Source organism: Lygodium microphyllum, chromosome 5 (assembly GCF_053477565.2).
Source record: "Lygodium microphyllum isolate KBCC chromosome 5, Lygodium_microphyllum_v1.1.10, whole genome shotgun sequence".
Classification (NCBI taxonomy): Eukaryota; Viridiplantae; Streptophyta; class Polypodiopsida; order Schizaeales; family Lygodiaceae; genus Lygodium; species Lygodium microphyllum.
In genome coordinates this window covers 95540951-95613039 of record NC_141139.1, presented here as the reverse complement: position 1 = coordinate 95613039, position 72089 = coordinate 95540951, and the positions used below count along the sequence as shown (strand labels likewise).

The following is a 72089-nucleotide window of genomic DNA, read 5'->3' as shown; positions in this document are numbered from 1 at the left end:
CTTAAAGACACCAGTATTTACACACGGACAGTTGTATGTTGCATTTTCAAGGGTGAAATCCTCATGCAATGTGAGGGTGTTATTGGATGAGGATGGAAGCACTGTGAATGTCACGACGAACATTGTATACAAGGAGATACTTCAGAAGATGCAATGAGGTGCATTGCTTTTTTGCAAAGATGCATACGGAGATGAATTTTTTGGAGAGTGGAAGATATGCTTGCATTTTTTTAGAGATGTATCTATTGAATTTTGATGGCTTTGTAGTCCTTGCTTGGTGTGTATGTGAGATAGCCTCAAAGCTGTATTCGGTTGGCATATACTCGATGGTAATTGAGTATATATTCCCTACACTGTATATAAGTGTTTGCTTGACTTTTGCAGATGCCTACTCCAAGCTGGGGTTATTATCCAGCTTCTGAGTATCAGAAGGAATTGCAGTGTAACTTGCACGCAGTGACAACGCATGATATTATAAGAAGAACGCTTGCAAGGGTCATTGAGCGTTTGTATGATGATGTCAACATAGAGATTTTACTTCCAGTCTTTATTGAGGTGGTGCATTGTGGGTATACTCAGTGCTTTCGAGTGCATATGGGTGAAGCTGAGCATGATAAGAGGTTTTAGCGATCTCACACTAATAGAATACCGAGAGGGTGGCCGACATATGAATTTAAGAACCTTAGTTGTTTTGTGACGCTACATCAAGCTGTGACAATGCTTGCCAAGCGGTTTGCAAATGTTAAGCTGGGTATTGTTATTCCAATGTTAAGTGATCTTTGTCAATTGTTGGATGTGTTCATATTTACGTTGTGAGCTTTTAAAAATTTAGGCGCAAGAAAGAGAGGAAAGACTATCATGTCCCCTGTACCATCACCGGGACGAAGAGTGGCAATGGGACTTGCTTCTCCTGAGCAAGCTGTGTTGGAGAATGGAAAATTTCCCAGTGATTCCTCAAAGAAAAGAAAGCTTCATTTTGGTTAGGCCCGATGGAAAGTTTCAACATCTTTGTATGATTTGGATATAGATGTATCTATATCTATTTATCATAGGTGTAATTAAGAAGTGGTACTTTGTGGTTTGTTGATACTTGGATTTATGGTACAAAGTTTTCAGCTCTGGAGGAAGATTTGGTTTTGGGCTTTGCTTCACGTATCTGTATTTGATGCTTGGATATGCTTACACTTTGTGGTTCATTTCAGCGTAGCAATGTTATTTCTGATTGTAACATCGAATGATCATGTAGAGCTATTTCTAGCTATTGCACATAGCAGGTATTGTTGTTTTAATGTTAAGTAGTCTTTGTTGGTTGTTAGATGTGCTTACATTAACGTTGTGGGCTTCTAAAATTTTAGGTGCAAGAAAGAGAGGAAATACTATTATGTCCCCTGTACCATCAATAAGGCGAAGAGTGGCGATCGGACTTGCTTCGCCTAGCCATGCTATATTGGAGAGTGGAAAATTTCCCAGTTATTTCTCAAGGAAAAGAAAGCTTCATTTTGGTTAGACCCTATGGGAACTGTAAATTTTTTTGTAACATTTAGATGTAGATGCATAGGCACAATCAAGGAGTGACACTCAGTGGTTTGTTGATACTTGAAATTGTGGTGCAAGGTTATTGGTGCAGTCTCTAGAAGAAACTTTGCTTTCGGGCTTTGCTTCACCTATGTGGGTTATTAATACTGAGAGTTTGCATGCAATGCTTGGACAAACTTAAATTTGTGGTGTGGCTCATAAATCTTTCATTTGTGGTTCGTTTCATCGTAAGAATGTTATTTCTCAGTGTAACATCCAAGGATACAAGTTGTTTCTAATTGTTTGCAGAGCAAGTATAGATACAAGTTTATAAGCTTGGTGCATGGTCATTGCATGTATATATGAGTCTATATACTCTTTGATGCAAATGCATATTTGGCCTTTTATACATGTGTGTAAGAGAGAGAGAGAGAGAGAGAGAGAGAGAGAGAGAGAGAGAGAGAGAGAGAGAGAGAGAGAGAGAGAGAGAGAGTGATTGAGTGAGTGAGTGAGTGAGTGAGTGTGGATATAGAGGGGGGAGGTGTAAATGGGATGAGAGATAGAGAGGTTGTGAGTAGAGGAGAGTAAAGCATGTGATGTTTTTGTGATAGCATTACCCACTATGCGATAAGGAAGTGAAGCTGCCGTGCGATAGCATGGCAGCTTCACTTCCCTCGCACCCCGCTTTGCGGCAGCGAAGCTGCCGCGAAGCGGGATAGTGTTCCTTGCATGCGAAGCTCGCAAGGAACGCTAGTGTGCATTACTAGGAGTCTAGGTCGGCGACGCCCATCTAGCCATAATGGCAATATGGACTAAGCCCTTCACACAGAGTATTCTTTTTAGAGATTTACTCCTTGGGAGTTAATGTGTGTGAGACTTTACCTTCTTTTTTTACATTGCGCTAAAGGTGGCCAAGAACAAGTTGAAGGGAGTTCTTATGCATGAACCGAGGGAGGAGGAGACTCCATGGGTTTAGACACACGGGGGACGTGTTTATGCACATGAAAAGGGCTACCCCGCATGTTGGATGAGCATGAAAGAGAGAGAGAGAGAGAGAGAGAGAGAGAGAGAGAGAGAGAGAGAGAGAGAGAGAGAGAGAGAGAGAGAGAGAGAGAGAGAGAGAGAGAGAGAGAGAGAGAGAGAGAGAGAGAGAGAGAGAGAGAGAGAACGCATGGATAGGGCCGACACCCCCTTTATTCCCCTCTTTTTACACATACTGAGATGTAAGTTTTCATGTATAAAGAATGGGGCATGGTTTTGAGGGTAATAGAGGCAACAAAAATGGCATCCCCCCCCCTAAGGTTGCACATCTTTCGTTCAACTAGGGCTAATAAAATGCCATTGCCAATTTGGTAGTGGTTTATGTTGAAAGCCCCAGTAGCTTTCAATTGGTGACCTATGTTTAAGTTTGATAATATAAACGTATGATGTGCTTTCCAAAATGTTGTTGTTCCTTTTTTTGAAGCCTTTTCTTTTAAGTGGTGGTACTTAAAATGCCTTTGACCTCCAGTTTTGCTACATAGCAAGGCATGTTGAGATGCCTCATTCAAATATACATTTCAATTCCTAGACTCCCAATCTCCATGGAGAATGATAATCCTAAAGATGTGAAACCCAATCAACAAATCTGAGCTTAAGGTTTGAGAGTCTTTAAATAATGCAAGCTCTTAATAAGTCTATCCTTGAACTTGAAGCACCCAACTTCTTGTTGCTAGAAAAGTCCATGATATTGGATGCTTTCTATTTAAGCATAAGAACATCTCCCATTCTCCAACCCCTATCTATTAAACCCTTGCCTACATTAAAAGCTTTTGTGCCCCCTAGCCTAATAGGAAAAGACTTTTATCTTCAAGATTAATCTTCATAGGTTAAGAAGAAGATGACTAAGCTATGGTGTGTAATTGAAACGAAACGTACAGATCTTAGTTAGCCTTAAAATGTCAAGCTCGCCTATCATCTTCTTTATAATGAAAGATATCCTTTTGATGTGGCTTGTTCCAAAAAAATTTAATAAAATTAATAATCATCCAGAATCACTCATTCATCTATTTGCAATTAAGGTTGCTCAACTAAATTTTTATTTCTAACCATCCTCACGAGCATGCCAATATGCTAACATAGATTTCATTATTTCATCATCATGGCATGGTGTTCCCCCTTCTAAGGTGCTTTGCAACAAAAAATAGTTACTCTTGTGATACCAAGGTGATTAGCTCCTTCCAAGGTTCTTTGTTACTATAAAGAATGCCTCCTTTCTTTTAGATTATCTCTACAAGGAAACACTATGTGGAGTAATAATAATTGTTTCCATAAAAGAGATAAGCACATCAAATTTGCCTTGCTCTAAAAGCAGAAGGAGAAACATAGAAATTTGCATTACATCATTGGCATTTATACAAATAAGGTTGAAGGGAGCTCTCTTGCTCAACCCTCGAGACCTACGGACCACTTATTGGTCAAGCGTTTCAAGCTGAGCGTCCATGGCTACCTCTCACATAGCCGACGTGCTCTCCCTACCTATGGGGTGTAGCGAGCTTACCTTGATGCCTGATTGAGTACCCTCCTCTCTCGTGCATACCTGTAGCTCCACGATCCTCGATGCAAGCTCAAGAAACCTCAATCCCTCTCCGTCAAGCTCCATCCTCCATAGCCACGTGAGACGAGAAGAGAAGAGAAGAGAAGAAGATGAAGAAAGGAGGTGGGGATCTTCTTCTCCTCTTCTCACACACTCACTCCCTCACTCTCTCACACTCCCTCACTCAAGCACACACAAGAAGGCAAGAAGAAGAGAAGAAGAAGAAGAAGCTTTTTGCCACACATCAAGAATGAGCTTCTCATCCACTTTTCAAATTTATATACAAAACCCTAAATCCCTTTTGGGCGGTCATCCCCTTAACCCCTTTTTTACATGGGCGGCTGTGGCCTACTAGGCTCTTTTTCCCATTGTCCTTCTATCTTCTTAGCTTCCTTCCTACCGCCCGTCCATGGTTACAAATTGCACAGGAGGGAGCCTGGCGCTCTTTTACAAAGATTTTGGATGTGCCTTTATATGTAGAGGTGCGCCTTCTTGCTTTTGGCTCTTTTGCAGTTTCCATGGTTTCGCCTTGGACTCCTGCTGGTTGTTTCCATGCTTTTGGATTTTCTTCGGATCCGTTCCCTTGTGAGGCACCTTTTCCTTTTTTCTAGCTTGTGTTTTTCCTCTTGATGCCTCTTTTTTCACTTTCTCTGCTCAGCAGTAAACATTACCCTCTCCTAGCAGTCCTATTGCACTGGTGGGTGGTGAGTTGGACAGTGGTGATGGGGTAGTCAAGTGGCTTTTTGAGTTTGTATACAAGCCCTGGTTGAGGATGTGTTGGAGCAATTCATGCTTGGAATTAAAGATGGTGTTGGAGTGAGCTCTAGAGAGCTAGTTGTGGTGGAGGTTTGCCTTTGAAATTGACGATGGTGTTAAGGCAAACCCCCTTCTTAAGGTTGGCCATGGGTGGATCTACCCTTGATTAAAAATAGAGTTGGGTGGATCCTCCTTGGAGAAGCTGAAGATGGTGAACCTGTCTTCGAGGTTGAAGATGATAGTGGATGGGTTTCCCTCGTGGTGCCCTCTCCTTGATGCGACACGATCTTAACTTGTAAGACAAAGTTGTGCACTTCCTAAGGGGTGTGTTTGCCCTACTGTGTAGTGAGTGGTACATGCTTGTGGAACTGGGAGATGGGTCTAACCTCGATGGTGTCCCACACTTGAGGACCCAGTTCATGCATGGTTGTAAGTGCGGTGCATTGCTTAGGGAGATAGGTCTTGTAAATGTCCTGTCCTTGATGTGCCCTAAGTATGTGCTGTGGGGAATGGGGCTAGGTATGGAAACCTTAGGTGCAATGATTGTGGCACTCAATATGCTTTTGGGGGGGTTCAGTGTTTCCACCTTTTTCTTTCCTACTTTTTTTCTTTTTCTTTTTCTTTTCTCTCAAAATTTTTTTTTTTTTTTGGATTAGATGATTACAGCCAGCATTTTAACACAGGGGTGTGCTAAGGCTGTGCCATGATCTTCCTTGGTCTTCCTTGGATGATTCGTGAGGTGGTCTTAGGAACTTAGTCAAAAAGGCACAGTTGTGCAGGCATTCCTTCATACAAGCCTTTACATTAAGAGGTGTGGTTGACAAGCAAGGATGATTGCACCTCGTAAAGCGGCTATCGCTCATGTCCTCAAGGATCTTCATACAAAAAGAGGGAAGCAGGGTTGCCCTCATCATGAGCCTAGCCATAGCGCAACTATGTATTTCTAAGTTACTATCAAAAAAGAGTGGGGGAAGGTGGGCTTCCTCGACTGCTAGCTTTTGCTTAAGTAAAAACCTAATTATAAATGCAGGATATGGGCACAAAGAGAAATCCTCAAGGAAGTAGTTGATGGATGGGCGCAAGTCCCCTGCTTTGAAAATCATGCATCCCTCGGGAGTCTCTGCATTGATGTTGTAGATCTTTGGAAAGTCATATCTTCCATGCACATTCCTATCATAATCTACTCCATATTTGCGTGGGTAGAGCATGTAGATAGGCTCATTCTATTCCTTAGGTAGTGTGCCACAAAAGACCATCCATGCATTAAAATTGGTATCCCAAATCCTCCTACACCACTTTGGTTGTGCCTTGTAGCCTCGGACAGTCTTGGGAACCTGATAGACCTTATCCTGCTAGTAATCCGCGAGCTCCCACCTCCATTGCATGATTATGATGCTCTGCTCCTTGACCCATCGGTTCGCTAAGGTGTTGCCCAGATGAATGATCCTCTCCATACATCCAAGGGTAGGACTCGGTCCAAGGCTCGTGGGTAGAGGAAGGAGAACTCAAAGGGGTCGGGATTGGAGCTCCTATTGTTGCAGATAGTTAGTTCTTATGGCCAATTGGCGGGATGGTGATCCTCGCATAATGGCATGGGCTCGTCAGGAAGCTATTGTGGCCGTGCTTGCACTCTATGCTGGGCTTGTTCCACAAGTTCTTGTCTTCTTCTTCTTGCAGCAATGATGTGTTTGGGCACTTGGGCACCCTCGGGCTCTTCTGGGGGTAGGTCAAGCAAGGGCGGACTGGGCTCTCTAAGTTGTAGTTCTTCTTTGAATTCTTACTAGAAGTCCGACCCTTTCTCGGTGTCATGTTTGGACTAGTTGGGGCTGCTTCTATTCTTTGAATCCAAGGTCCCTAAGCTCATTAGTGGAAAGACTAGCTTGTCGTAAGTAGTCTCATTGCTGCTCCTTGGTTATGCCCATGTCGATTGGGAGTGTGCATTTTGGCAGGCCATACCTTAAGGCTCTGGTCGTCAACTCCAACTTCCTTTTCATTCTCTCCATTCAATCATCGCCTTCAACTTGTGTGACATGAAGCACTGTGCTAAAGAAAGCTTGCCTTTGAGTGTCTGAGCATACTTCTACAGCTTCTGCTCTAGATTCTGTGAGCACCCTCTCGCACTCCGACACTGCTAGTAGACGCTCTGTCAATCCTTGCACTCTTTCAAAATTGTGCATCTCCCATTACTGTGCTTTCTCTTCCAGATATTTCTTTCCTTTTTCCATCTCCTAAGACAACATTATTGCCACTTGTTGCTGCCCATTCCACACTTCCAACATTTGGGTCTTTTCTTTGTTTCAGTGGTTCAATTGCTCTTCTACTATCCTTTTACCTTGCTTAACCACGGTGAACTGCTAGTGGGCTTCTGCGAGCCTTTTTGATAGATCTTCAGTAATTTGCGTATGGCTTTCTAGTACCTCCAGGTGCAGTCTTCTTTCAGTCATGGCCATTTCCATCAATGTCTCCACCTCTTGCTGGGCATTTTCCAGGTTGTCTTGCAAGCTTTTGGTAGCTTGGTCTATGGCCTCTTCCTTCTATCTCTAGTCTCCCTTGCTCCTCCATTACTAACCACATATGGAATACCACGGCATCTTCATGTTCTTGGTGTTGTTCTTCGGATACCTAGTCAATTTCTTGTTGGTTCTCCGTTAGTTCTGCATTCATTTTCTCCATGCATGCCATTCGTTGCTAGAGCTCAACATATTGTTGGATGAGCAATTTGTGGCCCCATTGCTCGGCCACTAGGTCTTAGGCTTCATCTTCTAGCCTATGCCTTGAGCGATCCTCATTCTCTTGAGTCTCCTTTTTCTTGGCACATTGAGTTGCTCTTTCAGGTTTCGAATTCCTTTCTGATGTTCCACAACTTGTCGTGTCATCTCTAGCCTTAGTGCCGCAGAAACTTCTTTTTCAGTCTCTAGTTCCGCAATCGCTGCCCTCTTCCTTAGCCTTCTCTAGTTGGGCTAGAAGTTCAACTACATATGTGTCATAATCCGCAGCTAGGGGCATTGTAGGCGATGGTGTGGTGGTGGATGCTTCCAACCTTTGCCTTTTTGGGTCTTGCTTAGACTCAACGTCTGCTGTAGCTAGCCGTTTGACTCCTACTTTTGGTACCATCTCTTGTACTTTCATAACTAAGAACTGCATCGTGGACATAAGTTTAGTGGTGTCCATTGCAGGCTCTGGCTCTTGTGTTGTGGAGGTGGTGGTGGCGATCTGAGGTATGAGGGTCGAAGGGAGGGGGTGCAATGGCACTTTGCCCTTTCTTGCAATAATTGGGGCTGCTTTAGCCCTGCCACTTAGTTCGCCTTCGTGTCGTCAACTCAAGGTGGCCATTTCTTCGACACCATGGGTCTCCTCTACAGACCTGTGCATGGCCTTGGCCATGTCTTCATCCTTCTTTCTTCTCAGCTCCTCAGCCTCTTCTTCTACTCTTCTTTTTCTCTCCTCCTCAGCTCTCTGTGATTCTTCTCTTGCCCTCTTCATTTCTTCCTCCTCTTTTCTCCTTCATTCTTCTTCCACCCTTTTGGATTCTCTTTGGGATCTTTTTAGTTCATGTCATCTCCTCCCTCCTTTGTTGATGGGGCTTCATGGACTTCTTCTTCCCATGTACCTTGGCCTCCTTCTGGGTAGTTTGCACTTCCTGCTCTCCCTGGTCGGCTGATGGTTCTCTCGCTGGATTGCTCTTCGTCAGGGTGGAGCAACTAATGGGGTGTCTCTCCTACCTCCTCTTCGACTCCTGCCTCCTTTATTGCTTCTTGGATGATTGTTGTCAAGACCTCGCCAAATTTGATCGTGGAGGCCTTGAAGGTAGGCTTCTTACGCATTAATCTAGTTGTTGAGGCTAGGGATTCCCCTCTTGCTGGTGCTGCACTCGTGGCTAGGACCGCAACTAAGTTCTTGATGGTTTTCAAGACAAACCCATTCCAGTCCACTTCTTCAAGGGACCCTGCGGCTATGCTCTCTAGTAGTGGCATGCCAATCATGTTCATCAATGCATTTTACCTTTGTCCCGAGAAGAGAGCATGGCCCATCTTCGCTTGCATCCTTACTTCTGGATTTGGGATGTTTGCCAAACTTATCCCATCCATCGTGTGCACATCATGCTTGTTCACTTCCAGCATGGCATATACATCTCTCCGATGGCATTTTTCTTTCTTGGGGGCCAAACCTAGGACCTTCTCCACCATTGCAACAGTTAAGGGTACCTCCACTTGATGTTCTTCTTCTCCTATCTTGACGATTACTGTGCCATAGTTCCTTGCATCATCAAAACTTTTCAGGAACTCTGCACACATGTTGTAGTCCATCACTTGCCCTACTTTCTCCACATACTTCTGAAGGGCACACTTGTCCACTAGCTGCTTTACAGCCGGCTCTTCCAAGATAGCTTCATCCAAGCTCAACATGTGCTTGAAGGTGAATTGACTGAAGCCCCTTGTCTCAACACTCAGGCCATATCTAGTTTGCTCTTCTTCTGTGAAAGGGAGCTTGCCACCTTTATCTTGGCTTGCCATTGTGGATACTTGTCATTTACAATAGTCCAACATTAGTATTCCTCATATGGCTTTTCGGTAAGTAGGAAATTGATTTTGCTTCCATGAAGAGAATAAACAAGCTGAATTAGAGACACTAAATTTTCTAACAGCGGCCTATTCATTCCAAAACATTTTTGACATTTTCTTTCCAACTCTTTTTTTATTCTTTCATGCTTTTAACTTTGATTAAGGCATTTTGTTTCCTTCTTGCCTATGTTTTCTTAATCACCTTACCCCCTTCCCCCTTGGGAAATGATAATCCTTCCTAGGATTGGACATGGGAGAGGCAAGGGGATTTGAGCACGGTATGGTGCTATCTACTTTGGCATAAGTCAATTGTAGAAATCATGGTTGTATTCCAAGTGGGCACGACAATCAAGATTACGAGGGCTAATGCATACTTGGGTAATGTAAGTTAGGACATCATTTAGAAAATCACTTGAGTTAATGCGAGTAGCCTCATGTAGCTCCTCTTCTGCAAGGATGCGATCAATGTAAGGGTAGGCCAAGACCTGGTCGTCTAGGTGTTTGTTTCAAGTGATGGCCAAGTCCCCTGAAAGAGTTTGGTGCTGCGTAAGTTGAGCCATACTTGGTTGTTTTAATCACATGTCGTTGCTTAGCATTTGTCATTACTTGGCAACTTCATTTCTCCCATTGGAGGCATAGGTTACACCAATTTTATAAGAACGATGAGTCAGAGTCAGCGAGACGAGTGAGTTTCTCAAGCTCAACGGGTGATACAGGCCTTTGGGGATTGCGGTATGATGTCATTAGCCATCTGATGAGCACATGCTCTTTCGAAATTTCACCATTATCAATAAACTCCTTTGTGACCTTGGGAAATTTTATAGTCATGAACTCGCATTCTTCCCAAGTGCACAATAAGGAATGAACATTAGAGGCAAGGGGTTCATCAAGCAAGCCAAGGTCAAGTCTTTCGTCTCCTAGTGAATGTGGTAAAGGTGTTATCCAAGAGCTTGATGCACATCACCAAATCATCTCCCGTATTCTCAGCAATGTCCTTAGCGGATCGATAGAAATGAGTGTTGCTCGTAGCAAGGCCTAAGACTTGCTGGTGGTTGGGGTGGAATTGAGCTAGACAGTGATGGTTCGAGGGGTAGCAGAGTAGAAAATCGTGTATCTAAGGGTAACTCTATAGTTTGATCCATGTGTCTAGTGCTGCTTTGGGATACTGAGGGTGGCTCCAGTGGCATAGATGGTGCATTGCCTTCCTCTTGCGCAGCCACTAGGGTACCAAGCTCTCTAGACTTAAATGATTCTGAGGTATCAAGCTGCTACATTGGTCGATAGATTGGTTGGGGTTTTTTTACTGCAACAATCGTCGTGGGTTCTGTGGGTTTTGCAGCTTGGGTTTCATGGGTTGTCACTATCTTAGCGAGAGTGGGGCTTCCTAGAGATGGGGTAGCAAGTGATGGTCCTGGTTGGGCTATGCTCCTAGGATTTCCCTTTTTGGGCACCCATATCCATGTGTTGCCTTCGTTGTATCCTTGGGCTTGCAACATATATTTGGGGATCCATCACAGTAGCTTGATTGTGCGCCTATGTCAATAGCATTGGGTTGGTCTCTCAGGTTTCAAATGATAGTTGTTAGCTTTGCAGGGCTATGTTTGCTTGCTATGAGTAGGTCGCTTTTGGTGCCTTGGCACCTATTTTAAGTGTGGGCACTATGGCTGGGATGGCCTTAGTTGGAGGCAGTGGTTTTGCAGTTTGAGTGGGTTGTGATGACTCACCGACCCCCTCCTTAGGCTTGGTCCTAGGTAGCTCTATCAGTGGCATAACAGGCTTTGGTGGAGCCTTGTTGCACTTGCTAAAAATTGACACAATTCGAACGTTGCCAATGAAAAGGTGAATACGCTGCAGATTGTAGTCCATGTTGCAGTGTGCTTGCTTCTTAAAAGTGCGTCTTAACAACGATTCTTGACCTGCATTCTTCATATTTGGCAATACATAGAAGATGACTGGTAGGCTCTCACACTCGATAGAGACTGTGATCTTGCACTTCCCTATGAGTGCATATGACTTGCCCCCATATGGGCTGAGTTTAGCCTCGGTGGGTTGTAACTATGGCTGACCAATGAGGGTCCAATGAGCATATGTGGACATTGATAGGGGCTTCTAGCATAGGGGGCTCATGTAGTGGATGTGTGGGAGGGGAGTACTTCATGCAATTCCCATTAAAGAAACCTATGTCCTCACCTTCAAGGGTTTCAAGTTCTACATTGCCCGTCCTACTAATGGTGCACACTAAAAAAGGTCCTAATCCTCGGAATTTCATTTTCTGCTTGTAACTCTTTACCGAGTAGAGCAAAACAAGGTCTCCTTGCTCAAAGTTGCATTGTTTGATGTGCTTGTTGAACCACATCTTCTCTCGTGCTTTCTCACAAATTAGGGAATGGGTGGCTAGGAGCGAGTTTCAGTGAGTCATTCCAATTCCATGAGATGGTGGGTCCAAGCTTCCTTGCTTTCCCATCTCTCCTGTACTACTATCTGCAAGCTAGGGACAAAGAATTCCAATGGCAAGATGGCCTCAATCCCATAGGTCACAGCTTAAAAGGCGTTTGTCATCCCACAGCCATTTTATAGGCTGTTCGATAGGCCCACCATGCCGCCATAAGTTTGTTGTCCCAGTCACTTCGTGAGGTGGAAACTACATTCGTAAGGACATTGACCTTATAAGATCTTGTTCGTGGATTCTGCCTGGCCATTAGCTTGAGGGTAGTAGGGTGAGGATTTCCTGTGGATGATTAAGAAGGTTGAGAGTAGGTGGGCAATCACCTCATTGATGAAGTGAGTACCTTGGTCGCTTACTAATTCGATAGGGCAACCATATCGTGAGATAACCTGCTCCCACAAGAACTTCATTGTGGTCCTAGCATCGTTCTTCCTGGTGGCTTGTGCCTCGATGGGTGCATTTGTCCTAAACAAAGGTGTTGTCGATGGCTGGGCTACTCCTGCTTGTTCATAATCTGCTCCTCCTATGTGCTCCAACCATGAGCGATCGCACTCCATCAGCATGACTCCTCTCTCAATCCTGTAGGCATTCCCTCTTTGGGGCTTGGAGTCTACTTTGTTATGTTCTATCACCCTTCATTCGATGTTGTACTCTACGGTGTCTATCTCTTCTTCGGTCTTCTTGCTAATAGAGAGGCAATCCTTGTACTCATTGTAAGAAGCATCATCTTCTGACTGCTCATCATCCCCTAGACTCTCATCTCTAGCTTCTCCCTCGTCGATGACTAAGGCCCAATTGTATAGTAAGTTCAGATCGTGCACCTTAGTCCACTTCCACTTAGGTTCGTCTAATAGATCTCTGAGGGGTTTGAGATTAGCAGCGGGGTCACTAGCTAATCTGCCTATTAGGTATTGTAGAATCTCATGAAGCTCTAACTTGTTGCTAAGGATATGGAAAGAGATAGGCCTCAGTTGGCTGCTTGAGCTCTTGGCCATCATGCAAAGTGGCACCATGGGCTCCTTATTTTTGCAGCATGTTTGTACATCTTCTCTTCGTCTAAGAATGGAAGATCGATGGTCACCAAGACTTGCATCCAATCCCACTCGTCCTCAAGACAAGGGATGTATTTGGTCAAAGGCCTGTAAGACTTCCTTACTGGTGCATCGCCCCTAAGCATGGCAGAGATGGAATCCAGGTCGATAGGGGTTGTCTTTCAAGTGTCCATCTCGACCTTTATTGCTTCTGTTTGGTTTCCTAAGAAGATCATACTGTTGCTCCAGTCTTTGACAACTCAAGTGTTCCTCATTTAGTCTACTCCCTTCATGACGATGAAGTTCATAGAGAACTAGACACCTGCAATCTTTACTGGCCAATTCTTCAACTCCAAATGGCTTAACTTTCATTTCGTTAACTAGAGTGATGTTGAACCTAGTGGTTTCGATAGGCAAGACTACGTGCATCTCAGTGCCATCCCAAAAGGCATTGACATGTAGTGACTTTGGCACTAAGTGCAACGTCAAGCTAGGTATCTACGTGACTACATCATGATCCTGCAAGTTAGCGATAGCATGCTCCATTGGTTTTTCCACCTAGTGTTTCAACACCTGCCATAGCGTGGGGTGTTGCCTAAGCAGGTCTCCTAAACTCAAAGTCATTGGGGTGGTCACTAACATCGTGAGGAGGTTGCTGGTTGCTTGCCTCTCTCCTAGGTTTGTTCTTCTTGGTCATTGATCTTGATTGACTGGCTAGCCCATAACATCTAAACTTGGCCTAAGTGGCACTGCCTATGGCGTGGGTGCGTCTCTCGACCTTGGTCGTGCATGTGAGACTAGCGTGCTCACACTAGAGAGATCCTTGATCTCATCCTCTAAGATAGGCTCAACATCCTTGAGGTGCTACTGGGCTTCCTTTACCCACTCCTTGACTTTGGTTATTGCCTCAAGTTGGCGCCTAGGGTGAGGATACTCGCCTAGCTTGGCACTCTCTTTCTTTGCTGTCTTTAGAGCGATGGTCTTTGCCTCTGATCTGTGACCTTCTTGCCAGTCACTAGCATTATCTCATCCTCAGTCTTAAGCATGACCTTTGCGCCAATATTTTTCTTTCTTCTCCTTGGGCTCTTCTTTCCTATTGAGGCTGCATCTAAGTTGCTAGTTCCAAACAATGATATGCACATCTACTTCATATGTGCTCTGGTCATGGCATGTAGCGAGATGGGTGTGTCCTCGCTGTCGAATGTCTCGATTTTGACAGCCCCAAAGGCACTGATGGCACGATTATCGAGCTAGAGGATGGCTTCCTTCTAGGGCAATTAGCGAAGAGATAAGTGATGCTGCACTCAACACATCTGAGGTGGTTGACTTTTTCCCTATTCACTTATTCTCTCTTTGGACAACGTGATGAGATATGGCCTAGGTGATTGCAAGTCCATCATGAGAGTGGATCGTGGGTCGGCCCTATGAATTCTCTACTCCTATCTCTACCTTAATGCTGTCACCGGTACTAGTCGATAGTCTATCAGGACTGGATTTTCCTCTTTGTTGTACGAGATGTAAGTGTTCACATAGGCTTCGTCTTTGTTAGGCTCCTCCACATAGTGGATTGGAGCATTGCTTGGTGGATGGGTTATGTAGGGTCTTAGTGGCCTAGGTATGCCTGTTGGGTTGATCTCCATCCTATGAATGGCTGGTTTTGTATCATTTGGTGCTGGGAGCGCCAGTTGGGCTCCTCTTCTAAAGAAATTTGGCCGCTTGTTTCCTAGGTATGATGGATTGTACTGATGGATATAGGGGAATCTCCTAGGCAACCTACAGTGCATTACATCATGGTCAAACCTACCAAAATTTGTGCAAGGCCTAGATCTAGGATCCTAGCACTCGATTGGGAGGTGGTTTCCACCACAGTGCACACATTGGACGTGTTGTCGAGCTGGTTTCCTCACCAATTCCTACAATCGTGCTAGCTCCATTCTCACCTCGGCTGGCTCCTGGCCTTGATCTATACTCTTCCCCTTGTCCTACATGCTAGGGGTTGATCTCTCGCTAGAAGTTGTGGTCCTCTCCGAGGTCCTTTGACTAGAGTCATCACGGTTATCGCAGTTCGAGCTTTGAGAGCTCCTCTCTCTCAGCTGGTCATCCACCCTAATTGCTTCATCAAAGATCCTAGCTAGTATATCTCACTACAAGCTGGAGTTGTTTGCTAAGGCTTTGTAAAATTCATTACTCCAGATTCCATTTATGAATACGATGGAGATAGCCCTTTCATTGGGTTGCTCATTCGCAGGGATTCTCTTGAAGAGGCTATGCACATGAGTGATATAGTCTCTTATGTCCTCCTTGTCCCTTTGACTAACGTTCATTAGTCGAACTATGAGGTTGTCAGAGTATCTTGCTTTCGAGAATCTCTTAATGAAGAGATCTTTTAGCGGGCAAAGTTTGCTCGCTCTGCCATGTCTAAGCTGGTGTATCACGTCTTACCTTTATCGCCTAAGCAGAGCCCAAAAGCCTGGGAGCATTGTGCAAGGTTCGTGAGACCATTGGCCTTGCAAACTTGCTCGAACTACTCCACGAAGCTATATAGGCACTACTAGGCTGGTACTTGTCTAGCTACTTAGCATTTTTAATTGGTTCTTCGTCCCCTGAGTAATTCCTAGGCTTGAGAGTAGTGAGGTCACTAGCACTGCTACACTCTGTTCGGCAGTTGTATTGTCCATGAGCTGCTTGGTCACAAGCTTGTCGCTCAACATGATGTCTGCCTTGAGGGCCTTCTCCCTCTCGGCATTTGGTCTTGCCTTGCTTCTACTGGCTAATGCTAGCATGCGTCGAGCTTCGTGCACATCTATGTCCTGTTGCAGCTTCCTAGCTCTATGCTTGTGGTTGTAGGTGGCTATGCCTTGCAACACTTTCCTAATTGCTTTCCTCTCTTCCTCAAGGCTCGCCACTACCTCCTCTACTAGCCTACCATGGATTACCATCCTGGTTAGCAGGTCATATTCCTGGACCATATCCTAAACCGCGATTGGAAATTCACCCAAGTCCACCTGATCGTTTCCTTGGTCTGCATTTGCTCCTAACATTGTTCGTGCTTCTCGCTCCATAAGGTTGTTGATCAGTCCGAGTAACTCTAGTAGCTATTTGCCCTCAATCTTGTTGTCCTTTCAGTCCTGCTGCCATCTCCGAAGGTTCTATGAATAGGGATCTGAGGCACTCGACTATGTTTTGGGGCCTCCTCCTACTGGCGGGTTTCTTCGAGTTATTACATCTGAGTGTGTTCCTTGTTATTGAAAATAGTCCTCAACTTATGTACACTCAGTGCTAGTGCTTTGTGTGCATGGTGCAAAATCAAGCTTTCCGTTCTTTTGGTGCACTTGTGTAAAAGAAATCATTGTGGGGTGCGCAAACAAAACACAAAACAATCATACATGTATGGCTATCCCCTTGGCTTTGTCTATGACCTAGTATGACTCTAAGTGCGGTTGCTCTTAAGGATTTTTCAGGGTCTATGCTGCTCTCTATACACTTCGTCAAGGCTGGGCTACCATATAAAGGTCGATTTTTGGCTCTAAGTCAAGTCAGTCCAGGCTGCTAGAGGTCGCTTCTAAACTATACAATTGTGGTTTTCTCTCGTTTTTGGCTTCGGTGAGCCAGGTTGGGTTTATAGGGGTACATTGCAATGTACCCTCATTGGTCTTGAGTTGGGCAAGTGTTCCTGGTTTAGTGTTTTCGTGTTCTGGTTTCTTGGTTCGATTCCCATAATCGAACTGTCCGATTTTGGGGGGTCCAATAGGGTTATTGGTTCGACTCTGAAAAGTGGTCCGATCAGATAGCTTGGTCCAATTCCAAATGGTGGTCTAATTTCTGAGATAGTCCAATTGCCAACTGTGTGCGTCCGACTAGAATGGGTGTCCAATTGGACAATTGGTCTGAGTTGTACACTAGTCTACCGATCCTTGGGGTTGGTTTGATTGGCGATTGGGTGTCTGACTAGACAGGCGGTCCGATCGAACCAAGGGGTATGGTCCGACTCTCGCAGTTGGATGGTCCGATCTCCTAGTTAGATGGTCAGACTGCCCAATTCTGGGAGTCGACAAACCAAGACACAATGGTTCAACTGCGACTGTGACAAGGCACAACATGACAATCCTTGACAATTTCTTCACACTTGGTTCACAGTTGCTCATAAGGCTTTGTAGATCACATCTATGCCAAGCAAGGAAGGGTTTTTCATACTTGGATCAAAGGAAAAGCTCCAAAATCGAATGCCACGATCTCCTCTAGTTAGCAGGTCTCTCTGTCTCTCAAGCTCTCCTCAATCTCTCAAATGCAAAATGAGGTCTCCCTTGCCACTCCTTGCCTCTTTATTTCCCCATTGCATTCACCTTAATCTTGCTTCTCTTACCAGCATTTAACCCAAGATTTCATTTTTTGCCCTTCTATTCCTTGTTTCAACTTGTTATACAGCAGCAAAAGCCCTATTGTGTGCTCACACTGTTTTGATCATATCCTACCTAATGCAAGCAAAAATCACAAGATAATGTTCATGCTTCTTTAGCCTACTCATCTACACATCCAACCCAAAAATACTTACTTGTTTTCAATGACTAACACTCCTAAATCTCCTATCTACCTCAAGGGATGAAATCCTACTTCCATGCTCGATTGGAAGCACATGACGCTCAAGGCTCGAATCTGTTGGTCCTCGCAACGGGACCAAAATGAAGGGAGCTCTCTTGCTCAACCCTTGAGACCTATGGACCGCTTATTGGTCAAGTGTTTCAAGCCGAGCGGCCATGGCTACCTCTCACATAGCCGACACGCTCTCCCTACCTATGGGGTGGTGAGCTTACCTTGATGCCTGATCAAGTACCCTCCTCTCCTGTGCACACCGGTAGCTCCATCATCCTCGATGCAAGCTCAAGCAACCTCAATCCCTCTCTGTCAAGCTCCATCCTCCATAGCTATGCGAGACAAGAGAAGAGAAGAGAAGAAGATGAAGAGAGGAGATGAGAAGCTTCTTCTTCTTGATCCCTCACTCTCACACACTCACTCCCTCACTCAAGCAAACACAAGAAGGCAAGAAGAAGAGAAGAAGCTTTTTGCCACACACCAAGAAGGAGCTTCTAATTCACTTTTCAGTACAAAACCCTAAATCCCTTTTGGGCGGTCATTCCCTTATCCCCTTTTTTACATGGGTGGCTGTGGCCTACTAAGCTCTTTTTCCCATTGTCCTCATATCTTCTTAGCTTCCTTCCTACTGCCTGCCATCCATGGTTACAAACTACATAGGAGGGAGACTGGCGCTCTTTTACAAAGATTTTGGCTGTGCCTTTATATTTAGAGGTGCGCCTTCTTGCTTTTGGCTCTTTTGTAGTTTCCATGGTTGCGCCTTGGACTCTTGCTGGTTGTTCCCATGCTTTTGGATTTTTTTCGGGTCCATTCCCTTATGAGGTTCCTTTTCCTTTTTTCTGGCTTGTGTTTTTCCTCTTGATGCCTCTTTTTTCGCTTTCTTTGCTCTGCAATAAACAAATATTTTGATTTGATGTCCAAATGTTAGCTTTGTCTTGTAAAACTATAACAATTTCATGATATTTGTTGTTTTTAAAACATTTGATAATTTTGGTAGAGTAACTATGAATATTTAAGTGAGATATTTTCAAGCTCCTTACTAGAATTCTATCATACAAGTTGCCTTGCTATAAGGCAATCTAGACCTTTAGACGTAAGAGAGACCAAAATCAAGCTTTTGTTAGAAAGATACTTAATGCTAGTTGGTGCCTAAAGAAAATCATTCATATTCTTAAAGCTCGACCAAATATCTTGTATATGGTGATGAGTTTTAAAAAAATCACTCGAAGGGTCATGCTTATCTCAAGAATATTTTCAACCAAAGCATTGATAGCACCCATCTCATATAACGTAAAGAACATTATATAAAATGGTGAACATTTACCAACATTTCAAATACTCTCATTTCTAGAATGAAACTATAATGATCTCAAAGTAAGAAATGTGGAAACCAAGCTCCCCACAACATGGCATGCATTCTTCCAAGCCTATAGTTGCTTAGGCTATTGCATATATATCATTTCATTCCCATTCAAGTACCAAAAGTCTCTACGGTAAAGAACAAAATAATATTTCAAAGACAAGTATATATTTATATTAAAATCACAATATCTCTGTTGTAAAGATATAATTAGCTTTACATGCATCTTCCTAACAGCTCTAAAGTTGTTTCTCCTATTCAACCTTTCAAATAAGGTATGAAGTTGCATTTTGTGGAGCACTCAAGTGCCCAATATGGCCTATTTGATAAAGAGTCTGGGTGGCTTCAAGTGGTTCTCTCTAATAAGAAGACAATATAGCTTGGATATGAGGAACCCTTCGAGGCAGTGAGTGTTGCCTCCTACAAGGAGGTCTATAATGCTCAAAAAGTAAAAGGGTTTGTGGAGTTTTGATGATGTATCATTTGTGAAGACTAAGAAATCTAGGAAAAGGACGACCTTAGAAGTGTGCCATGAACTAAGAAAAGGAGACTTAAAGGTGTGTGGATAGCCATCCCTTTATTTAAACTCAACCTTTTGATGTGGAGGATTGTTGCAAGAGGGAAGAAGAAACCTTTTGCATGTTATGTAAGAGGGAAGAAGAAACATTGAACCATTTTTGGAAATTGCAAGGAGAGTTGAAAATGCCAGAGTAAGTAAATCAGTAGCATAGAATCCTTGGGATTCCACTCCAATATGAGCTAGAAGCAAGCTCTTACTGGACACATTGGTAGTCCCAATGGAGAATCATGTTGAATCCTATCATTACATAGGGCGGTTATAAGACTCTCTAAGTGAGTAGTGAAAGGGAGCGACGGATCGAAGGTTGAACTCAAGAGCTATGGCAGGAGAGCAAGAGCAAGAAAGGGAGAGACTAGAAATGGGAACTCCAACAGTCACAATGTGTGACTGGGCCTTCCTTTATTCAAACTGTCACTAAAAGAATAAAGAATAAAGTGGCGGTGAAGGGTGCCCGCCACCTGCAGTGTGTAGTGGCGGTAACTGTCAGTGTAGTAATACACGGGTGGCTAGGTAGAGGCACCTTAACCCCCAACAACCTCCCAATTAAAGGTGAATCTGCCCCATTGAGGAGTGAAAAGAAAAAAGAAAAAAGATAGTACAACATGTACACATGTACAACAGGATGAGGAAAGACGTCATCTCATCCCACGCCCATCAACCTCCTGAGGAAGGAAAAGCGCTCTGTAGAGAGGCTTTTCGTGACCAGATCTGTAGGATTCTAGTTAGTCGAGATCTTGACAAGATCAATAGACTTGTCCTCAACGACCCCACGTATGAAGTGATACCTCACCTCAATGTGTTTCGTCTTCACATGGAAGACCGAATTCTTGGCTAACTGAATAGCACTCATAGAATCCGAATGCAAAGTAGAAAGGGCCTCTGTAGTAGAAAGGGCCGTGGATTTTTGCACCCTGGACATCCAAGAAATAGCACCTCCAACATAGGTGAATACATAGCCGGAAGTGGACTTCCTACTATCTGCATGTCCTGTATAATCAGAGTCAGTGTACCCCACGACTCCTGTATCTTGGCTGCCATAGCATATACACATATCTGCAGTGCCCTTCAGGTACCTCATGATACCCTTCATGGCATCCCAATGCTTCTTGCCAGGTGTAGCCATATAGCGTGCCACAACACCAACTGCAAAGGCAATATCTGGATGAGTGGCTATCATGGCATACATAAGACTGCCCACTGCGGATGCATAGGGAATCTTGGCCATCTTGGCCCTCTGCTCATCTATCTGCGGACAATCAGTGTGTGATACCTTCACATAAGAAGGCAATGGACTGCCAATAGGCTTTACGTCCTGCATGCGGAAGCGCTCAAGGACTTTATGAATGTACTCCCTCTGTGACAAGTAGAGGAGTCCTTGATGCCTGTCGCGTCTAATGAGCATACCAAGTATGTGAGCGATGTGTCCCAGATCTTTCATCTCAAAGCTCTTCTTGAGCTGAGCCTTAAGAGCATCCAACTCATCATGAGCTTTCCCTGCTATCAGCATATCATCCACATAGAGTACCAAAATCAATAAAGAACCATCACAGGCTTTCTTCATGTAAAGACACGGATCCATAGCACTCCGGCTGTAGCCCTGTGACCACATAAAGGCATCAAACTTATGATACCACTCCCTAGGTGCCCGTTTCAAGCCATAAAGACTGTTCTTCAATTTGCACACTAGGTGCTGCCTACCAGGTTCTGTAAAGCCCTTAGGTTGCTCCATATAAATCTCATCATGCAAGTCCCCATGTAAGAAATCCGTCTTGACATCCATTTGGTATAAATCCAAGTCGAGCTGAGCAACCAAAGCCAAGACTAAGCGCAGGGTGGTCATCTTAACCACAGGAGAAAAAACCTCGTCAAAGTCCACACCATGCTCCTGCTTAAAGCCCTTTGCTACCAATCTAGCCTTGTATGCCGGCTTGGGGTGTCCAGGGGTACTTTTTAGCTTGTACACCCACTTGCATGGCAAAGCCTTCTTGCCCGTAGGCAAGGAAACCAAATGCCAAGTGTCATTCTTATGCAGGGAGTCTATCTCAGACTGCATAGCCCTCTCCCAGGAGTGACTGTCACCCCTGCGCATAGCCTCATCATAGGTGAAAGGCTTTCCTGCATCTGTAACCAAGACATAATGCATTGAGGGCTAAAACCTATCAGGTGGATGTCTATCTCTAGTAGACCGTCTCATGGCAGCTCTGCTGCTTGCCCAACTGCCTGTCCAACACCCTGATCATGAACATCTACTACAGTTGTAGGCTATCCAACTGGCTGTGCGGGAGCTCTCGGCTCCTCCTGAAATATGATCCTGTGGATCTCAACAACTCTCTCAGGCTGCCTATGCATTTTGTCTTCCTAGGAGACTACATCATGAGTGCGGATGACTTTCTGCGCCTGCGGATCCCAGAGACGGTAACCCATCTCGCCTGCATCCCCATAACCAAGGAAAATGCATTTGACACTCTTGGGATCCAGCTTACTTCTCTTGTCCCTAGGCACATGGAAAAATGCCTCACATCCAAAGACACGAAGATATGCATAAGAGGGAGGTTTTCCAGTCCATACCTCCTCTGCAACCTGGAAATCCAAACCACTAGAGGGTGATCAGTTTATGGCATGCACAACTGTACTAACTGCCTCAGCCCAAAAGCTCTATGGTAGCCTTGCATGGCTAAGCATACTGCGTACATGCTCCTGGATGGTTCTATTCATCTGCTCAACCAAACCATTCTGGGGGGGGGGGGTGTAGAGGGCGGTCAACTGATGCTTAATACCCCTCTCATCACATAACTGCTCCAAAGTACGTGAGACATACTCACCCCCATTATCTTTCCTTAGGCATTTTAGCCTATACCCAGACTAGTTCTCAACCAATGCAAGCCATCTCTGAAACACAGCCAACACATCGGATTTCAGCTTAATGGAATAAGCCCAAACTTTCCGTGAAAAATCATCTATGAATGTAACAAAATACTTTGCACCACCCATAGACTGACAAGGCATGGGCCCACAGACATCCGAATGTACCAATGCCAAGGGCTCACTCATGCGTGGCCTACCAAACTTCTTATGCATAGACCTAGTCTGCCTGCCATAAAGACAATGCTCACATGAATCAAAACATGCATAATCAAGGGGTGGTAAGTACTGCAAACCAGAAAGCATTTTCATTCCCTTCAAAGACATATGGCCCAAACAGGCATGCCAAAGAGATACATGTGGGATAGAACCCACAGACAAAACATGATCAAGGGAAGAAGCTGATACGATCAAGGGGTAGAGACTGCCAGCCTTGGCACCTCTCGCAATCACAAGTCTGCCACGAGTGATCTTCCATGCAGAGTCTTCAAAACATACATGATATCCTGCGTCATCAAGTTGTCCAGCTGACATGAGACTGCGTGTCAAAGCAGGCACATGACGTACATCTTGCATAACAAAACTATTGCCAGAAGGAAACTGTAGCCTAACATCACCAATGCCCACAATATCAAGAGAGCTGTCATCACCCAAGCGCAGAAAACCCGAAACAATACGGTATGAATGAAACCACTCTCGGCAAGGTGTCACATGAAAGGATGCACCTGAGTCTAAGAGCCAACACTGTGCATACATAGAGTGTATCTCTGTCATTTGCGAAGCACTAGAAGAAGCTGCTAGGATATAATCATTATCATCAACATTCTCAAGCTACATAACATTGATCTCTTCAATTTTAAAACTAGACTTTGCACGTACTATGCTGCGATCAGAAGACTTATCCTACACTTTGTCTTTCCCCTTATCTTTGCGCCTTTCATTGCGCAATTCATGGCATTGTGGCCTAATATGGCCATTTTTCCCACAATGGTGACAAGTAACATCTGCATTCTTGCCACGGGATTTGCTACGTGACTTCCCACGAGACTTGGACCGAGATTTCTAAGAATCCTGTCCACGGCCACTACCACTGCCATGCTTTCCATATCCATCATTCCTGCCTCTAATTGTCATAGCATGAGACACACAAGAGGCATCCAAATTCTTATGGTTAACCTCTTCTTGTAGAAGAGCACTCTCAACATCAAATAATTTCAAGGTAACAGTAGAGGCACATAATGCAGTGCAGAATACATCCCATGACTCATTAAGAGTACCAAGCAAGAAAAGAGGAGTGACATCCTCTGCAAAAGTGATGTCCTACGAAGTCAAGTTCTTGAGTATAGCATGGAACTGGCTCAAGTGAGCAGACATAGTCACATTCTCCTTCATGCGCAGATCCATAAGCTGCTTCAGCCAATACATCTGACTCGCTAGAATTTTATTGTCATATAGATTTTTAATCTTTTCCCACAACTACCATGCACTCTGTTCTTCCTCAAAGACATTATAGTGAACTTGCTCTATGAGAGACAATACAATAGTGGACTTGTATAACTCATTAAGCTCAAGCCATTCCTCATTTGGCATAGTTGCAGCCAAGTGGATGCCCGCTTAACCTCAAAGGTTTGATCTGCAATTTCTGCACTAACACTGCCAAATCTGGCTCTTCCAATAAGAGTAATTCGTACCATCAAGCTTAGTGATGTTGAAAATAGCATGATCAGTGGACGAACTCGCCATAATGCAGGCTGGAAGACTGTAGACAGTTCAAAACTACTTGCTGTTTACTGCAGAAAATGACCAAAATCGATGAGAAATGGCGAAGAAAGTGGAACCAAAGCTGCTGCCCACCAAGTACTAGTGAAAGTACATCAATTCAGAGTGTTTCAGCATGAAAAATCCATGTCAGTCCATACATATATGCTTGCTGTAATAAATTTCAGATTTCAGTAAAAGAGAGCTAACAGTGCCAAATTCGGATCCCAAGGCAATCAGATACTGCCAAGACCAAAGCCGGCATCATGCGGGCATAGCATAAGCATATGACAGCCAATAAGCATGAATCCAACACCCAAGTATGTCATACAAACATCTGCCAGTGAGTAGGCACACCCCCTAGGCAACGGGGCAAAGTGTTCCTGCCACTACCAAAACTTGACACAAGTAGGTGTCAGTTCACAAAGATACGGATCCAAAACTGAGACTTAGCTCATAAGCATACAGTGAACCAAGACATATAATGTATCATCCCAAAAGGTAAGAAGTCCCAAAGTCTCAAGTGTCTGTAACTGCTCAATAGCATGTAACGGCTCAATGCATAAAAGTACAACCTGCTCAATGTCTGATAAGCATTCAAGAATGCTCCCACTGGCACAAAAGCCGTATGTATGAGCTCAAGAGCTCAAGCCAAGGCAAGACACAATGCCAATGACATAAGTCCAAGACAATACATCAATAGTACATCCCGAACATGTAGACGATAGAGCATCCGTATGCAGCATCCATAAGCATGTAAGACATCAAGTACATCCCAAGATACAACTCTGGCAAGCCAATAAATAGCTCAAGTAAGCTCCGAGAATCCAAGGTCAAGCCAAGTCCGAGCTTCAGTAGCAATACGCTCCAAACAATGTAACTAGCATGTAGTAATGGCATAGGCTAAGCATGTCAAGACCGGTCAGACATAAGCAACATACATGCCATAAGTACATCCAAGATGGAGCATCCAAATGCTTTGCAAAGTGATCTCGAGCTCAACCAATGATCCCGAATCAAAACTAAGCTCTATGTCGAGCCCCAAGTGTCAATACATCACCATATATGCTCGAAACATAGCCCGAAAAGCATAGGCATAAGTATACATGAGTAAAATGACTTCAGCCCAACTATGTACAGCAGTGATTTACTGTTCAAAACTGAGAATTTCAGCACCAAAATCAGCTCCAAATGGTTGCCAAACAATAGGCATACATTCCCCTAACATCGGGGGATCAAATGGGACCAATCGAGCATCAAATGACAATGCCAAACAAGCTGTAGCATCAAATGTTAGTGTAACACTGTCATAAACTGCCTGTGGACTATTATGACAGTCCCAAAACAGTGGTAAATTAGTCCAAATGCTATGCCAACACATCAACCATCAAAACCAAGCATCAAAGCATGTTCATATGCCCGAAATGGAGCCTTTCCAAGTGCAAATGGAGGGGGAGAGCTACTGTTGTGACTATCAATGCTGAAGACACATATGGGAGGGCTGTGCGATTCCGCCAACTGTAAATGCCAGTCCTGGGGCTGCAAAAAATGGTGGTCAAGCTTCAGAGGGGTCCGGTTAAAGCCAAGGAAGGCCTCAAACAAGCTCCAGCAAGTCTTGTTCAAAGGCAAGTGATATGAAGCAAGGGAGCTTCAATGGTGGCTGCCGCAATCTTGTTTATAGTCTATGAGCCTTGAGAACTGAAGTAAACCCTGAAGAAAATGATCAAATACCTCTGATGTAATGCCCTGAAGGTGCCCAACAATGCCAGGAAGGTGCTCGGGAAGCGAGGGAGTGACGAGAGCTCGAAGGAGTCGGATATGGCTGCCGGGAAGGAGACCCAATGCAAGTAGGGAGTCGATGGGATGCTGAGAATGCCACGAACCAAGCTCAAGAGTCGGAAAGCAAAGCTCTGATACCAGTTGAAAGGGAGCGATGGATGGAAGGTTGGACTCAAGAGCTGTGGCGGGAGAGCAAGAGCAAGAAAGGGAGAGACTAGAAATGGGAACTCCAACAGTCACAATGTGTGATCGGGCCTTCCTTTATTCAAACTGTCACTAAAAGAATAAAGAATAAAGTGACGGTGACAGGCACCCGCCACCTGCAGTGTGTAGTGGCGGTGACTGTCAGTGTAGTAATACATGGGTAGCTAGGCAAAGGCGCCTTTACCCCCAACAAGTAGAAACTCAATCTTATTTGGCAACATGAAATGTAGTGCTAGAGTTGCAAATAATGAAGAAAATATTGGTAACATTTAGCATCCTCCCTTTCTTATGATATTTCAACTCGTATCTAATCATTAAAATTGTTATCAAAATTACAAGAAAATTTGCAAGAAAATGAGATGATGATTTAAATTATTTTTGTGGATTTTCAATATTGTATAATTGCCACATGATCAAAGCTTGTTGTGCGTCTAATTGCCACATGATCAAAGCTTGTCGTGCGTATGACACTTGTTGCTCATGCTTAGTGGTTAAATGGCAAGAGCTAATGTGATTTGTGCTTGGTGTAGCAAATTATTAAATAAATATATTATTTTTCAAAGAGCACTTATGGTGTGTAAGGGATATTTATTGGGTACTCAAGTGGTGTGAAATTATTGTAGTCTGGATACACATTTCTTTGCATGATGGTTGTATACACACAATTACTAGTGATTATTTATAAGCTAATTTATAAAAGCCTGCAATTATTATTTTATTGATGTATATCTTGATTATATTAAAATTGATATTTTAGATTTTACCTTTAGGAATATAATCCACTTTGGATAAAAGATTTGGGAAAGATGAGTTGTGCAAGGAAGAGAAATGTGTGCGCATATTTTTGGGATGTCTTTTTTGTATTTCAAGTACCAAGAAAATAACATCAATTAAATATATGCATGGGGGGATGATTGTACCCGATCAAATTGGTCTCTTGTGCACTTTTCTTTCTTAACTCTATTCTTTGACAATTAGTTGTTTTATTATTTTCATCAATCATGTGCAAAGTTATGGTGAGTTCTTGTTGTGCAACATTGGTATTAGAGCGCAGTGATTGGTATGTGCATCGTTTTCAAGGTCTCCATGCTTCATTCTCTTAAGCCTTTTTGTTTACATGTTGTCGTATCCAACACACACCATGTTGAAAAAGTATTTTAAGCTATTGCATACATCCTGCACTCTCAACAATATGCTAAAAACTATTTTCACAACCACAATCCACGAAAGCCTTTCATTCCCTTCTTTTCAGATGTTACTCTACCTCCTCATCCACCCAATTCCACACATAGAGGCACTATGGACCAACACGCTAGAGCACCCAAGGCAAATTTTCAAAATACAAATGTCAACATTCAACATAAAAAGTTTAAATTGACATGTTACCATTGTGGTCATCTTTGCATCTACAAGTAAATTGCTGGGTTAAATTGCCCAAAAACGACAACAACCAAAAGAGTATCAACAATAACATAATTGATCAATTGCACAATATAGAAGAAGTGCCATACTATACTCTAGATTGGATCACCATCTCTCATCAACAATAAACAACAATTGAAGGTAAGCAAGGTACATATATCTCTCTTCATACTTTATTAAATATGCAAGGCACTCTACAGAGTCCCACGTAGTTATTTTGCATGATGACAATAGCTCACATGATTTTATTTATGAGAAATTGATTAGAAGACTGCATTTGGAAACCAATCTGTCATTGTATAAGGTGAAATCTACTTTCCAAGAAATAAGATATAATGGAACCCGTGAAGTTAAAGGTCTTGAGATAACTATAGAATCTTATAAATAAAAACATAATTTTCTTATGCCTCCTTTGCGGTCCTCTAATATCATATTAGGTATGCCTTTCCACCATTAGTATAATCTGACATTAACTACCATATTCATTCAACAACCTTTGAATTTCAGGGAGAGCTTATCACTTTTCATGGCAATACCAACTTAGAGTTATTTCCCTTAATTTCACATACCCAGGCCAAGCGCGCCCTTAGAAAACATAGTGCAGCTTGGATGATTTATGCCACTGAAGTTGAGAATCTTGAGATTGTACTTCTTACACTATCATAAAAGCATTTCTTGGCTACCTACAAAGACTATTGCACATGTGACTATCCACCTCAGTTGCCACCCTCTCGATGATGAATATTCATTTATAGATGGACTATTTCGCTAATGACTATCCACCTCAGTTGCCACCCTCTCGAGGAGACCACAAGATATAACTATTTTCTAGAGTTTCTCCTTCATATAAGGCACCTTGTAGGCACAACCCACTTCATCAAAAGAAAATTCAATTCCAAGTCACAAAACTTCTCAATAAAGGCCTCCTTCATCCAAGCTTCTCACCCTTTGAATCACCTATATCTCTTATAGAAAAGAAAAATAAAATATACCACATGTGCATTGACTATAGGATACTTAACAAAGTCACTGTCAAAAATCAATGTCCTATATCTCATGTTGATGATTTGCTAGATAAATTAAAGAGAGCTTCAATCTTTATAAAAATTGATTAAAAATTCGGATATCATAATATTAGAATGGACACTATTGACATTGCTAAAACTACTTTTTGCACACAATTTGGATACGATGAATTTGTTATTATGCCTTTTAGTTTAGCAAATGCACCTGCTACTTTTGCTACTTAATTTTTCTTTGATATTTTTACCTCTAATACTTTTACTTCATAAAAATATTATTTTTATTGGGGTCTAGTCAATAAAATTTTTTGGAATCTTTAAAATATTTCTTGACTCATGCTCCTATTTTACAATTACCCGATTTTAACCAACCTTTCTTTGTGGTTTTCAAACTGATGCAAGTGGATTAGGAAAAGGTGTTGTACTCATGTAAAATGGCCATTCTAGTGTTTATAAGAGCCAAAAATTGAAACCTTTTGGGTAGAATTATAGCAGGTATGATAAATAAATATTAGTTGTTGTTAGAACTCCCTTGGAATAATTGAGCTATGTAATCTAAAATTACTTGAGCATACCTTGCAAGGAAAGCTCTACTTTAACCCCACAAGGATTGACTTGAAGTAGGGGTTAAATTATTAGTGGACCAATTCTGCACTTGATTCAAAGAGAGAGAGAAATGAGGGGGAGTGATACACATTGGCCCCTCTACACGTAATGTATAGTCTCAAGTCCGGTCCCCTAAAATAGTATAATTAGGATCCTAACACACTAGGATAGTCAATTAGTGTTTGGCCCCTCGTAACTTGTCCTAATCCAGTGTTTCAAATTTTCTCTAAAAGCCTCTTGACTAATTGAAACCACCCTTCCATATGAAAGATCCACGAGGGATCTAACCACCCATTGCTCCCAGGGAGTAGTTTTAGTTTTCTAATTAGCCTAACATATTTTAGTTTGATATACAAAACTGGCTTTATTAATTAATCCATCAAACAATACTCATTCACATAAGCATAGGCATGAACATGAATACAAGAGAAAATAATCCTTTTGGGGAATCAAATATTTATGTAAATTTATTATCTTTACTCTTATTACAATAAAATTTTCCAATCCATATTAGGATTTTGTCCAAAGGCCAAAAAAACACCAAGTCGACCCTTAGCTCTAGCATCAGGGCCTTGTAGGAGTAGCACATCCCTTAGTCTTCTAAGGCTCCCATGCCCCTGAGTCAAGGCTTGACAAGGCATAAGTGTAAGGTCTAAGGAAGATATAGAGTTTGGTTGAGTAAGATGAAAGTCTTAGCTTGTGAAGAATCGGTTGTGGTACTAAGATCAAGAAGGTGACATAATGCTTGTAGATGCCAGGTTTGGGGTTTTTGATGTATTCATTGGTGGGTTTAAGATAGAGAGTAGGAGATGTGACAAGGATGAGGTGGTAATGGATAGAATAGTGACAACAAATGGAGAGGGGCTTGGTATCAATAGTTTAAGGGTCACTGGATTGAATTTTGGAGTACATGAATGGAGTGAGGAAAGTGATTTGTAGAGGGTGAGGAGATTCACAAGTAACTTAATCTTTCAAGACCTTTGCACATCCTTCTTCTCTCTTTCTCCCTCCCCTCTCTCTTTCCCTCCTGTCTCTCTCTTTTCTCTCTCTCTCTCTCTCTATATATATGTGCTTTGCTCTATTTTGCTTTGGTGCAATCAATTCCTTAAAAAAAGAAAAAATTGTTCCCAAGCCTTCTAGCTAAGGCTTTACATAGCCTTTGCTACATAGCTCTCTCTCTCTCTCTCTCTCTCTCTCTCTCTCTCTCTCTCTCTCTCTCTCTCTCTCTCTCTCTCTCTCTCTCTCTCTCTCTCTCTCTCTCTCTCTCTCTCTCTCCATCTTCATGTTGTTAGGCCACCTCTTCCTTGCTTTCTTTGCCTTTATCAGTCAGATTGATTACAATCTTGATGGAGATGATGATCATCATTCTTTTCGTGCTTTGGGGATTTGTAATGAGTAGGAGGTTGAGCTCATTGATGACAATGGTGGTGATGGGATGATGATGATAGCTAGTCAAAAGCCTTAAGCTTTTTCCTTTTTATTAAAGTAATGTTATTACAACTAAGAAATTTGAAGAATTAGAATGGCTCTCTAAAATTAAAATATTGGCCATGCACAAATTAATATATAAAAAAACATAAAGAAAGGCTTGGTTTGATAACACGTTAAACAAAGAGGCTTCAACAAGGGCATCCTTGTGTTGGTGTGTTCAACTAAAGGATATAAGCAATGAAGTTTCAAGGATTAGGATGATTAGGATCCTTTCACATATGGTCTATCAATTGAATGGGCAATGAAGAGCTTGAAACCTTAATAAGTGAGAGAATCAACTATTTTAATGGTAGCTTCATCAAGAAGTTCTGCTTGCTTAAAGACCCACAACATGAGCCACCATATATCTTTGCCTAATATTGCAATTAGATTGGTGAAAATACCATTGAGATTGACTTGGAAGATAAAGAATTGGCAACACCTACCTATCTTATGGTTAAGTTAATAGTAAAAGTAGAGCATGTCACATATGCTTTAATAAAAAAAAGGTTCTAGTTTAATATCCTCGCTTATGATACATGGATAAAAATTGGTTAGGTAGAGCTTATGCCAACCAATGTGACAATAAATTCATCTAGGGGAGCACCCGACCTTCTCTTGCAAAAGTGCATAATAATGATGTCTATTGAGATGAAAAACATTCCTTTCATGCTCTTTGTATTACCAACTCCAGAGCATGGAGGGAAAGAGATCTAGTTTGGTGAACCTTCAAGCAAATTGCTAATTGTGATATTGACTTTGACACATGAAGAATACATCTTAGCTTCCCAATATCAAAATTACCATTACTTTCATCAAGGATACATTGACTCATCCATAGAAGGAAAGTAGAGCACTTGCAATAGTGAGGGGGTAAACAAGTGCTGAAGGAATGGATTAAGGCACTAAAGGAGAAGAAAAGCATGCTAAGACAAATTCTTCCTTACAAAAAGAGAATGAGCATTAAGTGGGCACCTAAAGCTATTAAAGAAGTCATTACTACTCCCAAGCCATGCACTACGAAGTACCTTAGTATGAGCTACATGCTATTATTGTTGACAAGAGCTGGGTTTGGCCACCTAGACCATCCAATCAACTCTTCTAGTTTTAGAGCCAGTTAAGCCTCCAACCTCAAAAAAGCTTTTGCACTATTAAATGCAGAAATGATAAATCCAAACACAAGCCTAAAACATGGGTAAAGCTAGCAAAAGCTTCTCAAAGCCTGAGAACACAAAGGATAAATGCAAACACAAGCATACCAAGGGTAAAGCATGTTGTTAAATCCAAAAGGAAAATCCCTAGAAAGTAATAGCTAAAAACCTTGCGGTCAACTATAGGAGAAAGATACTTGAACCTACAAATGTAGTAATGTAACCACCTACAACCTTATCAAACAAATGGAAAAGTTGTCACACAAAATTGGATCAATTTAGAAATGGGAAATGGAATAGTAGTAGCATGGTATCACTACTCAACCTGGTAAATTGATCCCAAAAAGACATCAACCATGACACGAAGGAGGGTCAAAAGCACCCTCAAGTAGCTCATAACTCTAGGAAGCTAAGACACAGTGTACCACTTCTACTCTACTCAAGGACCCATGTTCATGGCCAACCTAAGTCCTCCTTGATAAGATTTTGATACTTCCAATCCAAGAGTGGAACTAGAACAGCTGTTGTAGAGCCCAACTTAACCACCTCAATTTACTCACTCACTTGGTCTCTTTCCCAATCTCTCTCTTTCTCTCTCTCTCTCTCACTCAGTGTCTCTCTCACCCCCACCCGCTCCCTCCCGCCCCTCTTCCAAAACAACAAAGCAAAAGATCTTGAGGTTCCTAAGGGTTAGAAAAACCATCAACTATGGAAATCACTCTTTGGTCCTTGCAAAATATGGTTGCCGCAAGAACGTACTATCTAAGGACTGCCAATGGAGTCATAATACGATCGAAGCGACTCGTGCAAGCAGCATTTGAATCTACCAACGATTGTATCACGAGTTGCGACAACACTGGATTTTGCAAGCAGGCATGCCTGTATCAAGGATTTGATCTGCAGAGTGCAGAAGTGCAGGGCCGAGGAAGACCTAGACTGTGCAAAGTGCCTACTCTCCTACATATGTGAGGCTGGATTGGACCGCCATGGTGAAATCGGAAACTATGTTGTTCCAATGCTGGTGGATTGTGGCAGCGTGCCTGATGCACAACACGTTTTTGATAGGCTTCCTTATCGGAATGTCTATTCCTACACTTCTCTCATGTCAGGGTACCTTCCACATGCAGGCATGTCACAGCATGCCTTTGAATTGTACCACCAAATGCAGACAGATGGTGTGCGTCCCAGCAGTCACACATTCGTTACCATGGCAAAATCTTGCATCAGAATGATGGATGCTTTTAAGATCCATAGGCAAGTTGTCGAAAAAGGTTTTGATGCTGATGTTTTCATCGGAAGCACTCTGATCGACGTCTATATTAAATGTGGCTTGTTTCCTGAGGCTCGAGGAATTTTCAACAAGCTCAAACTTCGTAGCGTAGTCACTTGGAATGCATTACTTTCAGGTTATGCAGAATGGGGACCTGTGCAGGAAGCACTGGTTAGCTTTGATCAAATGCAATTTGAGGGCATCTGCCCAGATCATGTCACATTTATTTGGATATTGAAAGCTTCTGCCAGTTCAGGGTCGTTGGACAAGGTCCACGAGGTACACATGGAGGTTACCAAAAGAGCTCTGGACACTGAAATTTCTGTTGGGAACACTTTGATTGACATGTATGCCAAATGCAGTTTGATGCAGGAGGCAAGGCAGGTCTTTGAAAAGCTATCTATGCGAAGTGTGGTTTCATGGAATGCACTTATAGCAGGATGTGCTGAATTTGAAGGTAGCCAAGATGTGCTAGACTTTCTTGACAATATGCAGAGAGAGGCTGTTTGTGCAAATTCAGTAACATTTCTTGGTGCTTTGAAAACTTATGGGTCCATGGTAGACTTGGGTAAAGGCAGACAAATTCACAACAAGATTTTGCATCAGGGATTTGAAAGGGATCCTTACCTAGGAAGCACTCTGGTTGACATGTATTCCAAATGTGGCTCACTTATAGAGGCACAGGGAGTTTTTGCCAACCTTCCAATGCAATGTATTGTGTCGTGGAATGCACTTATTGTGGGATATTCAGAATTTGGGCCTTATTTGGAAGCTTTGTGTTGTCTTGAACAGTTACAACTGCAGGGTCTTACTCCTAATGATGTCACTTTTGTTGAAGTTCTGAAAGCTTGTAGCAATCTAGCAGCATTAGAAGCTGGTCAACTAGTGTTTACAAGTATAGTCTCAAAAGGATATGAAAGAGATGGTTTCATTGGCAGTGCTTTGATTGACATGTTTGCTAGCTGTGGCTCACTTGCAGAGGCTCAGAAAATCTTCAACAAACTTCCAGCACAAAATATTGTTTCATGGACTGCACTGGTTGCAGGATATGCCGAAAGTGGATTTGTTCAAGAAGCTTTGCTTAACTTTAAACAGATGAGTTTGCAGGGTGTTTCACCAAATGCCACAATGTTTGTGTCTGTTTTAAGAGCCTGTTACAGTACAGCATTGCTAGATTCAGGCAGGGAAATGCACCTACAAATAATTCTAACAGGATGTGAAAAGGAAACTATTGTGGTCAACACATTAATTGACATGTACAACAAGTGTGGTGCATTTGCAGATGCGGAAAAAGTCTTCTGCATGCTGCGAGTGCGAGATTTGGTGTCATGGAATGCTCTCATTGCAGGCTACTCTGAACATGGGCCCAGTCAAAAAGCACTAGATTGCTTAGAAAAAATGCAATTGCAGGGATTTTCTCCGAATGACATAACCTTTGCCTCTGCCTTGAAAGCTTGTGTTGACCTAGGAGCAATAGAAAAGGCTCAAGAGATTTACAATGAAGTCACACAGAAAGGATTTGCAACGGATGTTTTTATTGGCAACACAATTATTGACATGTATGCTAAGTGGGGCTTAGTTGAAGATGCACGCAGAGTTTTCACAAGTTTGAATGTTCGTGAACTTGTAACATGGAATTCAATTATTAAAGGATATGGCATGAATCATGAGTGTAACATGGCTGTAGAATTATTTCAGGTCATGCAAGAAGAGGGTATGAAACCTGATAGCGTCACCTTCACATGTCTTCTTAATGCATGCAGCCATGCCAACCTGGTGTTTCAGGGTCAGGAACTTTTCGAGATAATGACAGAAAGGTATGGAATAGCACCAGGAATCGATCACATTGTTTGTATGATCGATCTCTTTGCACGGGCTGGGGAATTGTGTGAGGCTGAAAAATTTCTTAGGAACTTGCCACATAGCCCATCTCAAGAGATGTGGAATGCTTTGCTAAGTGCCTGCAGTACATATGGGGAACCAGAGATAGGATACAGGTGCTTTCAGCAGCTTGTTCAAATGAACCCAGGATATGCTACGCCATACATGCATATGGCAAACATTTACAAAAGTGTGGAGTAGTGCATAAAGTTTTCATTGCGGAAAAGAATGGGATAACAAGATAAACTTGTGGTGGTGAATCAAAACCATATAGTCATGTAGAAATCAGGCTCACGCTCAATTTATTCTGCTTTTGAGATCCTTTAGCAGGATCAAAGAGACCAAATTGGGAGGTGATGACTTCCTATGTCATCGATGCCAGCAATGAAGCAGAAAGGATCAAAGAGACCACGTTGGAAGGGGATGACTTCCTATCGTCATTTTTCTTTCAGTCTTACTAAATGGCATCACACACACATTGATGTCAGCGACGAAGCAGAAAAGGATCAAACAGACCAAATTGGAAGGGGATGACTTCCTATGGTCATTTTTCTTTTAGTTTTACTGAATGGCATCACACACACATCAATGTCAGCGATGAAGCAGAAAAGGACCAAAGAGACCACATTGGAAGGTGATGATTTCCTATGGTCATTTTTCTTTCAGTCTTACTGAATTGCATCACACAGACATCGATGTCAGTGAGAATCAGAAAAGGCACTAAATTGATGGTTGTTCCTATTGCCTTGAATTGAAGGACAGTCAGCTAACAAATAAGTGATGGGTAATTTCTGCATGTTGGAAATGTCCAAGCAATGAAACTTTTTGTGAAGCAGTTCCCTCATAAGCACATTAACTTTTTCTTATTGCAAATTTCAGGTCAATTGGTGGTACAAGTCCTTCTGTGGCATTTATGTTTATGCTGTTTTTTGAAGTTGCGGTTGATGCATGACAACACCTGGATACAGTTGTGGTAAGAGGCCGTGTTGCATGTTTCCAGGAATTTGTACTCTTTTTTCGCTAACACTGACAGTCATCAAACTGTTTACAGGTTGGTGGTTGGGCACAATGATAACAGGAGGAAAGCTTTGTACTGCTGGTGATGAGTTTAGTCTTCACAGGGGTCAGATTAAATTGACCTTGACTAGAGCACTATGGAACTAGCAGATATCTGTTTAGGGCAGGTCGGACTTAGCAGCCCAGTTGGCATGGTATGATGTTCGAATGGTCATAAGTGCGACTTCAAGGAGGCAGATAAGGGTGGTTGTATCAATAACCTTCAGGCAAGGGTAAACATGATTCACTCTCCAAAAGGCAGGCTTAGTGTTTTAAAGAAATTACTAGCCTACTTATTAAAAAGGATACCCTCCAGAAGGTAGGCTTGGTTTTAAAAATGATTGCCAGCATTGCTTTTAAAAAATAAATAAAAATGGGCTGGAATTAATGAGGAAGATGGGCTAATTTTTCAAGCTCAGGTGTGCTGTACAATATCCACTATTAATCTTCTTCCAAGTTGTGCAGGCAGCCTTTTATAACCTTCAGCTAAGGGCAAACCTTATTTACCCTCCAAAATTGAAAGAATTGTCACTAGTCTGTTTGTTAAAGAGGCTACCAAGGTAGGCTTAGTTCTAAAAAAATGATTAGTAGCCCTGCTTTTTAAAAAATGAGAAAAAAGAGGCTAGAAACAATGAGGAAGATTGGTTAATTGTTTGAGTTTAGGTGTGCTGTACAATATCTACTATAGGTCTTGTAATTTGTGAAAGCAGCTGTAGGTGCAAATTAGTAAGCTCAATGTAAGAGTCTTTGCAATTCTCATTGCACCTTTATAGTACACTTCTTAAATTTCTTTCCCAACATCTTGTGCACACCATGGTCCACCATGAATACACATCGTACCCTTGATCCTTGGGCCAGAGAGACTCTGGCCAATGCAAGTTGCCTATGAGGTCTGAAATGCTGTGAATGGGCATCCTACTAGAAATGGAGCTAGAGCCTCACCCATTGCAAGATTACTAGAACCAAAGTTGATTCCTCTTAAGGAAGGGGGAATGCATCTAGGAAGCCAAAGAGACCGGAATTGACATCATTTCTAGATTATTTACTATTTAGGCTGCTAGTTGAAAGATCAATTTCTTACTTGAGCCTATGTTAGGGGAATGGATATGAACTTCCCACTAGTGGGATATAGTTCTAGTCCCCATTTTAGGGATTTTGTAAAGTTGGAAGTGTAAAGAGAGGGTATGGCAAACATAGAAACACAATGGTGTATGACAAGATGTGGAACATAGTCTATAGAATGCCAAATTCTTAGCTATGGATAACGAGTGTGAAGACGATACAATTAGTGGGCTTCAAATCTTCGTGTCTTTGGGAGGAGGGCAGAGGTGGCTGAAGTAGATTTTAGAGTATTTTCGTACTTAAATGGAACTAGAAAATGCAGTCGTAGTTGTCCACAAAGCCTTAATTGTGAAGAAGACTGTGGAGAGTGTCAAAAGATGACGTACCAGTGAGACAATAGGGTAGGCGGGGAGGAGCACGGAGTGAACTCGGCAAACATGAAGAAGAGAAGAGAAGAGGTGACAGATTGAATGAATAAGCCGTGAGGAATGAATGAGAGAGTGGCCTATAAATAGAAATAGTCAGTCTAGGATGGCGCCCCTATTTGGGACTGCAAACCCTAAACGCAAAATGCAGAAATGCAAAAACGCAAATTGCGTGAGGTGGAGATGTAATGCTACATGCTAAAGAATGCTCAGGCAGCAGGTGTCACTTGGACAGTGTCCCTTGTGGGGAAATTGTTCACTTGCCCAAGCGCCCTAGTACAAAGATGATGAAAACATGCAATGCATAGGAGGAATGTCGGACTTTGTGTGGTGTTGAGAAGCATAAGGATATGCTCGTACTCGATCTCGGGAGGTGGCTCCATGCTAACCAAGTGACCAAGGCAAGAAGAGATAGAGGGAATAAACTCTAATGAATGGAATGATGAAGTTCTGAATCATGGAGTGAATGTGATACAAGGGAACAAGGGTGCCGTAGCACAAGGAAGATGATGAAGACAGCCATGAACCACGAACCGCAAGGTCCTCCTGAAGGGGTATGAGGGTAGTGGGGAGGCCGGAGAGGTGGTGTGAGGAGAGAGAAAGACAACGCAGGTAGGATAGCCTGCAAGAGAGAGAAAGACAAAATAGCAGCAGCAGTCAATATGCTGAAATCAACTCCGAAGAGTGTGATAGGGTAGAAACAGGCGCTAGACTGTTCTAGACAGCAATGGCCAGCTTGGACCACGATGTCCGTGTTTGGGGTGTGGGTAGCAAGCTGAAATACCTGAAATCTGCAAAAATGAGATTGTTTTCTGAATGGAGAGCGATCAGCAATAGTCGTTCTGCTGTAAACAGTTGCAAACTGCGGGTGGAAGGCTAGAAATCAGGTGCCAACTGATGGAGACAGCAATGGACAGCTTCGGCTGTGATGTCCTCCACGAACGAGGTGTGGGTAGTAAGCTGAAACACTTGAAATCTGCAAAAACGAGATGTTGATGCAGCAGAAGAAGAGAAGTGGATGCTGAACTCGCTACCGGTCTTTGCCTTCACTGGAGTGGAGGATCTTTGCCGCTGTTTGAGTAGATCCAGCTGATACCATGTCAAAAGATGACGTACTAGCGAGATAGTAGGGTTTGCAGGGAGGAACAAGGAGTGAACTCGGCAAACATGGAGAAGAGAAGAGAAGAGGCACCGGACTAAATGAATTAGCCGCGAGGAATGAATGAGAAAGTGGCCTATAAATAAACACAGTCAGTCTAGGATGGCGCCCCTATTTGGGATTGCAAACCCTAAACTCAAACCCTAAAAGCAAAATGCAGAATCGCAAAAATGCAAACTATGGGTGAAGGGTTCCTCAATAGAGTAGCTGCTAAAGTTTGCATGGAGCACCCCAAAGTAGCTAAGGCATCAGACAAAGGGTGCACGGTGGCTGCCTAATGGCCTACCAAGATTGTAGAGGTGATGGTTATATTATCAAGAGAGTCCAAGTAGTCATCCTAGAGAGGATAGAGCATTGGACAAAGGGTGCCTACCTACCAGGTTCTACAAAGACGGATGGAACCACAATGAACTTTTTTGTTCTTTTGTTTGTTTGTTTTTCTTTTTTTTTGGTTTAAAAAAGATGTTTTGAGAGATGGGTTGTGGTTGATTAAGTAACTATACCATACGGGATAATGAGAAGGGATGGTAGGTCCAACCCATCACAAAACAAACAAGCTACCCATCCACTTGAGGGTGTCGATGACGAGGGAAGGGGGATGAATTAATGGCAATGTGGTATACTAACCATCGATGGAATATAGCTTAGGATCCATCTAGTGGTGTTTTGCACAATGAGTATTCTACATGTTGTGAAATGCTCATACAACAGGTGCTACCTGGACAATGTCCCTCATAGGGAAATTGTTCACTTGCCCAAGTGCCTTTTACAAAGATGATGAAATCATGCAATGCAAAAGGAGGAGATACAATAGGGGGGGAAAGGCCGATGTTGGAAGACAAGTGCCGAAACTTGTAGAATACCAAGATGGGTAACAACCCTCTCTCAACCATGGATGTCGATGCTTAAGGAGAAAAGAGCTAGATGTTGGTCTTTGTGTGGTGCCAAGAACCATGATGTGAGGAACCATCCCAATTGGAAGAACAAGATAGAAGTCATTGTTGAGCTAAGAAATGCACTTAGCCACTTAAACCGCCCCAAAACAACTTATGTTATGCCTATTTTAGTTAAAACCCTAAAATGGAGTGTAGATTGAGAGAGCTAAGTAGGGACTCCCAAACTTTCTATAAATAGACAGCTTGTCCTCCACTCTTCCCATCTCGCTTTTTCAGTTTTCAGGTCTTTTAGCTTGCTGCCCACACCCCAGATGCAAAGAACATTGCAGTCCAAGCTGGCCATTGCTGTCTATATTAGTCTGGCGCTTGTTTTCACATTTTTCATGCTGATTGGAGTTGATTACAGTGAGGTGATTGCTGCCCAGTGTTGCTGTTGCTGACTTCAGCCTGCCACGTCATCATCCTTATTGGCGACTGCTGATTTGCTGTTGTATGGACAGTTTTCTCTCTCTTCTAGTTGTCACCCTGTTGTGTTTTGCTGTCTCTCACCTCAGCCAGCTCTCACCCAGCCTGTACATACTACGTTTTGCTGTTTTTTCTCTCCTCACTTTGCGTTTGCAGATTTTCTCTCTCCTTAGCTTGTGTTTGCTGCTGCACACTACCATCTGTGTCCAACACACTTGTTGATGTGTTTGCTGGTGCTCGACATCCGGAGGCTACCTCCTTGCATTTCAGGATCTGTTCAGAGTACGTCACGGCCACCAGGTTATGTGTATGCTATTCATCCTGAGTTTGTTTGTAGGTTGAAGAAAGCCTTGTATGGCTTGAAGCAAGCACCTAGAGCATGGTCTGACAAGATAGGACAGTATCTTGTCACTATTGGCTTTCAGATTTCCAAGGCAGATTTCTCACTTTATGTGAGAAAAACAGAGAAATGTATTATGTTACTTGTCATTTATGTTGATGATTTGATTATGACAGGTGATAGTGATGAAGATATCATTCATGTGAAAATGCTATTAAAGCAGAAGTTTGAGATGAAGGATTTGGGAGAGCTGCGTTATTTCTTGGGCATTGAGGTGATTAGATCACCAAGTGGGATACGGCTCTTGCAGAGGCAGTATGGATTGGACATATTGTCCAAATATGGGATGACAGGCTGTAAGCCTATTTCAGTTTCTTTGGAGCAGAATGTGAAGCTGAGCACAAATGCAGGTGAGCTTCTGGAAGACCCTACTATGTACAGACGCATAGTAGGAAGTTTGATTTATATGACTATTACCAGGCCAGATTTGAGTTATGCTGTTGGATTGGTAAGTCAGTTTATGCAGGCTCTAAGGAAACCGCATTTTGATGCGGCTAGACGCATACTCAGGTATGTGAAGTCCACATTGCAGTATGGACTATTTTATGAGACTGGGGTTCAGATACAGTTGCATGGATATACTGATGCTGATTGGACTGGTAGTATTTCTGATAGACGATCTACCAGTGGATATGTGTTCTCTTTTGGGAGTGCTGTAGTCACTTGGAGCAGCAAGAAACAGCCTACAGTTGCCTTGTCGAGCACAGAGGCTGAGTACAGGGGTGCAGCAATGGCTGTATGTGAGGTAGCTTGGTTGCATAAGCTACTTTATGATATGCATCAGCTTACAGATGGGCCAGTTGTCATTTATTGTGACAACATGAGTAGTATACACTTGGCAAATAACCCAGTCTATCATGCTAGAACAAAACACATTGAGGTGCATTATCACTATGTGCGGGAGAGGGTTTTACTAGGTCTTATTGATCTAGTTTATGTCAGCACAGAGGATCAGGTAGCTGACATATTTACGAAGGCATTGGGCGTAGAGAAGCTGCGCAAGTTCAGAGACCTGCTTGGTGTGCAGAAATTGGGATTGAGCTCGAGGGGGAGTGTTGAGATATCGAGCTCTACTCGTGATATACCAGGGTGACCATTATGCATTTATGTTACCGACTTGTTAGCTACAGATGCGGTTGGTACACCGCCCGTGAATAATAGCTAGATGACAGCTATCCTTATCTACTCTAGTTCGTGGCTCAGTTAGTATGCCACCTTAGTTAGTTGAGTTTGGTTTGAGACCCATATATAGGGTTCTTCTATTTCTATATACAAGGATTCTTTTTGGCTTACACAACTAAGAAGAGGAAAACTGTTTTCAGCCTCCACCTGTGTGTGTATTCCCCCATTGTGTAAGTGAGAAAGCTACAAGTGAGACTCCTTCCTTCTCTCCCACAATCTTGACATTTAGCTCATTACCCTTGCTCTAATCCTTGAGATACAAGAGTTTGTGATACAATATTCACTCTCTGCATAGTGTATTTGTTGCATAAGCATTGTATATTCAGCAGTCATTCACTTCATCATTCTTTGTGTTCATTGTCTCTGAGTTAAGCTTGTTAGAGTTAAGCAATGCGGAAGCGAATGACCAAGACAAAGAGAGAGAGAGAGAGAGAGAGAGAGAGAGAGAGAGAGAGAGAGAGAGAGAGAGAGAGAGAGCACAAAATCTGCAGTGAGGAATGCTATATAAGGATGCAGAAATATACACGGGTGTAGAGAGAGTATTTACGTATGTCTCCACTTGTAATATCCCTGCGGGCCATAGGAAACCCACCCCTCCTCTATAGGAATCCTCCCCTCCAAAAATGAATAAAAATTATTTAATTTTTATTTAATCTTTTTCCTTGGGGGGAAAGAAGAGGAAGCGGAGATGACGTCGGGGAGGAGTAGTTGAAGCTGATGAGGAAGAAGTGAAGGAAGAAGGCGACGACGTCGAGAAAGAAAGAGAAGGCGATGATCACGAGGGGGGGAGAAGGAGGAGATAACGTTGACATGGAGGAAAAAGGAGACGATGACGCCGAAGAAGAAGAGATAGTTGATGATGAGGAGGAGGCCACGTGGCCAAACACCCCCCCTCCCCCCCCCCCCCCCCCCCCCCAAGCGAAGAATGTCGACTACGGGTGGCAATTCCACAATCCGCAACGAAGCCTCAGGCAAGAGCATCACTATCAATCCAACTGCGGTACCTATTTTAAGTAATGTATTTCCAAATTAATAGATGCTTGCTTTGATTCCCGCATGAGATGCATTAGGCCCGTACTATGCCGCATGAGAATAGGTCATTGAAAGGGATAGGTTTCATCTCATGTATTCGAAAGATGGAGTTTGCAAAGCGTATGTAACAAGAGAAGTAAATTGCATTTAGTTGCTATGTGAAAAATTTGTACATAGCATAAATAGCATATAAGATTCTAAGGTATTGTCGACTCCCCTTTTCTTGTAAATAATAGATTTGTTTTTCCACCACACTGAAGGTATGTTGTAGCTTGCAAGCTTAACGGATGGCATGGTCAGCGATCTAGCCTAAGGAAATTCATCCTAGAAACTCTAGGTCTTTGTCCAAGCTCTTGCTAATAACATGAACCGATAACTCATATTTAATGGATTGGGATCTTGATGATGTGCGTAATTAGTGCAAGGATTAAAACTAAGAAGCCTTAAGATCCGTTCGATAGCTACTATGTTTATCAATCCCATTCAAGGTTGGGCTAGATGCAAACAACTCCAGGCTTCAGTGGCAAGTGGAGAGCTCAAGGATTCGGATACCCCGAGACAAAGTAAAGACCGATACTTTTGTACTTATTGAAAAGAAGGTTGTGTTATCGACCAATATAAGTGACCTATGGAACTTATGTCTTGTACAATGTTTGAAACCTTAATGTATGTCTTAGCCGAAAGAAGGGAGTGTTAAGTAAATTTTACATATAATCGCTCTTTGATCCCAAGGGGGAGAGCAGATATACGATGGAAAGATTATCGCGTCTATTCTTGCATTGTTTGGAAAAATACAATTGGTTTTGTTGGATTGATTAAACAACGTCCTAAATGCTTTTACATTTCAGATTGTTGTCTCGATGATTATTCCAAGTGCTTGTGATTGATGGTAAATTCATGGCAAGGGTCTATGATGACGAGTTGCCATGGGGATAAATGAATGTTTTCTTGTAAGATGATATTAGGTTGATTGCCTTGATTGTGCTTGATTCTTAATTGGATTAATTAAGGAAATGATATTTTGCCAGGTGGATCACCTCCAAGATCGCATTATAGTTCAACCTAAAAAGGACACTTCTCGATTCACAGGCCGAAGGTCGAGTGGTGAAAAGGCCAACCACGGAAATGGTGTCTCACTCTTAGGCTGCTTGTGGGCTAGGTGGACCTTTGGTTACCCCTTGCCTAGTCCGGAATAGAGTTGAAGACTGTCGTGGGCCGAACGTCTGTGGCGTTGGAAGATCCTCTTCTAGATAAAGGATGGAAATTGTGGTGCCATATGATTTGGACCAGTTACTTCTGTAGGGCAGAAGGGATATATAGTTTCTCCTGTATGGGCAGGAGACAAAGATTAACTTGAAGATAAGTTAAGGAATTTGTTTGAACTTGTCAAAAGGGCTGCTTGCTCTGTTTTCGTGTCTGTGCTGTAAATTACGTGAACGAACCCTATTCCCTAAAAGGCTTAATTAAGGAAGCTAATTTTAAATGTCATACATAATTGTGGTATGACATAATTAGGAAACTAAAGCTATCAAGGGAAGTGGGTAGGTGGAACACCCAACGGGTCCATCCTACAGCAAGGTGGTTCTGGAGAATTGGAAGGCTTCTCAGAAGGTTTTATCATCGTTCGACCCTTAGAAAGTGTTAGGTTGGAAACCCGATTCATGCCGTTTTAGGGGACCGGAATGGGACTATGCCCTACGGGTACAGAGGCTGAGCGGTGCATTCCCTCTCGTTTCCCATTCTCTTTGAACTAAGTGCGGCATGGATCTGCTTCGGCTTGGGTATCCCTGCGTAAAGTAGGATGTCTAGGACCCGATGCTAGAATATTGTCGGGAGACCTTGACCACTAGGAACCCAAATTTTAGGTCGATCCTAGTGGGTTTGGCCATGAACGTTCCATTGCGAGGCGGGCTCGAGAAACCCTAGGTGACAAACCCCGAAACATTCCATGGGAGTGCCGGGTAGCAGCGTTTAGATTCGTCTCTCGATGGACTACTAAAAATGTACCTAGACAGTCAATAGGCGTTACACCATCTTGAAGATCTCAGTCTCTGTCAGCCTCGAGAGTAGTCTCCATGGTTTGCACCCTGAAATCTATGAAAACCAAGTGAGAAAGATTGTTGAAATTAGGGCCTATAAATAGGCTACGGAAAACACAAAAATAATGCAAGTCGGCTGCATTAAATACAGCTAATTACTGCTCGATTGCTGCAAACTGGCCAACTATGCCATGTCAGCTCTAACATCCCCTCTCAGATCCTGGACATGGCAGAAGGGTAAGGGATCTAGAGTACTGTCAAAATAAAGCCTGGGGAAGCGCCTTGGCAAACAAGTTTGCAAGATTATCCTCTGTCTTGCAATAGGCAAGGGAAATGGTCTCATCCAGAATCTTCTCTTGAATGAAGAGGTATTGGATCTCAATATGCTTTGTCGGAGCATGAAACACAGGATTCTTGGCCAAGGCAATGCAACTCTCATTGTTTAGAAGATGCCGCCCGATTCACCGCCTGAGTCGAAGAGAGGGCAATTGTGGGTTGCTTCTTGCTACTCCAGGAAATAGCACCATCATCCAAGGTAAAACAATAACGTGTTGTAGACCTCCAATGATCACATCACGAGACCAATTTGAATCACTCTATCCTGTAAGTACCAAGTCCGTAGCACCTGTACCAGTGGGATAATAGATCTCAAGATTGGGAGTCCCCTGTAGGAACCTCAAAATTCTCTAGGCAGCTTGCCAGTGCGCCATCTTGGGTTCACTCATGAACCCGACTGGCACACCTATAGCATAACATAAGTCAATGCGGGTATTAAGAAGCCAGATTAAGGAGCCAACCAATTGTCTAAAACGGGTAGCATCTGCCAAAGGAGAATTGGAATGAGCTGTAGCCTTCCAATTCGGGTCCATAGGAGTTGTAAGAGACTTGTATTCCTCCATCTCATACATAGCCGAGAGCTCTTGTACATACCATTGCTGGGAAATAAAGATCCCCCTCGGAGCCTGATAGATCTCCTGACCTAGAAAGAAGAGAAGAAGTCCCATATCTGTAATCTCAAACTTCTCATGAAGTGCTACCTTCGTCTGCTCGACCATCTGAGTATGGTCCCCTGTCACATTTAAGTTGTCCACATAAAGGACAAACAACACATGACCTCCACTTGAGGTGTGTACCTACAAGTGGGGGTTGGCTTTAGAATGTCAATACCCTAATTTCTCTTGGAAGAACGAGTCAATTTTCTCATTCGAAGCACGGGGAGCTTGCTTAAGGCCATAGAGGGCCTTCCGCAACTTATACACCCTACCATCAGAAGAACTGAAGCCGGGAGGCTGCTCAACATAGATCTCCTCCTCCAACTCCCCATTCAAGAAAGTAGACTTCACATCTACCTGATAGATCAGCCATCTCCTATGGCTAGCCAAGGCAAGAACTACGCGAATATTGGCCATCTGAGTTATAGGGGCAAAAGTATCATGGAAATCAATGCATGGGCACTGTGCAAAACCTTTAGCAACAAGGCGAGCCTTGTGCTTGTCCAATGTGCCATCACTGTGGTACTTGGTCTTAAAGATCCATTTGACTCCAATGATTTTCTTATGAGGAGGCTTTAGCATGAGAAACCAAGTGCCATTTCTCTCAATCGACTCCAGCTCCTGCTCCATTGCTTTCCGCCAATGATTATGTTGTAAAGCCTCCTTCACAGAAGTGGGCTACTGATCTTGCATGACACAAGTCATCAAATAATAATTAGTGTAAACAAGCTCAGTGTGGTATGCTTGGTTCCACCGAGAACACCACGGGCCATCCTACGGCTGCCACTCCTCAGGGACCCCCTCAATCCCTTCATCATGAAGAGTGTCATGAGCCCAACGAGGAGGCCGGATCTCGTCTCGTCGCTCTCCATCTATTGAAGCACTTGCCGGAGGTGATGAAAAGGTAAAATCTGCACTTGAAGGCCCAAAACGCAGCCTTCTTCCTTCTTTAACGGCAAAAACCAGCAACAACTTCAGCAAATCTCCTCCTTTCTTGCATGCCCACGCTCGCGTCAGCCTTGTTCTGATGTGCAGCCTTCTTGCTCGCACTTGAACACTGAAAACTCAGCCTTTTGTCGCGCTGAAATCTCCTCTTCAGATGGGTCCACCCTATCTGATACCATGTTAGAGTGAAGCAATGCGGAAGTGAATGACCAAGACAAAGAGTAAAGAGAGAGAGAGAGACAGTGAAACATAGAAAATCTATAGTGAGGAATGTTGTATAAGGATGCAGAATTATACACGGGTGTAGAGAGAATATCTACATGTCTCCCCCTCAAAGATCTCAGTCTCCGTTAGCCTCAGAATAGTCTCCACGGTCTACAACCTGAAATTTGTGAAAACTAACTGAGAAAGGCTGTTGAAATTAGGGCCTATAAATAGGCCAGGAAAAGCACAAAAAATAATGCAGGTCAGTTGCATTAAATGCAGTCGATTGCTGTCCGACTGCTGAAACTGGCCGACTGTGCCACGTTAGCTGACATGTGGCACTCCTCCTGCACCTGTTGCTTGCTAATCAGCTACTCCTATTGCTCCTGCCGGTCCAGGGAATGTCCAACTCTAACAAAGCTAACTCTAACCCTTAGCCTGATCCTAACCCTAACCATATCCTGTGTTATTAGTTTGTCCTTTGTGGTACGATTGGTATTGTGTTTTCTATGTTTAGAGCCTTTCTTCACAGTCATTGCCATGATAGTATCAAGAGAGATGTTGCACGATCCACCTCGGGAGGGAAAGCCTCCATGGTGGTAGAAGAGCAAAACTCCTAGGATGAAACCATGAATGGAATGAGACACATCCCAAGCCTCTAGCCCAGGTAGGATTGGTGCAGACTTGCATGTTAGCCCTATGTTGAAAACAACACCTTGCAAAAGAGATGATGTGCAAGCATAGAGGTTAATAGTGAGATTCTTTAAGGAAAAAACACAATTGAAATGAAAAGCTAACTGAAAGAACAATGCAATGATGCAAATGTGTATGTGTGGGAGAGTAAATGTAGTAGAAAACTTAAGAATGAAAATCCAAGGATAAAATCTTATGGGCCCAACTCATTAGCCTAAAGACCTAAGAGTGTGAAGATGGAGATAAGCTAAGGATATGGCCACCATCACATATGCCCACTAGTAGGTCTTTGCCAATAAAATACCTGATGAGGTAGTCCTAGATGGAGATGGATGTGAAATGGATGCGTAAAATGCAATGGGATAGGTACTTGCAGATCAATTAGTCAATCCCTTAAGAGTAGAGGAGGGTTGTTGAGGTTTTCTGTGTGCTACATATCTAGTAGCTGCTAGGACCGAAGGAGTAGATAAGGGAGTAGTGGGAGGTGTGGCCCCATTGGACTCTTTAACAGGAGTGGAGGTAGTTGGAGCGGCCTACTAAGGTTTCTTAGGAGGAAAACCTTGGGCCTTGGTACGACACTCCTCCACATGGCCCAAACTTTGGAAGTGTGTGCAAAACCTATTTTTCTTAGGGAGTTGTTGCCAGATGGGTTTTGATTCTTTAGTTCTATCTAAAGAAGTGGAGTCACCCTTTGTTTGGCTTGTCTTTGTATCTTGCAAGAGTTCTTGCCATTGCTGGTTTTACCTTGCGAAGAAGATGCAACCAATCCCCTCTCTGAATAAGTATGTGTGGAGGATTTTTTGTGGACTTGGTCATACAACCTTATGTAATGCAAGAACTGGCACTTGAACTTGTAGAAGGTCAACAATCTAGGTAGTGAGATAACGTGTTTGGATAAAATTGGAAGTATTTGTTAGGCAACTTGTTCAAGAAGATCGTCACCTAATTATCATCTAACTTCAGGGAGCTAGTAGTGGTAAACTTCGTAGAGTAACTGCCGATATTTGGCCAACTTGAGTTTTAGATAATCTCATTCCTTAATGGAAAACTCTTGAAGCTCAAAATGTGTAATCTTTGGCCGCACAATGTCAATGAGATGACTCCAACGCTCAGATGCAAGGAGAAAATGCTATAACCGAGAGTGGAACTAAAGAAGCAACCCTTGTGTCAACTCAGCCTTGGCTATGGTATTGTAGGATTTCCATTGATGGATGTGATTAGGATAAGCTAATTGAGGGTTTATCATAGGCTCTAGACCAATGACGAGGTCCCAAAATTCCTAAGAGTAAGCACTTGTTGCATGATTCAGATCAAAAGCTCAATGGTGAGAACCACCACATGTTGTAGGTTATGATGCTTGCCATTTTGGAGTCTTATGATTTGGCGAAGCTTGTTATGGAGGTTATTCATCGTTCTTTTTCACTAGATGAGTCCAAACTCTCTTTAAGTGAAAAGTTGTTAGCAAAGGCTCAGGTACATTGGCACAAACTAAATGCTTGCATCCGCTTGTTTTTATTTTTCTCATGCACTACAACTGTGATCTCTCATATAGAGCATTTGATTATGGCCTAGGAGATATGGTTGGAGCTTGATCAGATGTATAATTACATGACCGTCATGAAATGAGTTTCTTTGGAAGTGTAGATGAGGACCATGAGTGTCAACAAGTCATCTTCTATGCGGGAACATATTAACAAGCTAAGGCAGCTTTAGATGCAAGTACAAAATGCAAGGAAGGTGATCACTTCTGAAGACATGGTGATAACTCTTCTTTCACAATTATTGCCTGGTTTCAGTGGTTTTTATTGTGCATTGATTGCTTTAGGGTGGTCTGAGACTCTTCGATAGGAGGAGTTGGTTCCTATGGTCTTGGATCAAGAGGAGTAGTTGAAAGGGACCAATGCTTCTAAATTTGAGGCCTTGGTTGGTCAATCCTCTCAAAAGAAGGGGAAGGACCAAAAGGAGGAGGATAAATCAAAATCTTCAAAGGATTCTAGAGTGATGGCTGCTCCCTCATTAGTTGCTTTCCTCCACTTGGAGATGGTTGAGACATCGACCCTGAAGGCCTCTGATGTTGCGTTGATAGCCCCATACACTTGGGAGTGGATTGTTGATTGTGGTACCTGAGGGCACACAACTCCTTCTTTCGTAGGTGTTGCTCAATTGTGGCCTTCACATGGCTAGAATCTCATTGGTGATAGCTCTTCTATCCCTCTTCATAGATGGGGTAACATACATCTTACTCCAGATGGGCAAGGTGGTGTCCATACATTCGAGGTGCTTTATGTGCCGGCCTTGGAACACCATCTACTTTCAGTGCACAAGATTTGTACCCTCGGCCTCTTGGTCGAGTTTAATGTGGATTCTTTTCGGATTCTTCATCATGGATCGAGACAAGTTCTTGCTTCATGTTATGAGGAGAATGGAATCTATAAGTTGCGGTCTTCTCCTGCCTCAACTTCTCTTCTTCTCACCTCTTAAACTCAGTCCGAGCTTTGGCGTGCTCTATTTAGCCATCTCAACTATGATCACCTTTGGAAGGCGTCTATGGGACAACTTGTTCGAGGTTTGCTGGATATTATGGTGAGTCAGTAGCATTGTGTATCATGCATTCGTGGGAAGCACACTCATGATACTATCCTAGCAAGGTTTTGAGGCAGTCTTAAGTACCCTGGGAGCTTGTTACTACCGCTCTTTGTGGACCGATGAGGACAGAGTCTCTTAAAGGGAGCTTGTATTTCATGCTAATTGTGGATGATTACAACAGGATGACATGGGCTTATTTCTTAAAGTTGAAGTCGGAGGCTTTCTCCAACTTTATAGATTGGTTGCTCTTTGAGGAGAACTAATCAGACCGGAAACTGAAGACCTTACGATTGTGTAAGGGCGAAGAATTTGTTTCTAATGAGCTTGCTCGTTTTTGTGTAGATCGTGGTATTCACTAGGAGTTTGCTAACACAAACACCCCTTAGGAGAATGGCATATTGGAGCGGAAGAATTGTAGTGTGATCGAGATGGCCCGTACCATGATGGCGCATCAACACAGACACCTCAATGTCTATGGGTGGAGGCTGTGGCTACGGCAATCCACATTCTTAATCGATCCCCTACTTCCGTTGTTGTTGGTATGACCCCTTATGAGGTGTATTTTGTGTCTAACTAGATGTTTCTTATTTTAGGATTCGTAGTCTCAAGGTTATTGATTGTACGATCCCATTAAGCGGGATATCTACACGAGCGGTGATGTTCGGTTTGTGGAAGTTTCAGCCTTGGGGAGGAGGGGGGTAAGGAACACCCTGTTCTTGGAGATTCTAGTGATAGATGGGCGCCAGAGACAGTTCCTTTGGAGCTTGTGTCTCTTAAGGACTCTTCTTCGGATGAGGAGCTTAGTTCTCAACCACCGGACTTCTCAATTGAGTCGTGATGTTCGGTTTGTGGAAGTTCCAGCCTCAGAGGGGGGGGGTGAGGAACACCCTGTTCTTGGAGATTCCAGTGATAGCCGTGTGCCAGAGACTTTCTTTGGAGCTTGTGCCTCTTAAGGACTCTTCTTTAGATGAGGAGCTTAGTGCCTCCTCCTCGTTGGACTCGTGACACTCTTCATGATGTAGGAATTGAGGGGGTCCCTGAGGAATGGTAGGTGTAGGATGGCTTGCAGCTTTTTCGAAGGAACCAGGCACACCACACCGAGCTTGTGTACACTAATTATTGTTTGATGACTCGTACTATACTGGATAGGGAGCCCATCTCCATGAAGGAGGCTTTACAGCATAATCATTGGCGGAGAGCGATGGAGTAGGAGCTGGAGTCGATTGAGAGGAATGACACTTGGTACCTTGTGCCGAAGCCTTCTCATAAGAAGATCATTGGAGTCAAGTGGGTCTTCAAGACCAAGCACTGCAATGATGGCACATTGGACAAGCACAAGGCCCGTCTTGTTGCTAAAGGTTTTGCATAGGACCCATGCATCGATTTCCATGATACTTTTGTCCCTATAGCTCAGATGGCTACTATTCGTGCAGTTCTTGCCTTGGCTAGCCATAGGAGATGGCCGGTCTATCAGTTGGATGTGAAGTCTGTCTACTTGAATGGAGAGTTGAAGGAGGAGATCTATGTTGAGCAGCCTCCAAGCTTCGGCTTTTCTGATGGTAAGGTATACAGGTTGAGGAAGGCTCTCCATGGCCTTAAGTAGTCTCCCTGTGCTTGCAATGAGAAGATTGACTTGTTCCTCCAAGCGAAATTGAGGTATCGGTGTTCCAAGGCCGATCCCCAGCTTTATATTCACACCTCAGGTGGAGGTTGTGTGTTGTTTGTCCTTTATGTGGATGACTTGATTGTGATAGGTGACCATGCCAAGATGGTTGAGTAGACGAAGGCAACACTTCATGAGAAGTTTGAGATGATGGATGTGGGACTTCTTCATTTCTTTCTAGGTCATGAGATCTGTCAAACTTTGAGGGGGATCTTTATTTCCTAGTAGCAGTATGTGTAGGAGCTCTTAACTACATGTGAGATGGAGGGATGCAAGTCTCTTACGACTCCTATGGACCCGAAGTGGAAGGCTATAGCTCATTCTGATTCTCCTTTGGGGGATGCTATTGAGAAACACTTCACCCTTCACCCGCAGTTTGCGTTTTTGCGTTTTGCGTTTAGGGTTTGCAGCCCCAAAAAGAGGCGCCATCCAAGACTAACTATACCTATTTATAGGCCACTCTCTCATTCATTCCTCACGGTTGATTCATTCAGTCCCGTCACCTCTTCTCTCTAGCCTCTCCACTACCCTCACACCCCTTCAAGAGGACATTGCGGTTCGTGGCTGTCTTCATCATCTTCCTTGTGCTACGGCACCCTTGTTCCCTTGTATCACATTTACTCCATGATTCAGGTTTTCATCATTCCATTCATCAAAGTTTCTTCTCTCTTCCCTTCTTTTCTCCGTGTTTGCCGAGTTCACTCCGTGTTCCTCCCCGCAAACCCTACTGTCATGCTGGTACATCATCTTTTGACATGGTATCAGAGCTGGATCTGCTCAAACAGGAGCAAAGATTCTCCACTCCAGTGAAGGCAAAGACCGGTGGCGGGTTCGGCATCCACTTCTCTTTTTCTTCGGCTGCATCAAAATCTCGTTTCTGCAAGTTTCAGGTGTTTACAGCTTGCTGCCCACACCCCTTTCGCAGAGGACATTGCAGTCTCAGCTGTACCTTGCTGTCATCTACAGTCTGGCACCTGTTTCTAGCCTTCCACCCGCAGTTTGTAGCTGTTTACAACAGAGCGATAGTTGTTGAACACTCTCCATTCAGAAAACAATCTTGTTTTTGCAGATTTCAGTCTCTTACTGCTGGTCACATCCTCCTCCCACTCGCAGCTCACTTCTAGCCCTTCCACTACCCTCCCACCCCTTGAGGCGGACATTGCGGTTCGTGCTTGACATTGCTCTCACACCCCTTGAGGCGGACATTGCGGTTCGTGGTTCATTGTGGTTGAGCTCTTCCTTCTTCAGTTTGCCACACTGGTACCATGGCTTCTTTACCAATAGATGACCAGACTACTAGGTGCTCCTACTATGGCATCACCGGACACACCACCAATGCTTGCCGACTTCGACCTTTGCTCCCCATCCCTCCGGAGTATATGCGTCTTCCACCAGACACTCCTTTTGCCACCTCTCCTTTTTTAGCACAGAGATCGTTCTGCATCGCCTATCAGAGTACTATGCTCAAGGCAATAAGACGCATCCGATGCAGACTAAGTCCTTTCGATCACATGGAGGATCAATTGGTGCTACGACCTCCTAGAGATCGTCTCAATGTCAACGGTAGTCTTTTCCCACCTATTTTCGGGTACAGTGGCTACCACAGACCGCGGTTCTGCAATCTGCTCCATCGAGAGACAGTGATTGTTTGATACCACCTCCTCGTCAGTCTGCTCCTTCGAGAGACAATGGCTGCTCGACTCCTTCCTCTTCTTCGGCTACCTAGTCTGCTCCACTGAGAGACAGTGACTGTTGCCCCACCTCTTGCTCATTCCGAGTCCCACCCTTCCCCACCCTCGACTACTCAGGTTCGAGAGGCTACTTCTTGGAGCTCTTCGGCACCCCAGATACCTTCTTCGGCCCAACCGGCGACACTTCCTTCGTCATGAGACATTTCAGAGACCGTGATCCATGAGTTTTTGGATTCCCTATCTACTTTAGAGGGGAATGCTATTTCTTTGCCCTCGGAGAGGGCATCTACTTCTTCTTCGACTTCAGCGGGGGTCCCTCCACCTTCCACCTCAGAGAGGGAACCTACTCCACCTGAAGTTCTTCACCCATCCTCTACTTTCTTGGGGTGGCTGTCTTCAACTAGTCATCTCTTCTACTGATACCAGGATCTTCAGGTAGTACCATCTAGATTGGGACCTCGGAGGTTCAGTTGCGACTTGGTGACGAGACCTTCGTATTCTTTCCAACATGGATGCACGAAGCTAGTGGCTTCTCTCCCGAGGTTGTGTTTCAGGTTCTGCAGTTCACTCTGTCTACGGTTCTTTGCTGCCGGTTCCCTTTCAGGTGGAAATCTTGGATCTTAGGGATCCTCTATCTCCTATGCATTGCATGATTTCATCATCTTTGTACTAGGGCGCTTAGGCAAGTGAACAATTTTCCCCCGAGGGACACTGTCCAAGTGGCACCTGTTGCATGAGTATTCTTCAGTATGTAGCATTGCATCTCCACCTTAATTTTCTCTTGTTCCCCCTTTTTGGGCCTGAGAGGGGGTGTTGAGAAACCCTTCACCCTTCACCCGTAGTTTGCGTTTTTGCATTTTGCATTTAGGGTTTGCAGCCCCAAAAAGGGGCGTCATCCTGGAATCCTTATGCCTATTTATAGGCCACTCTCTCATTCATTCCTCACGGCTGATTCATTTAGTCCGTCACCTCTTCTCTCCAGCCTCTCCACTACCCTCACACCCCTTCAGGAGGACATTGCGGTTCGTGGTTCGTGGTTGTTTTCATCATCTTCCTTGTGCTACGGCACCCTTGTTCTCTTGTATCACATTTACTCCATAATTCCGGTCTTCATCATTCCACTCATCAGAGTTTCTTCTCTCTTCTCTTCTCTTCTCCATGTTTACCGAGTTCACTCCATGTTCCTCCCCACGAACCCTACTATCTCGCTGGTACGTCATCTTTTGACAGATGCTATCCATTATAGGCAATTGGTTGGCTCCTTGATCTGGCTTCTCAATACTCGTGTTGACTGATGCTATAGGTGTGCTGGCCAGGTTCATGAGTGAACCCAAGATGATGCATTGGCAGGCTTTTCGGAGGATTTTGCGGTTCTTACAGGGGATCCTTGATCTTGGGATCTATTATCCAATAGGTATAGGTGTTGTAGCCTTAGTACTTACAGGATGGAGTGATTTACATTGGGTTGGCGATGTGGATCATTGAAGGTCCACGACTGTTTATTGCTTTACCTTGGGTGTCGATGCTGTTTCATGGAGCAACAAGAAGCAACCCATGGTTGCCCTATCTTCGATTGAGGCAGAGTATCGGATGGCATCTTCTGCCACATGTGAGACAATGTGGCTTTGCAGGCTCTTGGAGAAGCTTGGTTGCCTGGAGCCACATTCTACTGCTCTTTAGTGCGACAATGAGAGTTGCATTGCCTTGGCTAGGAACTCTGTGTTTCATGCTTGGACGAACACATTGAGATCCAGTATCATTTCATTCGGGAGAAGCTTTTAGATGAGACTATTGCTGTGGTCTATTGCAAGACAGAGGACAATCTTGCAGACTTGTTCACGAAGGCACTTTCTAAGGCTTTACTTCAATAGCACTCAAGATCCCTTAGCCTTCTGCCCTGTCCAGGATTTGAGAGGGGGTGTTAGAGATTTGCATTCCTTGGATAGGCAATTCCAATTGTGAGCAGCTTTCTGCAGTTGCACGAGGCAGGACATGTGGCAAACGGTCCGTACAGGAGACGTCAGCAGGCGGTAGGCAGCACAGGTGCCATGCGGCACAGCAGGACATGTCAGATAGTTTTCTGCAGTTGAATAGTATGCTTAGTTAGGCAGGCTTACCGTAGTACTTTTGGACTGAGACAATTACTAGCACAATGCATCTCATTAATGTGTATTGCTCTTGGTTGTCAGGTTGTAGAGGAGGTATGATCTGGGAAACCTTTGTCATGTGCTCATTTGAGGGTATTTGGATGTGGGGCTTTCTACCATATTTTCAAAGACAAGCACAATAAGTTAGATCCGAAGTTTATCAAATACATCTTTCTTGGATATGGGGATGTAAGAGATGGGCTATTGCCTTTGGAATCCATAGGCTCAAAAGGTTATCCATAGCCATGATGTGATTTTCCATGAAAAGAAGATGCATAAGCAACCTAAGCAAGTAGTTGAGGTAGGCAAGGTGGTCTTTCAAGAGGAACCTCTTGTTACATTACAGCTAGCTAAACAACTTGAAATTGATAATATCGTGGCCCAAGATTTGCTTATTGTGCAAGATCATGCTATTAGACAAAGAGAACATGCCGTACAAGCCCCATAGTCAGCTTTGAGATGCTCTGCCAGAGCTTCACGTCCTCTTGACCGCCATGAGCTCTCTATGGATTATGTCATGGTGATAGGCTTTGATGAGTCACTTGCCTATGAGGAGACTATGTGCTATCAAAAGTTGACGTACCAGCGAGACAGTAGGGTTTGCAAGGAGGAACAGAGAGTGAACTCGGCAAACATGGAGAAGAGAAGAGAAGAGAGAAAAAACTTTGATGAATGGAATGATGAAGTTCTGAATCATGGAGTGAATGTTATACAAGGGAACAAGGGTGCCGTAGCACAAGGAAGATGATGAAGATAGCCACGAACCACGAACCGCAATGTCCTCCTGAAGGGGTGTGAGGGTAGTGGAGAGGCTGGAGAAAAGAGGCGACGGACTGAATGAATCAGCCGTGAGGAATGAATGAGAGATGGCCTATAAATAGGCATAGTTACTCTAGGATGGCACCTCTTTTTGGGGCTGTAAACCCTAAACGCAAACCCTAAATGAAAAATGCAGAAACGTAAAAATGCAAAATGCAGGTGAAGGGTTTCTCAACACCTCCTCTCAAGCCCAAAAAGGGGAATAAGAGAAGAGTGAGGTGGAGATGCAATGCTTATGTAGCAGGCGCCACTTGGACAATGTCACTCGCGGGGAAATTGTTCACTTACCCAAGCGCCCTAGTACAAAGATGATAAAAACATGCAATGCATAGGAGAAATGACAGATTTTGTGTGGTGCCGAGAACCATATGGATATGCCCGCACTCGATCTTGGAAGGTGGATCCATGCTGACCAAGTGACCAAGGCAAGAAGAGAAGAGGAGGAAGAAGATGTAGAGGATCCCTAAGATCGAAGATTTCCACCAGAAAGGGAACATACAGTAAAGACCAGTAGATAGAGTGAACTAGAGAACCTGAAACACAACCTCGGGAGAGAAGCCACTAGCTCCGTGTATCCATGTTGGAAGGAATACGAAGGGCTCATCACCAAGTCGCGGCTGAACCTTCAAGGTCCCAATCTAGGTGGTACTTGAAGATCCTGGGTATCAGTAGAAGAGATGACTGGTTGAAAACAGCCACCCCAAGAAAGTAGAGGATGGGTGAAGAGTTTCATGTGGAGTAGGTTCCCCCTTTGAGGTGGGAGGTGGAGGGGCCCCCACTGAAGTCGAAAGTAGATCGTCGCTTTTGTAGCGAGGCAAGCTAGGTTGCAGTTAGCAGTAGCCAGTTGTGTTCAGGTAGCAGTAAGCGTCTGTCATTCGTGACCAAGTGACAGTGTGGCAGGCAAGCGATAGTTGTGACTAAGCGAAAACAGGCGGGAGTCAACTTTGACTAGCACGATTGTAGGCTACATCATTTGACAGGTCACACTGGTCATGCTGGCACATTTTAGACCTGATTTGCCATTTAAAAAAGAAAAATCAAGCAGGCCCCTTGCTCACTGATGAGGGTTCGTGCAAGCACAGTTTTCAAATTTGTGCTCGAAAATTTGAGCCTTTTCCTAGATTTGATACTGTTCATGCATAACAGTGACATTTAACCTAGAAATTGCAAAAATTGTGCACATTGGCTTTGAAAATTTTGGGGCTTTTCATGAATTAGTGAAATTTTGCTCAACTGAGTCGAATTTATCGACATTGGTGCACATTTGGACCCGAGAAATTTGGGGCTTTTGCAAAATTTGCGTGTTTTATGCTCTTGGAAACATGTATTGATGCAATTGGGGTAGATTGGTTAGTGAAAATTTGGGGCTTTTGTTGAAGTTTGTGGATTTTGTCAAAATTGATGTGTGAAATGCACTTTCGGGACATTGCTGAAGCAATCTTGGTGTTGTAAGCAATGTAATTTGAGTTTATTATCTCCCACTTGTGAGATTTTGGAGAAATTACAGAGAATCTTGGTGGTTTTTGTGTATTAGAAGTGCTTTTGGGCACATATATATGCAGTATACATGTCAGACAGCTCCTAGTGAGTTGATGCATTGCTGAATATTCATGTTGCAGCAGTCTTAGTGATCATTTGCAGATCTGGGATTGTTATAGATGTATTTTTTGGTGAAATTGCTGAAGGGAGAGTCACCTTGCAATGATGTATGTCCAATGTATACTGAAATTTTAGTTATATTGATGAAAGTCATTCTTTCTACTGTTGTACATGTATTTGGATCAAATCTTGCTTGTATTTCTTGAAAATTCGGGCTGAAATTATCTTAATATTTAGCTTGTTATTTACTGTCATAAAATACAGCATTGTACCCACTAATGCCTCTAGCAGCAGTGACAATAAATCCCTTCTTGAAATCAAGAGGTTTGATGGCACTAGCTTTGATCTGTAGAAGGACATGATGCAAGATGTTTTGTTTCTCAAGGATTGTGATGATGCTCTTTTGGAAAACAAGCATGTAGCTATGATAAATGAGGATTGGATTGGACTCAACAAGAAGGCCATTGTATACATTAAAATGGCTATATTTGATGATGTACTTACCAACACTAAGCGTCTTGATACGGCTTATGACATATGGAAAAAGTCAATGGATATTTGTAAAAATACAACTCAAGTGAATTAAGTGCATTTATGTGCAAGCTTGTGAACATGGAGTTGGATGTCTCTAAGCCAACATTTGAGCATTTGAGTGCTTTCACAAGGACTTTGAGTTAGTTGCAAGACTTTGGTTTGTAGCCTTTCAATGATAAACCGGAGGCTATTTTCTTGTTGATGACTTTGCTTGATAGTTGGGAGTCTTTGGTTGTTTCACTTAGCAACAATCCAGTTTTAACATTTAATGGTGTTAGGGGCTCTATTCTCAATGAGAATATCAAAAGAAAGTCCAATGGGGAAAGCAGTGGTTTAGCCTATCATCTTAGAGGCAGGTGAGAGAAGAGAGGTAATGCAAGAAACAAAGGAAAAAATAGGAGTAAAATCAAGGGCAAACTGTAGGATGTTACTTGCTATCAGTGTAGGTGTAAAGGGCATAAAAAACCCAATTGTTGGTATTGTAAGAAAGAGCAAGAAAGGAAAAAATAGTAGAAAAGAAAAATAAAGGATGACAAGAAAGATAGTGTCAGCTCTCCCTCAAAAGAAGTTGCAAATGCAAATGTTGCATCTAGTGTGGTCATTAAAGAGCTTCTTGACATTGAAGAGATACTTGTTGCAGCATCATGCAATGATGTAGATATTATGGCAACAACAAGTGATATGCACATCACCAAAAAGGAGGTCATTGATGCTGCACTTTCAGCTCATGATGGATTGTCCCAATCATGGATAGTGGACATCGATGTCTCTTTTCATGTTACTTCCTCTTCGGAGTCATTTTCACACCGCAGGTTACCTAGGCAAGGTTTACTTGGGCAATAACTATGCATGTGAGATAGAGGGTGTAGGTACCATTCACTTGGCCCTTGAAAACGGCCAAGAGCCAATTTTACAATATATCAGATATGTACATGGCATAAAGAAAAGTTTACTGTCACTTGGGCAGCTTCATGCAAGAGGATATTTTACTACCTTTGGTGGTGGATCTTGGAAAGTCCACAAGGGCTCTATGCTGATTTTTAAGGGTAGCAAAAAGGGGACTTTATACTATTTGTATTGTAAAGCATTACCTGGCAAGTTTTTGGCTGTGGCTAAAGTTCATTCATAGGTGGAACTTTGGCACAAAATACTTGGCCATATGAGCTAGAAAGGCCTTCAGGTTCTCTCCTCCTTAGGAAGATTTGATATAAAAGGATTTGGTCTTGACTTTTGTAATGATTGCATATATGGAAAACATGTGAAGTCTCCTTATTCCCCTGGTGTCTTTAAGAAGTCCAATGCTGTTGATTTAGTACACTCTGATGTGTGCACTATGCCTGTTAATTCACATAGGAGTGCATAGTACTTTGTCACTTTTATTAATGATTTCAATAGAAAGTCATGGGTGTATGTATTAAAGAGCAAAAATGAAGTGTTGGATGCTTTTAAAAGGTTTCATGCTTTTGTTACCACATAGAAAGGGCTTAAGTTAAAAGCTATAAGAATGGATAATAGGGGCGAGTGTATCTCTAATGAGTTGAAAAAGTTTTGTGAGATGCATGGCATTAAGGAGTTGATAGCCCCTTACAATCTTGCATCAAATGGCATGGCTGAAAGATATAATTGCACACTTTGTGAGACAGTCAAATGCATGCTGTCCACAACTAATCTCTTGCAGCAATTCTGGGAAGAGGCTCTTAAAATTGCAGTTCATGTATGCAATTGCTCTTCCAATCGTGCATTGGAAAATGGCATTCCTGAAGAGGTTTGGTTTGGCAAACCTGCTTCATATGATCATTTGCATATCTTTGGTTGTGATGTCTTTGTGCATATTCATGTAGATCAAATGACTAAACTAGATATGAAACCCATCAAGGGCATCTTCATTGAATATGGAGATGAGGGAGAGATGAGTTATAGAGTTTGGCTTCCTTAGGACATGAAGATAGTACATAGCTGAGACAGTATTTAATGAGGCAAAGTTGCTAAAAAATGCTACACAGGGCGACCTTGACAAAAAAGAAGGTCAAATTTTGACATGAACAACTAGCCATTAGTTGAAGATTCTATTCCTTTTGATGTTGGAAATGAGTAGCAACCTATTATTCTACAGCCAGAAGATAACAGACAACAAATCGATGCACAGGATGAAATAGGATAGCAAGAATAACATGCTGAAAATAGGTTACAGTAGCAAGAAAATGCTGAAAATCAGCCACCAAGTGATGGTATGCACATATCTGAGAATGTAGACCCATTGTCTAACAGTATAGATCATTGGGTAAGAAGGTCTACATGTGTCAGAAGATAGTCACAGAGGTTTCAGCCATCTTTGGATTGCATTTTATTGATTGATGAAGGTGAGTCTAATATTTAGAGAGGCTTAGTCATGTGAAAACAAGAGAAAGTGGGAGCTTGCTATACAGGAAGAGATGAAGTCTCTGTATGCAAATAACACATGGGAGCTTGTATCTTTTCCCAAGGATAGGAAAGCTATCCCTAATAAATGGGTTTACAAGGAAATGTATTGATGAGAAGCCAAAGTACAAGGCACAATTGGTTGCTAAGGGCTATACACAGAAGGAAGGCATCGACTTCTAGGAGGTTTTTTCACCAGTGGTAAAGATGACTACACTTCGTGTTTTGTTTGCTCTCATTGCATCCTTGGATTTAGAGTTGGATTAGATGGATGTGAAGATTGCTTTTCTTCATGGTGACCTGGATGAAGAGCTGTACATGAAATAGCCTGAAGGTTTTGCTATTCCAGGGTAAGAGCTTTTGGTTTGTAAGCTGAAATGCAGCTTATTTGGGTTGAAACAAGCCCTAAACAATGGTATAAAAAAATTGGTACTTTTATGCTTAGCCGTGGATTTAAACACAATCATGCAGATCACTGCTTATACACTGAAAAGGCTAATGATGAAAGCCTTATTGTGCTAGTTTTATATGTGGATGACATGTTGATTGCAAGAAAGCATAAGAGTACTTTGAATACTTTTAAAAGGCAACTGAGTTTAGTCTTCTCAATGAAAGATTTGGGAGCAACTGAACACATTTTGGGCATGCGCATTAAAAGAGATAGAGGGCAGCACTTGTTGTTTCTCTCACAAGACAAGTACATTAGCAAAGTACTTGACAAGTTTAATATGGTTGATGCTAAGCCTCTTGGTGTGCCTTTATCGCCACATACAAAGTCGATTGCCTAAAGGATAATGTAGTTGCTAGTACTATGAAGGGCATACCTTATGCATAATCTTGTGGTTCTTTGATGTGTACCATGGTTGCAACTCGCCCTGACATTGCTCATGTAGTGGGAGTTGTTAGTAGATTTATGTCTAATCCTGGCAAGCCACATTGGGAAGCAGTGAAATATATCTTCAGAAACTTAAAAGGTACACAAGAAAAGTGTATATGCTATGGAAAGGGTACACTAGAGTTGTAGGGATTCTGTGATTCGAACATGGCAATAGATCTTGATACTAGGAAATCTACCAGTGGGTATGTGTTTACTTTGGCTGATGGAGCTATCTCTTGGTATTTAAGGTTACAGAAAATTGTGGTAGTGAGTACTACAGAGGTCGAATATATTTCAGCAACAGAAGCTTCTAAGGAAGCTATTTGGCTTGGCTGTTTGGTCAAGGATTTTGGTCTCCCTTCACGTACTCCAGTGCTTGGTTGTGGTAGCTAGAGTGTCGTATGTCTGGCTAAGAATGCCATGTTTCATGCACATACCAAACACATAGATGTTCGGTTCCACTTCATTCGACAATTCTTGGTGGATGATGGTCTTGTCACACTAGCTAAGGTCAAAACCTAAAATAACCTTGCAAATATTTTCACTAAAAGTCTTGCAAAGGATCACCATGAGCATTGCATCCGAGTAGTGGGGGTTGGCTAGGTTAAAGCTACCACTTCGGGTCTTTAAGTGGGAGATTGTTGGGTGTAAAGTCCCTTAATCTCCGTCCCTTCGGGTGTAAAGTCTCTTAATCTCTATGTATAAACTCCTACGGGTGTGAACACACCTTTATTTGTACCCTAACATATAAATATATAAATATATTTTATTCTTTGTGTACCATGAACAAGCTGGTGTACTCACTCGTCTTGAGATTCTCTCACTCTCACACTAAATACTACTACTACTACACTTTTGTCTCACATTTCCATTGCGCACTCATGCCAACAAGCTCTTGCTTTACTCTTGCTTCTGCTTGTGTGCTTCCACTTAGGCTCTACCTTTCACCGCCTATGCCTAGTTGCCTACATTTACTTGTATACAGACTTGTACACCTGTACACTACAAGTGGCAGGCACCCACTATTGTCACTTAATTCTTTATTCTTTTAGTGACAAATATAATAAGAAAAGGCGGGTCACACACAATGACTATTAGAGTTCCCACATATAGGTCTCTCGCTTCTTTCTTGAATATATATAATCCATTGGACCAATAACTATTTTACTTAGGGAAAGTGGTTTGAGTCATCTTGCATTATTTTATATGAGGTCAATGTCAAATACTTGGCTTTCTTAAATTTAAAAGCTAGAGGATATTGTTGTTAAAATTGTTCTTGGAAATGCTTTGTGTCACTTTTCTTGTCACCTTTTAAATAGTCTATTAGCACGTTCTATTCTTTGATATATAAATTTGTTCAAGGCATGAATCTTGGTATAGTTTACATAAGATCGTTCAAATGATCTTTTAGACCCCAACAAAATTGATTGATGAAATGATGATCATACAAAGTTAATTCACAAGTGAGCTGCTGCAACTCATAGGCAAAACAAATGCCAAATGTGGCCCTTTCTTGTAGTTTCCAGAGCTTAGTCTTGGTCATACTTGTCCTATCTACTTTTGCAAAGGTCATAAAAATCTTTCAAACAAAGGCTTCAAAGTTGTAGAGTTGTCGGGAGTCCCTCTTAAAAGAAAGAATGAAATCAAGAGAGGGCCATTGCATTCTAGCTTATTTCATGTGGGTTTAACCTGATGTGCTCCCAAGATTAGATTAAGGTATTGTAAAATTATAGAGTAGCTAATTGCTTGAGATAAATGCACTCACACAATTAGTTTCACTCAATTTTACTAGTAAATGGTTTGTGTTAATTTAATGAATAATTTTTAAATTTTAATTGTAGGAGTTAATTTTATTCGTTACGATTGTGTTTAACAACATGTAACTGTGTAAACATGCTAATAATTTTAATTGTAGGAGTTAATTTTATTCGTTATGATTGTGTTTAACAACGTGTAACTGTGTAAACATGCTAATAATTCATATTTTTTCAATGAAAATACTTGTTTGGTACCATTTGTACATTAATTTAGATTTTCAAATAAAAGTCATTATTTTAATAACAATCATTTAATAGGGATATTGCATCCTCTTTTGCTTAGAGAAATTAAGATATCCTCATCTCGAGAGAAATTAGGGGCATTATTTTTGAAGGTAGCATTATTTATCTAAGTTTCATCTCCTTCAAGGTGATATTTCAATTGCACAAGGTGTTCTATTAAGACACACTCCTCAAAGGTTTCTCGTTTGTGTCAAGGATTCTTTTCCATTGCATTTTAAGAATCCCTTAGGCTAAGATTACTCTTTGCACACCATTTTCTCATAAGAGTACATGCTCAAGGATAGGTTCATATGGCGTGAGCAGGCTCACATGGAATACATTATGTAGCTTCAAATATGGTGGTAGTTTAAGTACTTGAAGGTGTGGATAGTATTTAGGGGATCGTAATAGGATTTTTACTAGTATTGAATGGCCTTGATGTCATGATGAATAGCTTGAACCTATTGATCATTTTCTTTAAGCTTAGCCTTAGAAACTTTCAACTTGAGATTGGGATGCAAAAAATTCAATGGGGTCTAGCATTCTTATTCATATAGCACTTGGAATAGGAACATCTTAATTATCTATTGGTAGATAACATTTGGGTAAATTCTACAAGCAATAGATATTCAATCCATCTTCTCGCCTCTCTATCACAATAGGATGTCTTTGATGATTTGGTTGACCTCTCTTAGTTTGGCCATCATTTTGTAGAAACAATATTGAAGCAGAGATAAGTTGCGATGGTTTGAAATATGCAAGTCTAAAACTTTGAGTGAAGTTGGAATTTCTATCGTTGACTATACTTTTTGCTAGCCCGTGTGGTCTGAATATCTCTGTGATAAAGATCCATGCAATGTCACAAGATTTTTAGATAATCTTGATGAAAATCAAGTGAGCAACTTTAGTTGATGTATCTATCACTACCATGATAGAGTCATATCCATTTATAGTAGTGGGTAATCAGACTATGAAGTCCATGCTTATAGACTTATACTTAATCTATGAAATATCTAAGAGTTGAAGTCTTATTGGCATCTTGATTCTTTCTACCTTAACCATTTGGTAAATTAGGCATTAGGTCACATATCATAGTAAATCCCTATCATTTTTTTCCAATAATAGCTTTTATAAATGACATAAAGAAAATTTCCATAATCTAAATGTCTAGGTAATGTAAATCAAACTCCCTACTATCCTCTTGAAAATACTAGGGTCTTCTATCTCATCCCCAACATCGGCACTCAATTTCGCATTTTGCTCCAATGGTACTGAAAGAGGCTTATATGCTGTCATACCATACTTGGATAATATATCCAAGCCATACTGCCTTTGGGACATCCATATACCGTCATCACATTTAATCACCTCAATACCAAGAAAGTATCTCAATTCACCAAAATCCTTCATCTCAAACTTCTTCTTCAAGAAGCCCTTAACTTCAGCAATCCCATTGTCAGTGTCACCTGTAATAATCAAGTCATCTACATAAATGACTATGACGACCAAACCTGCATCTCCCTTTCTCACATAAAGTGAGTGATCAGCATCAGAAATACAAAATCCAACATTGACAAGATACTCTCCAATCTTGTCAGACCATGCTCTAGGTCTTGCTTCAGCCCATAGAGAACCTTTTTTAACTTGCACACATATGTGGGATACTCTAAATCCTCATAACTTGCTGGCTGCTCCATATACAATTCTTCTTGCAATTCATAATGTAAGAAGACATTCTTAACATCCATTTGCTGCAAATTTCAACCTTTGGATGCTGCCAAGGCAATTACGCATCTAACAGTTGCCATCCTAGCAACTGGACTAAATATCTCTTCATAATCTATGCCATATGTTTCAGCATAGCCTTTTGCAACTAGCCTAACCTTATACCTGCTAACGGAGCCATTTACATTATGCTCGACTTTGTAAACCCACTTACAACCAATAGCTTTCTTACCCTTAGCAAGGGTACTAAATCCCAAGTCTTATTGGCTTCTAATGCATCCATCTTCTCATCCATTGCTGCATTCCAATGAGCATGACTAACAACATCCTCAAAACAAGTGGGCTAAACATCCTCAACTTATTTCACGATATAAGCATAATGATGAGCTGCACAACCTTTAAAGTCAAATCTTTTAATAGGATATTTGACCCTGCTAGACTTGCGTACCACTAGATTACTCAATGGAGCCTTTACATTACTATGAGCTATTTGTATACCTGGTGTTCCGATTGAAGAAATACCAAGCTCATCATCCAAACTCTTTGAACCACTAGAATCTTCATCAAATCCCAAATGACTAGTAGTGCAACATTACCATCTAGTGCTTTCTTCTTTTCTTTGTATTTGCTTGCAACACTTATAGATTCACTTGAAGATGTGGGGCTACTCCTTAGTCTCCCAGACCAAGGGCTCATTGTAGGTGTAGTACTAGATGATATTTCTGGTTCACTAAGACTCCGTGATTCTTGCTTTTCTTTTTGCATATAGCTATCACGATCATTATCATAATCTAATATATCACAAGCAGGTGCATACTAACTGTTCATCTCATAAAAAATAACATCCATGCTCACTCTGAACTCACCTGTGACAGGGCTATAATAACGATACCCTTTCTGCTCTAAAGATTATTCAATAAAAATACATTTTTCAACCTTTGAATCAAGCTTCAAATACCTTCAAGTGTGATACGTCGGGCTTATTGCTAGTGAAGCATTCTTCAGGAGTCATTCCATGAACTGCAATTGTGGGGGTTCTATTCATAATATAGACAGCAATATTGACAGCTTCAGATAAAAAATATTTTGACATATTCTTTTTAACCATTAATGCAGTGCAACTTTTGCAATATGTTTATTTTTTCTTTTTGCAACTCTTTTGTTATGGAGTATACCTACAAGTAAATTATATTTTTATCCGATGAGTCCTTAAGAAGTTACTAAACTCATTAGAGAGATACTCTCCCTCTCCATCTGATCTCAAGCACTTCACTTTCAAGCTTATTTCTGTTTCAACAGCTGCCTTGACAGATTTGAAGTGCTCAAATACATCACTCTTTTTCTTCATGAAATATACCCATAGTTTCCTTGAACAATCATCAATAAATGTGACAAAGTATTTGCTGCCACCAAGAGATACATTCTATATAGGCCCCCAAATATGTGTAAGCACTACATCAAGTATATTTCTGCTCGCTTCTCTATCATGCGAGAAGGGTTGTCTTACCTACTTACCAAACTGGCATACTTCACAGACTTTATACAATTCTGCAACTCTAAAAGAAGGTAACCTTATAACCAATCCTTTGGACTGCATTAATTTCAGCCTTTATACATTTGCATGTCCAATACGTTTATACTATATTTCAATATCTGCTACTTTTCCTTTAGTATACATAGCAGTATCCATTATAGGAATTCCAACATGCAAAGTGAACATACGGCCAACTCTACTTTCTTTTGTCAATAACTTACACTTATCATTAAAGTCTTTTACAAAACAACCTTTTGCATTGAATCGGACCTGCAACCCCTTCTCTACCATTTGGCCAACAAATACTAGATTTTTTGTGATTGATGGCACATGTAATACATTTGTCTGACTCTTTCTCTGGCAATCATGCAAGGATAAGGGAACCTTTCTAATGTGTGAAATTGGGTGGCATGAATCATCACCCGTCTGCACATAACCCAGATTTTGTAAATCCTACATTTCTTCAAACCATTCAATATGACTGGTCATATGATTAGATGCACCTGAATCGACATACCATACATCGTCATGTGTCCCCTTTTTTGTAACTGTATTCATCGTATGTTGCATAACAAACTAGCGCTCATTTTTGTCTTCATTCTGTCATGAAGACGATTCATAGTTTCCTTGATGCAATTTACCACTGCGAATATCATCCTTCTTAGCATAACAATGGGTTGCAATATGACTTGTCTTGCCACAATAATGATAAACAATAGTAAAAATTTCAGAACCTTTGTTTTGTCATCCACCTCTTCCTTTAGAGCTCCCCTTGCCTCTAAAGTTTCCTTAGCCTCTTGAAATTTGTATTTCACCAAATTACTGATTGAACTTGTTTTGCTGGTTATTGCCAGCACGTCCCATACCACGGCCTCTCGAAGAGGATCTACCACGTCCCCTTTCTGAACTTGAGTAAAATGCTTGGACATGTTTAACATTTTTCTCAGATGAGTGACCTTATATATTGATCTCTTTGGTAATCATGAGAGAGACCAACTCATCAAAATTTGAAAATGGCTTTTGTACGTATACTGAAGTAATAAATGATTTTCATGTCTTCTCATTATTGAGTTTCCTCAAAGTGGATGAAACCAAATCATTAGTATCATGCATTGTATCAATCACTGCTAAAGAATTTGCAATGCTCCTCACCTTCAACGCACACTCATTGACATACACTTTTCCTTCCTTCAATGTATTTAACTCGTGGTTGAGTCGAATCTTTCGTGCCTTTGTATGTACTTAAAACATGTTCTTAAAAATTGTCCAAGCTGCATGTAAAGTTTCTGCATTCTTGATATGTCCCAGCATAGTTTTATCAATGACTGCGGATAGTTAGTACACCACCTTTTTGTCTTTTGTATTCCACTCTTTTCATGCCTTTAATTCATCTATAGTCGGAGGGATATCCAATTCTGGCTCCTTTTTTTCACTTGAAACAAACTCATAAAGGCCCTTTCCAATGAGGAAGTTCGTCACACAGAACTTCCATGAAGGATAGTTGTTCTTGTCGAGCTTCTCAATAATGGGATTTCCACCGTTCTCTGTCATTATCACAAAAAATGATACAACACAATAAGCTAGTCTTCTGCAGCCTTTCACAAGTGCAAGCAATACACCAAGCAATCTTTTTCACTAATTGGTCAATAGTACATGTAATCTGCAACTTGTTTGCAGATAAACCTTATGTTTACTTTTTGGCATACACTTCAAAATTACAGATTCGAAATATGTAACATGTGTATCGACTTTCAATCAATATAGCCGAAATCACAGTGTACTTTGAAACTGTTGTCCATAATCTTGCGGCTCTAAAACGGGGCCTGGAACAGCCTCAGATGCCCATAAAAACTCGGGAAAGTCCTCACGGGCTCATCTACAGAATATATAGTGCTCTGCTTGCACACCAAATCTCACAGCAATTTGAGATTTTTACTTTACCTTGCTTCCGGTGCCTCCAGAAGCACTATCCAAGAGAAAGAGTGGAATAATGGGAGAGCTTCTTACCCGTTGCTTGCTCGAACCTTGTTTCTTTTCCTTCACTTCAGCCTTCAAAATCAACCTCTCTCAGTGGCACGATTTTGATACCATGTCAAGAATTGTGTGGTGGGGAAACTTGCTTGAGTTGCTGTGGCAAACACACACTGTATACACAAGAGGAAGCTCACTAAAGAACACAAGAAGAGAGATGGAGGCCAAAACGTTTTTTTACTGATTTCTTCTTCTTCTTTCACACTATACAATGTACACAAAGTATAAATAAGATACAACATAAAGGAAAACAGTTTAAATATTCAAACAATGCATAACATACTACACTAATTGACTAGCGCTATATCTTTACGAGCTGTAGGTAGGTGTAACAAACTAAATATAATAAGTGATAAGTCAGTGGCCATGTGAGTATCATAATGACCACCAACGTGCTAAGTATAGATGTGTGGACCCATCTAGCCAGGCGGTCCATCATCAATGTCCGCACGTGTTGAGCTTGCCATCTCAACAATATATAATCTTTTTCAAAAGAAAAAGCATGGATTTCTTAGGCTTTACATTGACTTTAAAGGACTAAATCAAGTTCTCTTAGTTTGAGGGCAATTGCATCAACTCTTCTAAGAAGACATCTTCAAAGTCATTGATCCAAGAAGATAATGTGTCTTCTTTGGTTTTCTCAATCTTATTTAGCTAGATCATATAGATTGATTGTCCTTTCCTCAATCCCCTTTTCGGAGTCATTGAACAAACTTATATAAATTGGTTGTCCTTTTCTCAACCCCCCTTTGGAGTCATTTGCCACCACCATGTTCACTAACAGTCAGAACACATTGGGAGTTGCATGAAACCTAGTGTTCCATACTAATACTAAGTACATTGAGGTGCATTGTCATTATGTTAGGGATAGACTCTTTGTAGTTGGAGATATCAGCTTGGCCTAGATAGCAACACAAGATAACATTGCAAATCTTTTCACAAAGTCTTTGCCTCTCCGAATCGAGGCTCAATGGCTCAAGCATGTACTTAGCTTTTTTGCATGCTTGACCTTTCGCAGTAATTTTTCTCAGTGTGAAAATGTGGTCTAATGTGGTATATCACTATTTAAAATACTAAGGCTATGTGATTCTTGCTTTTCTTTTTGCACATAACTATCATAATTATTATCATCATTCAATGCATTACCACTATAAGGGAAGATAGATCACACATTGTAATTGTTGAAGTTCCCACACATTGGACTCTCTTCTTGCTTAAACCACCCCTAAATCATCTATAGTTTTTCCAAGTAACACATGCTACTCACATTGTGAAAGATTTATAAGCAACTTCCTTAATTAACCCTTAGAAGGGAGTTTGTGACTAACTCGTATAACTAATGTTAATGTATTTGTTGGATTGATGCACCTTCTATTATTTATAATTTGGAGACATTTGTAAACATAGAAGGAATGAAGGTGATGATAATACAAAAATTTGTACCATTAGAATACATGTATATTATAATAAACCTCTTCCATACCTTCTTTGCATGCCCTCAAGCAAATCAAATATGAAGCACACTTAATCTTATGTGGGCAAATAATGAACCTAAATGCAAAACATGGTTTATACAAGGTTGGGAAGCTGATTTTTTGAAGCTTTTTAGTATTTTCTCTCAATGGTAATGTAATTTAATCTAATCTTATCTAGCTTAATCCTCTAAACTAATTCCTTCACAGATTTGATCTCCTATATAGGTGTATATGCTTTAGATTAAGCAAAGTATATAAGTGGAGAATGGCTCTCTCTCCTCGTTCTTTCCCTCTTAATCATAAGAATGCCTCCTATTCTGCTAGAAGGTAACAATACAAGCATCTTTGACAATTTGATTCCATCTTAGTCCAAGCAACAACCCAAAATGTTAGACTCAACACGGAACTCAACAATGAAACATACATGAAACTCCAATCATTTTATGAGCTCAAATTACAAATGGCTTAAGTGCCTCTAACCTAGTTAGCTTGTACTCTATGTTTACTCTCCTCTCTCACTCTTCATAAAAGCAAGAAAGAAAAGAAGTCTAAGGTGCATCAAACTACTTAACTCTCTTGTGTTGTAGTCCAAAAGTGTTGGTAGCCTCATGATCCTAGTGATGCCTCCAAGTTGTCACCTCCCTTTCTTCCAATTTGCAAGCATTGTTGCTCCAATGCCAAGAGAAGAAGAGAGAGAAGGGAAAGGAGGAGGAGATGGAGATGGAGATGGAGAAGACATTCTCCTCAAATTGTCCCTCAATTTCTTACTCTCTCCCTCATACAGTTTGTCTTCCCACTGACACTCTTAAGCTTTGGAAGCAAGAGGAAAAGAAGCGATGAAAGCAAGGAGTGAAGATAGAGCTTAATTCTCAATAGTCCATTGCCCTACCACACACACACACACACGCGCACACACGCACACACACACACACACACACACTCTCTCTCTCTCTCTCTCTCTCTCTCTCTCTAGTCATGAAAACTAAGAAGTATGTTGACAAGAAGACAAAGGAGTGGTAGACTCAAAATGTGTACATAGAAGAATGAAATCTCTATTCATTTTTACACATTATATTAGGGTTAGATTTTCACTCGTGTTTAGCACCCTCTACCCTTTTCCAATTGTTATAGATCCTTTTTCTTTTTGCATTCCACTTTGGGTATTGTGGACATGGTTCAAGTAAAAGCAAATAGAGTTTTATGCATTTCCCTCATATGCTGTGGGTACTTTATTTTAACCCCAAGTGCTATACAATTTGCATGGAAGTGAGCTTGGCTCTTGGCTCACACACACACACACACACACACACACACACACACAATGTCTTCACTCATAAGTAATGACTAAGAAAATTATGATTGCACCTCATGAGCGATTGCTATCTAAAATAATAGCTTGAATCCTCAAATTGTGTATAACTTCAAAAATCGATTTCAACATCCTTGATTGGCCTTCTTGCTTTTCAATCCTAGCTTTCGACTTGCCTTCTACATCTTACCCTCTCTAAGGGTTTGACATACATGTACCATAGTAGTTGGTCATCGTGGTTCTTCCACCAAC

The 72089-nt window shown here is 42.1% G+C and overlaps 1 protein-coding gene across 3 annotated transcripts; it reads left to right on the top strand.

Annotated features, from left to right (window-relative positions):
- The first annotated feature begins 32334 nt into the window (after positions 1-32334).
- On the top strand, positions 32335-36577 carry LOC148036160 (pentatricopeptide repeat-containing protein At2g39620-like). Of its 3 annotated transcripts, XM_087678179.1 has the most exons (3): positions 32335-35474; positions 35720-35813; positions 35892-36577. In XM_087678179.1, the coding sequence occupies exon 1, from the start codon at positions 32705-32707 to the stop codon at positions 35039-35041; it is 2337 nt and encodes a 778-aa protein (XP_087534305.1). In that variant the 5' UTR covers positions 32335-32704; the 3' UTR covers positions 35042-35474; positions 35720-35813; positions 35892-36577. The 3 variants fall into 3 exon arrangements, with proteins under 3 accessions (XP_087534305.1, XP_087534304.1, XP_087534303.1); XM_087678178.1 differs by having other exon boundaries at positions 35720-36577; XM_087678177.1 differs by having other exon boundaries at positions 32335-35813; positions 35892-36575.
- The last annotated feature ends 35512 nt before the right edge of the window (positions 36578-72089 follow it).

Bases quoted from the DNA above. Each gene is read 5' to 3' on its own strand.
- LOC148036160 (XM_087678179.1), top strand. From the start codon at position 32,705: ATGCTGGTGGATTGTGGCAGCGTGCCTGATGCACAACACGTTTTTGAT.